Here is a 72,089-nt window from a genome sequence, read left to right as displayed (position 1 = left end):
TACATCTCTTTCTTCCATTAATGATACAAGAATAGGCTATTAATATCTTATCCTATATAAAGACATAACATCAATTTATACAGTTTAGGATAACATAAGGCTGTCAGATATTTAAAAGATTTCTGGCAGCCTATTTACAGTCTACCTGCTATGGCTGGAATTTAAATCCCCTACATTGCCTTCATAAAAACGTCGGCATAATGGCTCTGAAAAAACAGCAAAGACTTTTTTGTTCCTGCCTAGCTAAAATTTTAAAGCATCATTTCTACCCCCAATCTTGTTTTTCTTACAGCACTAGTTCTGATTGATTATTTATTCCATTACTGTGTACTTAGTACTTATTATTTGTAGGTTGTTACTCTATGAATCATTGGAAATTCCATGATTTATTAGATATCTCCCCCAGAACACTTTTACTATGTTAAAGGGCTTAAACATTTACAAAGAAAATCAAATATCTTGGCCAATCGCAGTGGCTCATGCCTGTAATCCTAGCACTTTGGGAGGCTGAGGCGGGCGGATTGCTCAAGGTCAGGAGTTCGAAACCAGCCTGAGCAAGAGCGAGACCTCGTCTCTACCATAAATAGAAAGAAAATAATTGGCTAACTAATACATATATAGAAACAATTAGCTGGGAATGGTGGCACATACCTGTAGTACCAGCTACTTGGGAGGCTGAGGCAGGAGGACTGCTTGAGCCCAGGAGTTTGAGGTTGCTGTGAGCTAGGCTGATGCCATGGCACTCACTCTAGCCTGGGCAACAAAACAAGACTCTGTTGCAAAAAAAAAAAAAAAAAAAAAAGAAAGAAATTCAAATATCTTGATATATAGTCACAAATATGAAGTAGCAAGCAATGTGTCAAACAGCAATATAAAGTATTATATGTGTTGAATAGAAGCATAAGCATTTGTTTTAAAACTTTAAGATAATAATAATGATCCTATGACTTCTATTCATTTGAACATAAAATAATATCTCCCTACATCCACTAATTATATATCACGCATGTTAAGGTTAAAATCAACTAGAAGGCAAATGCTGAGAAAAAGTGTCATGGATTGGACCAGCAATTCCTTGTATCTAGAGTGCTTATTTATTTAGTAGTTGTTATGTTGGTTAAGCAGTGTGCAACATGTTTCTTTAATATTGTTTAATTTCATCCTTTCAAATAACTCCAGCAGTAATTATTAATATGCAAGATTCACTGATCAGGAAGAGTTAACACTGATAGGAGAGTTAACACTGGCTTCTCAAGGTCGTACAGTGCTAAAGGTCCATGCAGCAGGGCACACATCACATCCAAGTTTTATTATTTGCTTCTGTATAATATGTGGCAAGTACTTAAACTTCTATAACTCAGACCTCTTACCTGTGAATAAGGTATACCATTTCTGAAATGAAGCCAACTTTAATAAAAATGCAGTATTATTTCAACATATTGCAACACTCACTTTGTTACTCCAAGGAAATTAATTTTTCTTTATTTTCTAACTGATTTCTACATCTGTCTTTGTTATCCGGCAGTCGCTGTATCAGGTATCTAAGTAAGAATTTTTCCTTCTCTCCTCCCTTCCTTTTCTTCTTCTTCCCTGTCTCTTTCTTCATCCCTCCCTCCCTCCTTGCTCTCTTTTATCTTGCTTGGAATCCAGTGGAATTCTTCAGTGCATCAGTTGGTGTCTTTTACAAGCTATGGAATCCCATCACAGGGATAAGTATGAATTGACTTCTAATTCACTCCAACGTGAGAGTTCTATCCAGTCTTAACTTAATTGAGGGAGAGTTTCCTATTACTTTTCCTTAACTTTGCAGCCTGTTATACCCTGGACATCATCAAATTTAAAATCTAATGGGTCGAAAATGCTTAGAAGGCAAAGGAGGCTTAAGTTTTCTGCTTGTGCTTCTAAATTTCTGTCTGCAACTAGATATTTGTTTAATAACTCATTATTATATAGACTCAAAAATAATTCTTAGAATATGTAAAAATATTTATCTACAATTTTTAGTTATTTGTATAAGGAGAATTTAGTGCTACATATTACCTGAAAGAGAAAAGACATTTGAGGCCAGGCGTGGTGGCTCACGCCTGTAATACTAGCGCTCTGGGAGGCTGAGGCGGGTGGATCGCTCAAGGTCAGGAGTTCAAGACCAGCCTAAGCAAGAGTGAGACCCCCCCCATCTCTACTAAAAACAGAAAAATATTAGCTGGGTGTGGCAGCACATGCCTGTAGTCCCAGCTTCTGAGAAGGCTGAAGCAGGAGATTCTCTTGAGCCCAGGAGTTTGAAGTTGAAATGAGTTATGACGATGCCACTGCAATTCTACCCTGGGTGACAAAATCAGATTCTGTCTCAAAAAAAAAATATATATATAATATATATTTTATATATATATTATATATATTATATAATTATATTATATATTATATATTTATATATATAAAAGTATATATATATGCAATGCATTCTTAGACCATCTATTGTTCATTATATATATATATATATATATATTTCTTCAACAATTATTTTTTAAACACATATTATTTGTCAGGTACTGTTTTGGATATGTGGGTTATATCAATGAACAGAAGAAATAACTCTAAGTTCATGAAGTTTGCATTCTCTCTTGCTTTCTTTCTTTTTGTAAACTAAACTCTATCAGGTAATAAATAAGGAGGTAGACTTTAATCTATGGGCAAACACATTAACTATAGTAATACTTTGAAAATAAAAGACAAAAAACAAATTTCCTACCAATTGTTATTTTTATTTTAGACTCTGTTTGAATGTTAGTAAGTAATCACCTGAGGATTCCAAGTTGATCTCATTCATAGTATAATTAATTGGTTAATTTAACTTTTTGACTGCTTTTGATTTTTCAGGCCAGTAAAATTATTTGATGAAGTAGTTTAGATATGATTTTTGTTAAAATCTGATATTTGCCTAAATCTAATCTGTTCTCAACAAACAGAATATCTTTCCGTCCTGTCTTTTCCCTGGAGGGCTGCCAGAATACTTGATACTGAGCTATAATTAAATCTTTTAATTGCTCGTGTATTTTTTATTTTTTCTACATCTATTTCTGCTTTTTAATAGTCCTCTCTCTCTGTCTTGTTAGTATATTTTTTTCTTTCCTTGACAACAACATTTTAAAACCGTTATTTGTTGATGCTATTTGGCCAGGCCAGCACTTTCTATTTGTCCTTGTTTCTTTTTCACTACAATTGATTTTTAACCACCCAAAGATAAACTGTGACTTCTAACTGCTCTGTGGCTCTAGTTGTTGCAATTTCTTCTTTGAAATGGCTGAGTGAGCAGGAGATGACTCAAATCATGGGCGGGAAGCAAATGATTTCTTCCCTCATGAATCTTTGACTCAGCGTTTGGCAAATTCTAGAGATGTTGAGGTATTTCCAATTGCACCATTCTTCTAGTTTCCCTACATTCTTCTAGCTTTTATGATCAATCAGAACTTCATGGAAATACTCATCTTGTTCTGAGCTCATTGATAAGAAACACATTGAAAAATCCGATAGTATGCTTTGGGTGATGGTTGAGAGAGATGAGATATAAAGTTATAAGAGTATCACTCAAAGTAATTTTAATTTATACTCTGATTTAAAGATTATCTGAGGATATATCATTTATAACAAACTTTAAACGAGTTATTTATTAGATAATTGAACAGTGTTTTTTTATTACCTAAAGTAATATAACACAAGGAAAACAATTTGATTCAGTATCAGGAAGCCTCAGGCTTGTATCAGCATTTACGACTAATTAGAACTATAAAGAGACTATCAGTTTTACTATTACATGAATATATAATTTTAAACAACTGATATATGGTATCCAGGTCTTATTTTTGAGCATAGGTGGAATTAAGGATGTTTTCTATAATCCCTCAGAGCATCATTTGATTGATTGATAGTAAAATTTACTATCTTTTTCTTTTGACATGTAGTCCTATGAACTTTATTACATGTATAGATTTCTGTAGCCACTACCATAATCAGGATATAGAATAATTTCATCAACCCCCAAAACTACTCATGCTAGCATTTTGTAATCACATAGCTTGCCCACCCCAATACTTGGCAATAAATGATCTGATATCTATCCCTGTAGTTCTGTCTTTGAGAAAGTGTCATGCAAACTGAGTCATATAACATATAACCTTTTAAGACTGGTTTTATTCACTCAGCATAATTCCCTCGATATTCATTCAAGTTGTTGTATGAACCATATGTTTGTTCAGTTTTTATTCTCTGAGTAGTATTCCTTTTTCTAGATGTACACTTTTTTTTATTCATTCAGCTGCTAAAAGGTACTTGAATTGTTTCAGTTTAGGGAAATTATGAACAGAGATTTTGTAAACACTCATATGCAGTTGTTTGCTAAAATCAGTTTTCATTTCTCTAAGGTAGATGCCCAAGAGTGAGATTGCTAAGCTATGTATACATTTAACTCTATAAGAAACTACTAAATCAGTTTCTAGAGTGGCTGTGTGATTTTGCAATAACAGAAAAACATTAGTGCCCCAGTTGATTTCTCTTTATCTTCACCAGCTTTTGGTACTGGTGGCAATTCTAAGATTACCTACTCTAATAGCCATGTGCTGGTGTCTCATCATGGGACTAATTGCATTTTTCTAGGAGCTAATGACAATTCACACAAATTTTTGAATGTTGGTAGGTATGTACTATTCACTGTGATGAGTGAAAGAGTATCTCTTCTTGAAAATCACTTTTCTTTTTTTCCCAGTATCTCCTTGATTAAGTCACCTTAGTCTCCTTAATGTGGGCCTGAGAGTTCTCATCATACTTCTCTGATCAACTCTCACATGTATGAAAATGACTCTCAAATCTAGCTCTGTGACATCATGTCAACTTTTCTCCTATTTTCTAGCTTTGCATTTCTGGCTGTCAAACTGTCATATTTGTTTGAATGTTTCAAGAGCTACTCAATTCAACTGTTCCTACATTAAAACCTCCTGTTCATTCAAATTAGTACATTAACCATGTTATCTTTTTCTGCTATACCAACATTCTCAAAGTCTCAAATCTTCAGCCAACCTCTGCTGCATTTTTTTTCTCACTATATTCCATGAATTTCCAAGTACAGTTGATCCAGCACAGGCAATGTCTCTGTTATCTCTGTCTTCTACAACCACTAGCACACTTTGATTCAAGATGATTAAAAGTAAAGAATGTATGATAAGATTATATTATATAAATACCAGATCTTTTGATATTCAAACTAAAGGTCTATGAATATTGATAGACTATTAATTTTACTATATACTGAGATTCCTTTAAGAAAGTGCAGAATCCAACGTCCATTGGAGTAATGGGGTTTAGTAGAGTTTATCTGGAAGAAATGCCTGGGGAATTAATTTGTATAGGACATCCAAAAAAGATACTTATGTTACAGGTGAATTTGGTTAGAGTTAAATGCAGAGCCAGGAGGGAGTATATAGGATTATCAGACCTCCTGAGTGTACCATGAAAATCTCTCATAATTATGATATGAAGTTTTGGGGTGATGTGTTTTTATTAATCCAATTAAGTCTAGGAATGCTACATAAAGCATTTCCTGTCTAGTCTATTTTATCATTATCTCAAGTAAAAATAAATGTGGTAGCTAGATTATTCATATGCAAGCTGATAAATTGGAGGGAAACAGTTTACTAAAAAGGGAAAGCCAGGTTAGCTATTAGAATATATATATTTATTTAAGCCTAAAAGATCTGTATGAGAACCATTTATTAAACAAGCGTTATCTTGTATTATCTGAGTGTAAGATATTCTGTTAATTGTTGGTGCAATATAAATCAAACTTTGAATGTCAGGAATTTAAAGTAACTGCTAGAGTCAGTCAAATAAATAGACAAGGTTTATAGAGTATAATACAGTGCTATATGCATTAAGTATTGAAGAAGGGTTTGTAACACAGAATACTAAAGCAAGAGAAGCCTCTAAAAAAGAAGATAATGCATCTTGTTTTGGACAAATTATAATAACGAAGAAAGACAATGGAAATGGCATTCTAGATAGAGGGAAAAGAGTAAAGTTAGGGAGACTTCAGTGAGTATTGCATGTTTTCTTCACAATGTATGCTATTTGAACCCCAAACAGATATACTGTCTTGTTCCTTTTATGCCTATCTACTTATTAACCTATTGCTAACCTAAGAAATAATTTGATATGACAAATTCACTACCCTTCTGTGGTCAACAATTTGGTCTATGCTGACTAGGACTGTGAGCAATAGTTAAACACCAAATAGGAGGTAGATTTTTTCTGGGTAAAAACAAATAGCAACTGTAAAATCTGGAAATTGGAATGGCAATGTCTCGCATCATGGGTGAATAGGAAATAAACTCTGAAATGTCAAGCATAAGGAAGAGTACGACAAAAGTGAAAATGGAGAAATAAGCAGCATATTGAAGTGTTTGGACAGGACACTATCAAGCTTTTGCATCATCTTGAAGAGTTGGTTATATGACTTGCTTAATATTTAAGAAGATGGAGAAAGGATCACATGTCTGATGCCAGGAATGTGTGATACAGCACAGCACTTCTGAATAATGGCAACATTTTTTCATTATAACCTGAGTCTCTGAATTCCTGTATTATGGGTGGTGGATGAGGCTGCAACAGAAAGCAAAGAACACATGGATGGTAAAGCCTCTCAGCATGTTACACTAATGAATTTGCAGCTACTAAAGATTTTCAAACAAGGGAATGAGCTTTCTGAACATTATGAGCCAAACTCATTGTTAATATTTGCTTATTTTCTTGTAGTAACATTCATTCAATTACAATGGCTGCTAGAATCTACTAGAATGAATCTAATCAATGTTCTTTTATTAGTTGTACTCATAGAAGAAATTCCCTACAAAAAAAAAAACCCAAACAAACAAAAAACAAATTTCCTACAAATGTATTCACTATGTTTTCTCTTACAAGACTATATTAATAATAATGTATGTTATATATTTATATGAATAATATAAATTTCTAATTTATAGTCTTTTAAGAAACCATTTAACATAATGTTTGGAAGAGTTGATAGAAAGCTTTAATCTCATTTTAGAGATGTAAAAAATGTGACATATTTTAAATAATATGCTCATTATCACAAAGGTAGTAAAAGATGCTATTAAATCCAAATTTTGCCCCATGGATAGTTTTTATGAGAGCCTACTATATTTTAAAAGTACAGTGATATTTTATTTCAATGGCTTGAAATATTAAAAAGAGAATCTGGATTTATTTCTATCAAAGCAAAAGGTTTAGTAAATCTGGTGAAATCATCAAATCTACTTATTCTGAAGATTTTATGTGACTCTAGATGATTTGGGAACTTTGTTCCTTGGGTATATTTATGTTTAAAGGGATACAAATACAGTTTTCTATGTTAACTTCAAAATAATTTATTGTAGTGCTTAACAAGTCTTATATATGAAATATCATATTTTCTTTTTTTGTGTTTATATGTGTATATGTATGTACATGTGTATATATATAAATTTTGTAATCTTTAAAATATTTTATTTGGATATTAAAAAGTCTTTTACAGTACATATACACAGAAAATGTGCATATACTTTTTGATGTTATTTTGTGAGAGTTGTTTCTATTATTTTTTTAAATTCAATTCCATCACTCCTGTTGCTTTTTCTTTACCTTTGACAATGACTTTTTGGTTTCAATGGGGGACATTTCTCTCAAATTGATTGATTTTGACAGGTATAGTTAAAATTATAATTGTTTTTAATGTTGTATATTTTTATTACTGTTCATTGCTACTTTAGAACTTTCTTTGCTATTTGTATAGAATTGTATTTAACTGGAATTTCAAAGAATGTACATGGCATGGACATCTCAAGAATCTATGCCACCTGTACAGTGTGTTTACAATGTGTATTCTTGGACTTTTATTATCAAAAGCTTTTTGTCAGAATGTGACTGTAGCATCCAATTTAGAAAACCACTTCACGCCTGCCATTTCTCCCATTATTTCTGTTTAAGTTGGCAGATGAGAATATTCTCTTTGGAAATTTTCATTCAGCCACTTTGGATGCATGCAGATCTCAAATTACCATCTGTTTTATCAACAATTACCACCAAGAGAATCCAGGCAGCAGTCCTTTGCACATGACACACAATGCCATTTTTCTATTACTCAGTTAAACTTATACTTCAGTCTGGTCAAGCTTTCATAATATTGATGTTTTTCTAATTGTGTGTATCAGTGACCTCATATATCCTATTGATTCTGAGGAGTAATAAATTGTGAATAATCCAATATCTTCAACTAGGCAATAAATAATAATATAAAATGTATTGGACATATATACTATATTTCAGAGTACAAAATATACTACCACATTAGTCATAGCCCAAGCAATAGTCTAATCTTGTTAAACTGACAAATAAACAATATGACATATTGAATAAAACAGAACATAATAAGCAATAAAGAGTCTACAGATATGGAATGATAAATGTTAATGCTAACAGCCTCACAATTTTTCAATAGTACTAGTATCCAATAATTATATTGGTAGATGAGTAGTTAATTGATTTGAACTAAGGAGCCATGAAATGATTATGAATCTAGGCAACATTATATGCAAAGATATATTTAAAGTGGTAGGATTGTTCATGATAACAAAGAAGGAGCTGAGGGGAATAGCAATAAGTCTATCAATAATAGATAATTTTTAAAAAAGGGGAAATAAATACATATTCTCTGAGGTTAATAAGAAAAATTTCAATAAAAAGGTGTAGGTCACTTTAAAAACTATTATACCCTAGTCTTAATTTGATTGAAGATACACAAAAGAATAACCAGATATATAATCTGTATGAAAGCTTTTACCACTAAAATTGATTTACAGTCAAGAAGTATATGAATTCTCCTCTTCCCTCTTGCCACCTCAAACTCACCGTATTTACTATAATTTTGGATGTTTAAAAAAGTAAGTGAGGTGATATAGAGATAAAATTTCCAAATAAATATATAACGTCACCAGAGGTCTCAAGTACTTTAATATTTGTGTAACATATTGTAATAAACCTATTTAGTCTGAATCAAGGATTTCTAAGTGTAAAATTTTAATAAATTTGGCGAATTGTCTACCATAATTTTAATAATGTAGAATAAACACAATTAGTAAAATACATAGAAAATTAAGAAACAAATAACAATGTGCTGGATATGATTTGAATTCCCCCTTCAAAACTGAAGTTGAAATTTAGTTGCCATTGTGCTAGTATTAAAAGGTACAACTTTTAAGAGTAATAAAGACAGGAGGGATCTGCCTTCATAAATGGATTAATGCTGTTATCATGAGAATCCGTTAGTTATTGAGGGAATTGTCTCCTGACAAAAGGATGGTTCTGTCCAATTTCCACACTTTGACACAGGCACTGTGCCTTTCTGCTTTCCTCCATGAGATAACACAAAAAGAAGATCCTCATCAGATGGCCAAGCCGTTGCTAGTGCCATGTCCTTGGAATTCCAAGCCTCCAAAACCATGAGTCAAATAAACGTGTTTTTCTTTATAAATAACCCATTCACACTAGAAAATGGGCTAAGACATTACTGTCTTACTATCTTTTCAGAAAATTGAAAGTAACCCATGTTCTTATAAATGATATTTATATTATATTTATATAAAGCACATGGTAAAATAGAGAAAGATTAGAAAAATGAGATAAGACAAAATGAAAGTTTGAGTTTTAAAAAAATAATATTTGAGGTAAATATAGAAGAATCAATTCACAAATTACATTGATATATTTTATTAGATATGCAAATTATAATTAAATTGAGCAAAGTTAACTGAATTTTAATTATTTGGCCTTCAATGACTTTGAAGACATGAAGATAATTTGATTCAAAATATTTTATCACATTATCAGTATTTCTTGTTTATTTTAATCTATCTATTAAGGAACAGAAAGAAGAAAAAAAAATTAACAGAACCTCAGAGACTGGTGGGGCACCATCAGACATATCAAAATAGACAGAATAAAAATCTTTGAAGGAAACTATAGAGAAAAAGAGATAGAAGAAATATTTGAAGAAATACTTCCCAAAATTGATTATATACATTAATGTACACATCCAAGACCTAGACATGTAATAGCCAAACTGCTGAAAGCCAAAAAGAAATTCTCGAAGTCAGTAAGAGAAAGAAAACAAAAACAAAAACAAATACTTATTACTTATAAGGGAAATTTAATAGCAATTATAGCTGATTTTTTTTATAAACTATGGAAGCCAGCGGCAACAAGATGGCACAAAGTGCTAAAAGAAAAAAAAAAGATTGTCAACCAAGAATTCTTTATTCAGCAAGGATCTCCTTTAAAGATCAAGGAGAAATTAATGCGGCCCCAGATAAACAAAAAACTGAGAAAATTTGTGGCTAGAAGACCTGCCCTATAAGAAATACTAAACAATACTATACTAAATACTAAACAAAGTTATTTGACCTAGAATTATAGACTGTGGGAAAGTAACTTGAATCCATATGAAGAAATAGGGTGCCAGTAAAGTTAACTACATACATAAGTGTAAAAGATAATATAAATGTATCTTTGTTTTTAAAACATTTCTCTACTTTATTTAAAAATTCAATTTTTGTATACAGCAATATTTGTATAAAGCAATTATTATATAAAGCAATAATTATTAAGCTATATTTTTGGGGATTTAATGTATACGCATGTCATTTTTATGGCAATTTTAGCACAAAGGAGATAAGAAGTAATGGACAGAGTTTTTGTATAATGTTGAAACTAAATTGATATTAATTCTAACTAGATTATTTTACATTAAGATGTTGATATGCATAGCATAACCACTATAAAAAAAACTCAAGGAAATATTCAGAACTAATGAAAAGGTAGTTAAAATGTAACAAGATAATGTACATAAAACAAAAGAGGAAAGAATAAAGAGAATTAAAGGAACAAAAACAATATAAGGCATATAACAAGCAAGCAGCATAATAGCAATTATAAATACTAACTACCTCATAAATTAAATGTTAATGAATTACACATTTCAATTAACAAGATTGTAAAATGGGTTAAAATTATCATCCAACTATATGCTCTCTACAAGAGAGACACTTTAGATTCAAAGTCACATCAGTATAGTAAATGTATAAAAAAGATATATCATGCAATGACAAAAAAAGAAAAATACTTGGAGAGCGCATATTTTAGGGAGTGCAATATAGAAATTATAGATGAGAACTGGAAATTATTAAGGAACAAGTTATGGTTGATGTTAAGATATTCCCTCAATATTCAACACAGAATATAACTTAAAGAAAAATAAGATGTAGGATCTAACTGTGTGTTGTGATCTGAAAGAAAGTTTGTGGCCCCTTAAATACATATGTTGAAATTATAACCCCCAAGGTCATTATGGTATTAAGAGGTAGGATCTTTTAGAGGTGATTAGGTCATGAAAGCAAAGCCCTCCGAATGTAATTAGTGCCCTTAAAAAAGGAGGCCCCTGAGAGACCCTTGCTCCTTCCACCATTTGAAAACATGGTGATAAGGTGCTGTATATGAACTAGAAAACAGGCCCTCACCAGTCACAAATTTGACAGTACCTAGATTTTGGACTTCCCAGGTTCCAGAACAATGAGAAATAAATTATTATTGTTTATAAGTTTCCCAATGTATGGTATCTTAAATAGCAAACTGAATCACCTAAGATCCCTGAGAGTAGGTATTTGAAATAAATGGAATAATTTATTATTTGAAATAAAGTAGTCAAAAAGATGAAAAGCCAGAGAGTCAGGAAATGTATCAAGTGATACCAACTCAATATTTTCAACAAGAGAAGCTTTAGACAGATACAATCAATGCCATAATCTTTAGTGAATAAATTAGAGTATTCAAAAGGAAAGTAGATTATATCTACAAAGAAGAAAGAAGATTGTATATACTTACGACATTCATATAAAAAAACTGCTTTTTATTAGAGATAAAATGATATGTGTTCTATAAGCGACAAAGAAATACTAAGAGGACATTAACGTTTTTGATCCATCGGGTCAAGGATGAGGGGAGAGACCTGAACTCCATTTCCACTTGCTAGATAGTAGATTCTCGACTGTCCCACTTCACCTGGCTTTGTATTCTCTGAGCTATGGAATCAGCTTCAATGTCCATCAATGGATGAATGGATAAAAAGATGTGGCAAATATTTTACAATGGAATACTATTCAGCCATAAAAAAGAATGAAATCCTGTCAGTCATGGCAAAATGCATAAACCTGAAGGTCATTATGTTAAGTGAAATAAACCACGCACACAAAAATAAATAATGCATGTTCTAACTCATATGAAGAAGCTAAGTTTTTTTTTTCCTCATAGAAGTACAGAGAGGAATAGCATGATTTGTAGAGGCTGGAAAGTGAAGGGCTGAAGGGATAGAAGGATATTGGTCAACAAGTACAAATTACAGCTAGATAAGAGACATAATTTATAATGTTTTATAGCACTGTAGGGTGAAAATAGTTAACACTAATTTATTGTATACTTTTAAAAAGGTAGAATAGATGATTTTGAATGTTTTCACCACAAAAATGATAAATGTTTGAGATGATAGATATGCTAATTACCCTGATTTGATCATTATATATTGTATACATGTATCAAAATGTCACTCTGTATCCCATAAATGTGTATCCTTATTTTGTGTCAATTTACAAAAAAGAAAGAAAGGAAGGAAGGAAGGAAGGAAGGAAGGAAGGAAGGAAGGAAGGAAGGAAGGAAGGAAGGAAGGAAGGAAGGAAGGAAGAAAGAAAGAAAGAAAGAAAGAAAGAAAGAAAGAAAGAAAGAAAGAAAGAAAGAAAGAAAGAAAGAAAGAAAGAAAGAAAGAAAGATTAATTGAGTAAACACAATAGGTTTATAACTTTGGCATCCTCATGATCCATAATGTGTTTACTTCTCATTGAGAAACCTACAAACTACTGAAAATATGTCCATATATTCTCTGGGCTTGTTTATCTCCAAGAAGACATCTCTTAGAAACTTATAATCTAAAAAGATGATCGAATTTCCAACTATAATAAGAATGTTTTAAGGAGTAAATGGGGCTTAAAATGATGGAAATAGTAAGAAAACAAGAAGAAATAAATTAGACTACAGAATCAGATCAAAGGAGGGGTAACAAGCAGCCCTAGAAAAATTCTCTGAACTCCTGTGCACCTTGGGTACCAATCAGGTAAGTAGTTGGTGAGAACACTGTATAGGAATGTGAAAGGCAATATCTTAGATGTTGCTTTTTTTTCCTTGCTTTTTTGTTTATCATAGAGATACATACTGGAGGAGAATGGGTTTCCACAAAATTCATTTGTAAAAATTTTAACATAATTTATATTTTCATAAAAATCCATTGAGATTTTAATAATACAAGTTTCCATGTTTTCAAATAAAACAATCTGCAAGTTTGAGTATGATAATTTTGTTTGTTTTTGGAGCAAATCAAAAATTCCATATTAACATTTAGCATGCCAGTATTCTCCTTTCCCTATTTATAACCACAGTTCCTTTTATCCATGCAGCCATGGCCAGTGTCTCCTTTGCTGGGTAAAGATCCTTGAATTACTCCCTGACAGCTTTTCATTGGTTCAACTTTTTAAACTATATGTCTTTATATCTCTGGCATTTTGCATTTGTGGGATTTCTTTTCTCCATTTGCTTCTGAACTACACTTGCAGTACTTGTTGCCTCAAGGCCGTGTGTGTGTGTGTGTGTGTGTGTGTGTGTATTTGAAATAAGTGTTTATATATCTTCTTTTCCTTTTTGTAAACTGATTTACGGAGGTCATTGTTTTCTTTCTGATAAAAAATCTTGGCATTGATGGCTCCTTGTCACTAAGTCAGATTTCCTGGAGAAAGTTAATTAGAGGTAAAAACAGTGACTTTTAGAGATAAAAACAGTGACTTTCTTTTGAAGAAAGTTATATTTTCAAATAAATACATTTATATTTCATTCCAGAAAAAATGGTGACTTTTTGACTAAATCACAGTAAATCAGATAACATCTGAGATTTTTATTTCATATTGTTTATCAAAGATAATAAATTCTTGAGACTAGGCATAATAGATTTAGCAAAGAATGACAGAGGTAAAGCATAGGATCATTTTCTATGCAAAACTTGCATTATAAACTGTTATTAAAAATAAGTTAAACTATATAATCATACCTGTATTTTTGGTATGTTTGGTGGATTTCTCATACTTGTATTATTCAATTTAGTCTAGGCTATATTTAGGGAAGATTTTTGTCCTTCCAGATACTTATTAAAAAGAGAAACATGAAAAATGATGCACAGCTATGACAGAAAGGTAACAACTTCACAAAGAAGGATGAATCATTGCACATTCAACAATGGATCTCATCAAAATTGTTCTTAGCATCACATACTTTACATTCAATGGTCAATCTATGAACAAACTAGTGACTGAGCTATGGGTTCCCCATCTCATTTATCACAGCAGAACTATATCTTTCACATTTCAAGAAAATTACAGAAAATAAAACTGCAATAAAACCAAAAAGCTGGAAAGAGAGATGACACCCATGACAACATTTTAAAAAGGATACTGAAGATGTGCAGCCATCCGCTCAACTTACAATTAATGCAGCACAAGATCGATGTCTGAATTTTCCTGGTGCAATATCTGACTGAACCTAAAACAGGACCCAATGGGAATGCACCAAAGACATGAACAAATGCACGTTGAATAGGTTTTATTATTAACTTTAACTGATATATATGTATATCAATAAATCCATGCATTTCCCCATGGCCCAACCCTAAATTCAGCCTAAATATATAAATATATAACATTTGTTAATCTGAACCATTGCTGAAATGAATCCATGATTTTGTTCTGAGCTAATACAATGCAGTTTGCCCAAGGTACTTATCCTTGGCTATAATTGCTTCTTATCTGGGAGATTTCTATTAGGCAGACTTGTCCCGAAGTACCTACTGAAAGTAAAAAATTCAGATTATATGTTTTGTGTGTATATGAATAAAGGATCAAACTGACAGGTAAAAACAGGTGAAAAAGGAGGTATATCATGAAATATAAGCTTTAATCATATAAAATGTCTTAGTAATACCCTAAAAAATGAACCTAACCTATATTCTGTCCAATACTACCGGTCAGTGGTCTCTAAAATGGGGATATATATGCCCTAGAGAACATGAGAAGAAAATTTTTAGCATTTATATTTATATTTTACATTGTACTTTTTCAACTTACATATTCATAAAATTATTTTAATACTGCCAAAAAAATATATATATATATATGTTGGCAGGGCATACTTATTTTTTAGTTTAGAAATCATTGCCAGACTTTACCAATTGGCTTTTATCTGACACTTCACAACAGGCAGATTGCAGAAAGATATGTTTCTTTTCAAGAGAGTCTTGATGGTTAACAAGTTGTTTTAGAACAATGGATATGGGATAGTAACTCAGTGGATAGCTACTTATGATTGATGAGGATGTACTGAACCTGATTTGATTCTTTGTTGTTAATTTCTGACAGCCTACTTTCCACAGGCATACATTCTAACCTAAGTGATAAAAATTATACATAAATATTTCCTGTAAGAAATATTGAGATGAGTTATTAAGGAACAATTAAAATAATGACAACAGTAAAGGTGATAAAAACAACTTTTTGTTGGTCTGCTTAGTTTTCAGATGTTAGTATAAAGTAGTTAGGAAAAGAAAAATACTAGAATGAGATGTCTGGTTCTTATGAATGTGAATTTGTTTTCATAAAGCACATAACTTAGAATAAACAGCTCATTTGGAAGTATATATAACATAAAATTTAAACAAAGAGAGAATAAAACTTAAGATGTTTATAAGACTTACTTAGGAGGCATATTACTGAAAACATTTAATTACGAAGAAAAAAACTTTCATGAGTTTTCGTTTTTCCTTAAACATTTAAAAAATACTGTACTTAAAAATAAAAACTTAAAGAAGGGACAAGATGGTGGACTAGAAGCAGCCCATGAATTACACTCTCAAGAAGAGGACTGAAAGTTGTAGGTGGATGCCCACCTATGGATGAGCCTTGTTGGAGAGAGCACTGTGCCTCATCAGAGAATCTAAGGTGACAATCAGAGCGAAGGAAAAGGTGACTTGACAAGATTGGAGGGTACCTGAAGAAGGCATCCAAAGGTGAGAAAGGATAGGAGAAGAAAACCGGGACTCTATGCTCCCCCATGGACACTGAAACCAGAGCTGTGGGGCCCCAATATTTGGGTCAATAACAAACAAATAGACCATATGATTATTGTAATAGATGCAGAAAAAGTATTGCATAAAATCCAGCAGCCTGTCATAATGAAAACCCTCAACAAATGACGCAGTGTAGGAGCATATCTCAAAATTATGAAAACCATACATGGCAATCCCACAGCCAACATTCTACTGAATGGAGAAATATTAAAAGCATTTCCTCTGAGAACTGGAAGAAGACAAGAGTGCCCACTGTCACCATTTCTATTCAACATAGTACTGGAAGTCCTACCCAGAACAATCAGGCAAGAGAAAGGAATAAAGGGCATCCAAATCAGGAAAGATGAGGTCAATCTACCCTTTTTGCTGATGATATGATCTTGTATCTAGAAAACTCTAAAGCATCCACTGAAAGACTCCTAAAATTGATAAATTATTCAGCAAAGTTTCAGGTTGCAAAATCAATGTATATGAATAAGTAGCATTTCTAAATACCACTAACTCTTGAGAGGCAAATCAAGGGCTCAATATTATTTATAATAGCTGCAAAGAAAAGAAAATAATTGCAAATAACTTAACCAAGGACATGACAGATCTCTATAAGGAGAACTACAAAACACTGATGAGAGAAATCATAGAAGGCACAAACGAATGGAAAAACATCCCATGCTCATAGATTGGTAGAATCAACATTGTTAAAATGTCCATACTACCCAAAGTGATTTACAGCTTTAATGCAATCCCCATCAAAAAACCAATACCTTATTTCAAAGATCTACAAGAAATAAACCTAAGCTTCACTTGGAACCAAAATGAGCCTGAATAGCAAAAGAAATCTTAAGCAAAAAGAATAAATCTGAAGACATCACATTACTTGACTTCTAATTATACTAAAAGGGTATAGTAAGCAAAACAGCATGGTACTAGTATAAAAGGAAAGACATAGACCAATGGAACAGAACAGAGAACTTAGAAATAAAACCATCTACCTACAACTAAATGATCTTCAACAAAGCAGACAAAAACATACACTGGGGAAAGGAAGCCATATTTAATAAATGGTGCTGGGAAAATTGGACAGCCACATGCAGAATGAATCAGGACCCCTACCTCTTGCCATATGCAAACAATTGATTAATTCAATATGGATAAAAGACTAAAATTCAATAATGGATAAAAGACCAAAATGAAAGGGAGGCATGAACTAATAAAAAATCTCAAAGAAAAAGTTTATGAAATCTTCTAGACATTGGCTTTGGCAAAGAATTTATGACTAAGACCCAAATGAAGCAAATACAAAAATAAATAAATGGGACTTAATTAAATTAAAAAGCTTCCTCACTGCAAAGGAAATAATCAACAGAGTGAAGAGACAACCTACAGATTGGGAGAAAAAATAAGCAAACTATACATCCAACAAAGGACTAATATCCATAATCTATAAAGAACTCAAACAAATCAACTAGAGAAAAACAAACAACCCTATTAAAAAGTAGGTAAAAGACATGAATAGAATTTTTTTATAAAGAATATAGACAAATGGCCAACAAATACATGAAAAAATGTTCAACATTACTAATTATCAGGGATATGCAAATGAAAACCACAATGAGATACCACCTTATTCCTGTTGGTATGGCCATTATTAAAAAGTCCAAAAACAATAGATCCTGGCATGGACTCAGAGAGAAAATAATGCTTATGCACTGTTGGTGGAACTGAAAATTAATACAACTTCTAAAGAAAACAGTATGGAAATTCCTCATTACTGTTTGATCCATCAATCCTACTACTGGGTACCTAGCCAAAGGGAAAGAAGTCATTTTTTCAAAAAGACACCTAACCTCAAATATTTACTGCATCACAATTCACAATTGCAAAGATGTGTAATCAATTTAAATGTCCATGAATTAATGAGTGGATAAATAAAACGTGTGTGTGTGTGCGTGTGTGTGTGTGTGTGTGTGTGTGTGTGTGTGTACCACGTAATACACTATGGAGTATACCATGGAGTACTGCTCAGCCATAAAAAAATAGTGAAATAAAGTCTTTTGCAGCAACTTGAATGGAACCAGAGAACATTATCCTAAGTGAAGTATATCTGGACTGGTAAAATAAATACCCCATGTATTAACTAATAATTGGCTGTTAAATGATGAGCACAGATGGGCACAAAGAGATGCAAAGGATGGTGGAAACCAAGAAGGAGGGATGGTGTAAAGGTGTGAGGTGTAAAAACTTACCTATCTGATACAATGAACACTATTGTGGTGAGAAGCACACTAAAAACCCCTACTTAAGCAATATAAAAGGTATCTATGTAACAGAAACATCTGTACCCTCTATTTTTTTTTTTTTTTTTTGAGACAGAGTCTCACTTTGTTGTCCAGGCTAGAGTGAGTGCTGTGGTGTCAGCCTAGCTCACAGCAACCTCAAACTCCTGGGCTCAAGCAATCCTTCTGCCTCAGCCTCCCGAGCAGCTGGGACTACAGGCATGTGCCACCATGCCTGGCTAATTTTTTCTATATACATTAGTTGGCCAATTAATTTCTTTCTATTTATAGTGGAGACAGGGTCTCGCTCTTGCTCAGGCTGGTTTCAAACTCCTGACCTCGAGCAATCCACCCACCTCGGCCTCCCAAAGTGCTAGGATTACAGGCGTGAGCCACCGTGCCTGGCCCATCTGTACCTTCTTAACCTTCTGAAATAAAAATACAAAATGAAATGAAAATTTAAAGGAATCACTTATAGTAGAAAGAATATGTAGGAAAGGAGAAAAGTTGGAGTATCATCTACCAATATCAAAATATCAATAGGATTTTTTCATTTTCACTTCTTGGAAGATACAATGTAAAAGATATCCTTGTAAAAATAATCCGATGTGAAGTTCATGCTTATGTGTTTTAAGGGCCTTTTATAAATTTGTTTGCGTATTTTTGAATTTTACTTACTGCATACCAGCCTCTTGAAGTGATTCTTGAGAAGGGGTATGCTCTTCTAGCGGAACTCATCTGAATTACCTCTGAGATCTTCGTCTGTGGTTTCCATTACCATTCTTCACCATTGTCTTAAAATGTTGCTACCAGTGACCCATTTTTGCCGATGGCATGCATTTTAGTGGGAAAACGCTGAGGAATCCTATACAGTCAGCACAACCCACTTGTTTTTCAGTATACTTCCTGCTTTCAAACCTGGATAAGACTCTATTTTTAACATATCTTTAGGTAGAATCTAGAGCATCATGTTTGCTCTCCTGCTTTTACTCATGAGTGGGACACTTCTGCATGGAATGGAAGAACAATCTACACGAATGTGTCCCTCCATTCCCACTGAGTCAATAATCAGCACTAGCCTTTCTTCTTTTATTCTCTTTAATCAGTTAGGATCCAATCAGAATATAGAAACCACACAGTACAATTTGAACAGAGACCTTTTAATAGAAAGATTTATTAACTATAATGCAGAATTATCTGGAAAGGAGTACGGATAGCTCTAAAGAAGATCCTGGGGCTGAGAAAGAACACCCAACAAAGAACCGACTTGGAAACATGGCCCTTTCTAAACTTGGGATTCAGATCTTATTAGAGAAAGTGTTTTTGCACTCCACCACATCACAGAGAACTTGTCTAATTTGCCTGGATCAAAACTGGTCCAAAATGACTAGAGAAACTAGAAACAGTCCTGCGGGGTGAAGGTAAGTGAAGGCTGTCAGTCAGAGAAACCAGCCAAGACAAGAAGCACTCCTCTGCGGTTCAGGCGGACACAAAACTATCCTTGAAACCGGCAGATAAGAAACACCCCCGCTAGTAGGTTGAGGGAATATGCTTGCAGAGTATGACTGAAACTTGATGGGAAGGCATCTACAGGCCTGAGCTCCACTGGATATCCTCGCAGGCACTACAGCTAGTCACACAGCAGGAGCAAGAAGCAGCAAACAGGCCGGGCCCGGTGGCTCACGCCTGTAATCCTAGCTCTCTGGGAGGCCGAGGCGGGCGGATTGCTCAAGGTCAGGAGTTCAAAACCAGCCTGAGCAAGAGCGAGACCCCGTCTCTACTATAAATAGAAAGAAACTAATTGGCCAATTGATATATATATATATAAAATTAGCCGGGCATGGTGGCGCATGCCTGTAGTCCCAGCTACTCGGGAGGCTGAGGCAGAAGGATCGCTGGAGCCCAGGAGTTTGAGGTTGCTGTGAGCTAGGCTGACTCCATGGCACTCACTCTAGCCTGGACAACAAAGCGAGACTCTGTCTCAAAAAAAAAAAAAAAAAAAAAAAAAAAAAGAAGCAGCAAACAAAAGCACACAAGAACCAGAAAGGAAAACTTTTCTTCCTGCAATGCCCCTTCTCTGTACTCTACCACCACTAACAACAACAACAATAACAACAAAATGCACATAATTTTAGCACAAAGGAGCAATATTTAAAAGGTGCAGCTCAGTTTTGGCAAAAACAGTCAATGACAAGAGGATATGAAGCTGAAAGTCAATAAATTGATAACTTGTATATTTGCTTTATTTTTTTATGACTATCTCTCCTTTCCTATTCCTACCCACATAGACTGTGAAAATTTCCTCTCCTTTCCTTGTCTTCAGCAACTAGCACAATTTTTCTATAAAGTGGGATATTATTAGATAATTATGTTAAAATAAAATTCTATACTCAACATAGCAATATTAGTGTAGTAGTTAAAAGTCCAGACTCTGGAGCCAAGCTATGAATCTACAAATCCTATTTCTGCCATGTTCTGCTTACAGGACTGTGAGATAATAATCTAAACTATCTACATTTCAGTTACCTCATATGAAATTTGAGAACAATAATTCTACCCACATCATAGTGTTGTTGTGTAGATTAAATAAATGTAAAGCATTAGATTAGTACCTTCAATATTAGTCCATAGTAATTGCTAGTTTATATTATTATTCTTTCCTATTCCTCTTTGATTTCCCCCCAATATCCAATATAATTCCTTATGCACTTACAATGTTTAATAAATGAATACATTCACATCTATATATAGGTGTTTATACATTTTATTTTGAATCACATATTTAAGGAATAAATAAGAAGAATAGAGGAATTATTCTGGCTTTGGAAAATCCAATTTATTCTACTTTAACTACTTTGCACTTTGTCTTTATTCTTCCAGTATATAAAATCCCAAATAGTTTTGTGAACAACCCAATAGTATCATCAGTTTTATGTGGATTAGAAGGCTTTGTCTAGCCTGAGATCACACATACCAGTGACAGGAGGGAGAACACAAGTTGTTTGATCTTATTTCATCCCAGGAGAGTGTTGGTAGGTATTATGAAATATATAAATGATTTCCTTGACTTTTATGTTACCCTCGTCTATACTAGACTACTATACTTTTCTTTATATCTAGATAACTTTCCCATCTGAATAGTGTACCTCCATAATATCCTGAATTAAGAAAATTTAAAAAAATTTAAAAAGATACGTCCAAGTCCTAAACTGCAGAATTTTTTAATGTGAAATTGTTTGGAAAAAGGATTTTATAGGTATTATTAATAATCTTGAGATTATTCAGGGTGGGCCCAAAATCCAATGACAACAGATGCCCTTACAGTGAGCCAGATTAGAGAGATAAAGACACTCTTGACTTATAGTACAATAGATAAATTTTGCCCATTTTCGCACTTTATATGAATGGAATCCTACACTATGCGCTTCTTTTGGTCTTCTTTTGTTCAACATTATGTGAGATTCATTCATGTTCTTTCTCACTGAAGTATATGATATACCACAGTTAGATAAATAAATAACTTTTTAATAAAATTTTTGTTGGGCATTTGATTTTTTCCAGTTTTGGCTATTATTAGTGGTGGTGTTACAAATATTTGTTTGTATGCACTTGGGTGAACACATTTATACAGTTTTGTTAGGTATACACTTAGAGCTTCAGTATCAGAAAGTCAGGTATATTCAGCTTCAAAAAATACTATACTTTGTCAAAGTGGTTGCTAAGCATCTATTAAATTTGTCAAGTACCATTAATACTTGTATCTTTATAGATCCAAGTGCACAGTTGGTATCTAAGAAAATCTTTTGAATGCACAAAGGGAAAATATTATTTTCCAGATGCTGTATTTATAAAGAATAGAAAAGTAATATGTAAGAAGCAAAAGATGAAATGAGAGAAATATTTCATAACTTTCTAAAATATGAGTGCTAACTTATTTTGTATCAACTTTATATGTCTGTGTGTGTATAATATGTATGTTTGTATATAGTCTACTATACAGTTTCTACATACATGTTTATTGATAGGGATATCTTAACAAAAAATTTAGTATCTCTGTGGTTTAGGGATACATTTTAATGTGTCTATGTGGCAAAATAAAATGTCTCTTTTCCCAAAAGTCAATCTGATAGAAAAATTTGACAACTCTCAATGCTATATAGCCACACTCTGGGATGTTTACTCTTTGCAAAACTGTTACTGTGATAAATTCTGAGGACATTTTTAACTTACAGCATCATAGTTGTTTACCAAAATTTAAAGTGCTACTTTAAAAACATATCAGTGAAAAATTTGGTGAAGATATAATCCTGCAGAAATCTTTCCTTAATTCATTCAAGCACACTGTTAGAAAACGAGGGTAAAACAATGATAAATGATTCTGACGTGTTTCCTGCTCTCATGTATGACTTTTGCATGGAAAGGAAACCCATTTAGGTTTCTGAGTGATAAGTGAGAGGTAGGCTAATTCTGAGGTTAGGGTTGCTAGTAAGAAACATATTTAGTTGGAGTTTTCACCTTCAGGATAGAGATACTCCCTCTCTCTCTCAAACATAATTTCTTTCCCTTAGTTCAAGTTGAACTTACCTTTATCTGTGTTGAAAGCATACAAACACTAATAAAGTACATCTAGAGGTCTTTTTATTCAGCTTGTTGAATATGCATTGCCAAAACTCAAGTACCATATAGAATAAAATATAATATACTTGATATATAGCCCTTCATACTCAAGGTATCCCAAAGCACTTTACAGAGCAATGACTTAGATAATGTAGTGCAGTGATTGTGTTGGCAAACTTGACTGTCATTACTAACTCAGCAATAGATCACACTTTAGCCTTGAACATTATAACCTGTTTGAGTGAGAGGAGCAAAGTTAGCTAAAATTTTAAGAATTATACTCTGGCAGATTTTTAAAAATGACTTACTGTATTGTTATTTTTTTAAGTCTGATGTTGTACTTAACAAACTATTCCTTTTATCAAGATTTTATCTATAAGATGGCACAGGTATTAGTGTAACAATTTTCATGAGGTTGTATATTAAAGGAAGAATGACATGATAATTAGATATTAGACATGATAATTAGAAATTAGAATGTGGTTTAAGTTTTACAGATTTAAATATTTTTTTGTAACAAAATTTTCCTATTTTCCACAGAAAACCTGGGAGAAGTTTGTATGCTTTTGTTTTTTTGGTGGGGATACCAAGTACTAAATAGTATATGCTTATTATAACTATTTTACTGATATCTGTGATATATAGTCTGGGAATTTCATTTATTTTACTTTCAATCCTCAAAATAACTCTGGAAGTTAGATATTATTACCTTCATCTTACAGGTAAAGAAACAGGTATAGAGAGATTAGGGAGCTCACTCAAGGTCACACTGTTAATAAGCGGGAAAGTAGGTTTTAAACCCTGCTCTGTCTTGCTCCAAAGGGTATGATCCTTCCCCTACATTGAGCAGTCTATGTAGTGTAAAGTCAAGGAATGTGTTGATTATGTTCCACTCAGAATTGAAATTGGAAAAAAAGTTTGACATTAATGCAAATATGTCTAGGTTAAGATTCTACCTCGGATATAAAACATTAAGCACTAATGATGATGTGGTTACAGTAACAACTGAAACTATCTTAAAGCTTCAAAAATAGTTTCAAATACTTCCAATCTCCAAAAGCAGTCTCTGTGAGTACTCGTGGTAGAAACAGACCTACCCACTGGCTGTTAATTGATGTGAGGCTACAGGTAATTGCTAATCATTCTTTTGGATGTAGTTATCTGATTTTAGATAGTATTTGGTCATGGAAATAAGATTATATGTCTAAATATTTATTCATTGCCTATTAGGTTAAAAACTCCTAAGCTATGGACTCTGGAATTACAAATATGAGCTAAACACATATATTGCTCTCATGAAGTTTACATTCTAGCCTATTTGTACATAAATTTCAGGAGTGCTAATATTAATCAATGAAAGTAAAATGAAAAAGTACTAAGATTGCAAAGGATGAAAGACTTAAAATAAGGAGATCAGGGAAAGACTAATAAATAGGAAGTATATTAGTTGAACAAGTGTCCAAGTACACTGTGTACTAAAAACATACACGATGCCATCATTTCTCCCCAAAGATGTTTCCTTCCTCTGTTTCATATATCAACTAAGAACCTTATTATATATTGAGATACTTATGCAAGAAATCTACACTTATTCTTTGACTTCTCTTCCATCCAACATGGAATTCTGTCAATTCTAGCTGTGAAATGTATATTTTTTCCCTAGCATTTTAATACTAATTCCACCATTTCCATTATAATTCAGGATTCCTTTATCTCTCACTTAGATTACCTTAAGAGGCTCACCATATATGAACTTGCCACATTTCAATCTTCTCTTCATATAGTACCCAAGTCATATTTCATAATGCAAACATCACTGTGCTTTCCCATGCTTAAATTATTAACTTAATCCTCAGTTTAATGTTTAAATTCCTTAATTTATTTTATTGAGTCATTTTTTTGGTAGCAACTGCTTATTTCTCTAGCATCATTTCACCACTTCCCAGTTTACCTGCCAATCTTCATCATATTAGTACTTGAAATTCTTAGAATATCTGCTTCTTAGTACAGAGTTTTCTACACTATACTGTTCCCATTGTTTGAATGTTCCCAAAGCACAAATTTATATTTTATATTTCAGTTGAGCATTCACTCCACTCAGCTCTCAAAGTCAAGCGTGATAGGAAATCACACACTGCTTTATGCACCTCTGATATATCTTTTACAATGGCCCTTTCATACTCTTCGTATAGTAGCCTCTGTGCACGTCACTAGACTTTAATCATCATAAGAGCAGGATCTAGCATAGAGTAGCTGCAAATATCTATTAGTGGGATGAATTAACAATGAATGTACTAATTTTTCTACCTATGCTCAAGATTTTTATTTAATTATTTAAAATTGAGCTACACAATAATTTATCACTATCACTTCCCAAAATGTTATAATGAATTGAAGGGAAGAGATTTTGTCATTTCCCTATCAATGCCCATCTTCTCTAGAACATAAACTCACTTGCAGTGTGGTAGAACAGAACGAGACGCCACAGAGATTCCCATGCTGTCATTCCCAGAGGCTGTGAATGTTTACCTTACATGGTACAAGGGATTTTACAGATGTGTTTGAGTTAAGGGTCTTGAGATGGAGAGATCATCCTGGGTTATCCAGTGGCCCATAATAACCACAAAGATTCTTATGAAAGGGAAGCAACAAAATCAAAAGCAGTTGTAGAAGACGTGACAATGCAAGTCAGAAGTTGACATCATGCATGGAAGGATCCATGAGCCAAGAAATGCAGATCATCTCTAGAATCTGGAAAAGGGCAAGAAAGCAGAGTCTCCCCTTAGAGCATCAGAGAAGACAAGCCCTGCTGGCACCTTGATTTTAGCCCAGTGAGACTGATTTTGGACTTCTGAACTCCAGAATTTTAAGAGAATGTTATTTGTGTTATTTTACGCCACTTAACCACTTCAGTACGAGCATCGACTATTTTTTCATTTATCAAAATAAAATTGTGAACATTTAAAAATAATGTAATAAAAACATGTATGTATATATTGCCTATTCTGATTTACATTACAAGTAAAGCTGCCTGTAAAGTAAAACAAGCTTTCAGTACTTTAAAGCTGTCCTCACTACACAAGAGCAAAACAGATTTGCCGTCAATGCACAGCACAAACTATCGTGCAGACTATGAGTGTCGGCTATGGGCAAGGTTTCTTGGCGGGTGAGTGCAGTACTGAATTGGTTAATTTGTGATAATGTATTAGAGAAGCCACAGGAAACTAATACACATAATGACTGTCACATGGTAGGACATAAATATTTATTAGAAGAATAAAGAAAAATCCTAAAGGCAATTATGCCCAAAGACATAACTGAAGAAACAGGGAAATGACAAAGTCAGTGTAAAGAGGCCATAGTCACAGATTATTTACTCATTGCTTTGGAAATAATGGCTAGAAATAATTTTAAGAAAACTTGTAAGAATGGGAACAGCTTGTTTCTCAGCTCCGCCCAGAGGCGGAGTTGGACCCTTGGCACCAAGCACTCAGTCTCAAGTCACAGGAGGGTGTGGGTGATTCCTCAAACAGCTAAAAATGGAAATACCATTTGACCCAGCAATAGCATTGTTAGGCATCTACCCAAAAGAGCATAAGACATTCTATTAGAAAAACATCTGCACCTGAATGTTTATGGCGGCACAATTCACTATTGCAAGGACATGGAAACAACCCAAGTGCCCGTGGATTCATGAGTGGATAATTAAAATTTGGTATATGCTCACAATGGAATATTAATTCTAAGAAGCGACAGTGAGCTAGCACTGCTTATATTATCCTGGATTAAGCTTAAGCCCATTATCCAAAGTGAGGTGACACAAGATCAGGAAAATGGGCTCCACATGTACTCTCCATCAAATTGGTACTGAATGATTAAAACTATGGTGCTCAAGATAGTGCTCACCAGGGATGGGGGGGTGGAGACCCGCATCTTAGGGTTGTGGTGAGCATTGTGGAGGGGAAAGGCCTACCAACCCTTCCTAGGGATAGGCAATGATATAAAATGTAAAAAAAAATAAAAATAAAAAAAGAAACATTTATTGGGGTGTTGGGCAGGTGGGAAGGGAAGGAGGGGATGGGTGTATACTTACATAATGAGTGTAATCCTCCACAACCTGGAGGATGGACGCGCTAGAAGCTCTGACTGGGGGTGGGGGTAGGCAAGGGCAATATATGTAACATTAACAATATTTGTACCCCCATAATATGAAGAAATAAAAAAATAAATAAATAAAAAAGAAAACTTGAATATGTAAACAGAAGTACCCAATAAACTGAAAGGTGTAGAACAGAAGCAGTGTTTCTCATGGCTTAATATCTACCAGAAACACCTGGAGGAATGGGCCCTACTCCCTCGTTTTTGATGCAGTAGGTTTTGGGTGGGGCCCTTGCATTTCTAACAAGTTCTAGATAAAGTTACTGCTGCTGGTTTATGGCCCACACACCTTGAGAACCATTTGGATAGAGAAATATCAGCTACTTTTGATTCTCCTTGTTTTCACCATCAACTAATTTTCAGAGCCGGTCTTTTTCATGTTTTCCAGCATCTCTTCTGTGGCTTTTACGTTCTATTATTTTCCAAGTTTTTCAAAATATTTTCACTTTCAAATAAGTTAGTTTTCTTTCCTATTATATATAATGAGCTAAATACTGATTTTAAGTTGAAAAATTATTTGAAGTTGCATTACAGTTCTTGAAAGAATAATTTTTTAAAAAGAGAGAATTTCTGAATGTACAAAACTCTACTAAAGTTTCAAAAGTCTTCAATCTAGTTTCTTAAGTGTAGATGAATAGAGACATTTGGAGGAATCATGGACAAACTTTACAGGATACTAATGGAAAAATCAGACACAAAAAGTTTATGGTCTGTGATTCCATTTATATCATGTTCAAAAAATATACAAAATGAATTGCTTGTGATAGTTCAAAAAGTAGACACAATGAATTGTTTGTGACAGAAGACCAGAATTTTGATTTTCTCAGGTGTGGAAGCCAAGGGTCCCACGGTTGATTATGGGGGTGATGTTCTATTGATTGATTTGTTTGCATGTGCATCCATCAAGCGATATATTTATGACTTGTGTGTCTTTTTGCATGTATTTTATTATTTAATTTTTTTAAAAGGACTTTAAAAAAACTCCAAAAGAACCGTTTCACATATGTGTTAGCTTAAAGGGTGTTTTGCTTGTGATTGGGTCTTTTGTGTGTATTTCCTTGAAACAATCTCTCTATTGGCAAACTGATTTGAAACAGATACTGTGATAAAACTTGAGAATATTCTCTAGAACAAGTAGTTTGTAAGAACTGAAAAAGCCTATTGCCTTCCAACACTTTCAGCAAGAATTTTCTATTAAGTGCTTAACATTTTTCCCTACATGTATCTTAAAAATGCATCACAAATGTGTACATGAAAAGACTGAATTTATCTGAGCACTTTTACATTAACGAATTAAATATCTTTCTGTTAATACATGCAAGGTAAGAGAATAGTAGAGTGAAAATATCAAGTTTTTTTTAAGTTTTAGAAATTATTTTATAATCTTATGATTTTAGAAATCATTGTTGTGTTTATATTAGTTTGTAATTCATTACTTTACTTCTCTTGCCTATCACCTATTCCAGAAACATTGTGTCATAGTTAGCTGAATTATAAAGAGGTAAAATAATTGGTTATTCAGTCAGTGATTCTACTGGATTAAATACAGAACAGGTTGGTAATGATCCAGCCAAAGTGAGTACAAAGAGAACAGGTAAGCACATATGGTACAACATCTGCTTTCAAACTTAGAAAATATCTTCTCTAATCCCTGAAGCTTTCTTGGCTTTTCTTCTTAATTCTCTTTCTTTGCAGAAAGCACTGTGAAAACATATCCTGACTATTTTTTACATTTATTATAATTTTTTCAAATATTAAATCACTACAATTTCCATTTCACAGTTTCTGATCCTATCACAAAAGCTTCTGAATACCGAGGCAAATAGATTTAGAATAGTTAAACATTATACTGAATCTGAATCTCAAAGAGAATCTTTCTCTTCTTTAAGTGGGTTCAGTCTGTTTCCTTCTTTATTTTTTATGATAGAAAGTATTTTGGGTTTTTTTAAAAGCCTGTCAATACATTGTAGGCATGTTATGCAAACAAGTATATTATATAATTTACCTGTATTATGCCTCACCTTCACTAAAGAGAGCTGAATGCAGCCAGACGTCATTCTGAACACACTAGTGCTTTGAAAAGACAGTTGTCCCTTGGTATCCAAGGGCCTGGTTCTAGGACCCCCACAGATATCAAAATTTGCTATGCTCAAATCCTATAAAATGGTGTATTATTTTCCTACAACCTACACAAATCCTCCTATGTATTTTAAACCATCCATTCCAAACTTATAAGACCTAATACAATGTAAATGCTATATAAATAGTAGTTATGCTGCATTTTAAAAAAATTTGTATTATTTTTATTGTTATATTGGTGTTTTTTTTCCAAATATTTTCGATCTATGGTTCATTTTTTTCGGGATGCAGAACCTGTACACTTGAATCTTTCCTTTCTTTTCCACAATAATTTTAATTTGCTACCCTCTTAAAAGGCTGAATAAGACAAATTAGTTTTCAACTGTATGATTTTGACTCCTGATAATTCCACAATTCTGGTCATTCAAAAATCGAGGCTTGTTTATAAAAAGCACTTTCCTGTTTATTAAATGAATAAGGTAGGTCCTAGTTAGAAGAAATATTTCTGTTGCACAAATATTTACTGCTTAGTTATTTAAAAATCATCTACCAATCACATTTATTTGTACACTATGCCAACATCAACAGATGATGTTTCACAATAATTTTAATTCTTGACAGTTATTCTACCTCTTACTGAGCACCTACCATACCAGAAGTTTTCCTGGCGTCCACCTCATTGATCCTCACAACTATCCCATAGGACATCATTCCCACTGCACAGACTCAGAACTGAGGCTTAGAGCCGGTAGAGCTGAGGGGCGGATGTCATGGAGCTGCCAAAGATGAAGGCTGGTTCATCATTCCTATCTTAGCGTGATCGAATCATGTGTGTACCACAGGGCCAATGTTACAAGTATTATTTATTCTGTAATGTTTATAACAAAATAAAATGTGTTTTCTCCTATTGGAATTAAATAAGGGTTAATATAAAAATTCAAAATTCTACATGGAGTGAAGCATATTGTATTCATATTTAGTATGAACGTAACGACCATTCTTTCAGTAACAGCACTGGGCAAGCATTGCCTATCAAAAAAATTTCAGAAAAAAAACATCTTGCATGCCAATTATGGGATTGCTTTGGGGAGATTTAAAATATCATAGTGGATATTTCTTATGTATAATGACTAAGATGTATTTGTATGATGTGCTAACTCTTTCAAGTCCTTGGTTTTACCATTACAAAATCTTTGTAGTGTTCTAAATGCAGATGATGTTTGGAAAGAAGTCCTTTATATTTCCTTATTTCTCTAAAACAGAACAAAACTGATGCTTTAGTGTGCTTCAATGCTGTTCTTAAATATCTCCATCATTTTGTCTTCTTTTATATTATGGCCTCACCCAAGAGATAATAAATTTATAAAAATGCACTTCTAGTATCTGTATATTGAATTAGCTTTGAAACTTAGGGAGAGTTTTTATTATTTTTTTCTACTGACAATCAGTCATTTCATGCTGCATAATAGCTTTTATACTATTAAGGTATAACCACTAGCTTCCTCGTGCTTGTACATCTAATTGGTTCATTGTGATCACGAGTTACACTCAACAAATGACCTTAGAATTACTTCACGGCTATTCATGTTATTATTAATAAAAACCATTGTATATCATCAGCATCTGCTTCAATACAATCCTCAGATTATTCTAATATGATCTATTGTTTTTAGATGCAGATCCTCACTAAAAGTGTGGGCACCCAGCATTGGAATAACGGGGAAAGGAAGAGTCTATTCAGAGAGAAATACAATGTAAGAGAATTTGGTATTATAGCACCAGGTGATATAACCCTATTGTACTGTATTCCATACTCACAAAAAAATCAATGACTCCTAAAGTGCATTTACTAAAGAGAAAGCAGGATGAAAAAGAGAAAGGAGAAGGATGGAAATAATCAGCTCTATTCTCCTCCTAGCAGGCAGGAGTCCTGCTAAGCAGACTCCTTAGGGAGAGAGAATATCATTTTCCTGCCTCACCAGGACTAAAGCTGCTGCAGACCAGAAATCTATGGCTTTCTTAGGAACTGTCACTTTTATGGTAGGAAAGATTTAGGGGACTTATCCAACAGGCAGGAATACTATATAATATAAGCACCATTTTTATGTAGCAGTGACTCCATAGGATTCTCTTCCTGCCTGACCACAGCTTTGCCCATGATTGCTGCAGCTTTATGGCAAAAATGATTCAGTACTGTGGTGAGGAGGATTGGAGTCTCTCTTTTGCCTAACATTATTCTTTCTTTTTTCAAGCACTTTTTAAGTACCCTTAAAATAAACAATATCTTCCCCAATAGGAATAGAATTGATTAGTCAGCCATAGAGGTAAATAAACATTTTAGACTATACTATAACATCTCTCTCTCTCTCTCTCTCTCTCTCTCTCTCTCTCTCTCTATATATATATATATATATATATATATATATATACACACATACACACACACACATGCATTTGTGTGTGTATGTGTGTGTATATTTATTCTGGTTCCATTTTTAATTAGCAATGAAATCCATTATAAAAGGTTAAAATGTCTGGCTGTCTAAAAAGGTAGTCCGAAGGCTGCATCTTTAATTGGATTCAGAAATTACATTACTTGGGCACAGTAGGGCCCAAAGTACACAAGCTGGTTTATCCAATCTCTTCTTATGATAATAATCAATATAGCTATTAAATATAAAATTATATTTCTAAATCTTATAAAAGCTTATAATTTGATTTTTACTTGACTATGCATTTTAGCTAATTATTTAAATATGAATTTATTACTTACATAAATGTACTTGATTGACAATTTAAAAGGCCTTTTCTTGTGCAGTGATGTATTCTTATGCTACCCTTCAGAAACTTAGGCTCTTCTTCAAATTTACAAATAACATGAGTCCAACTCTATTACTAGCAGGTGAAGGTGGGCATAAATGGGTTAATTACCAGTCCCTCGCTTTAAAATTCTGATTATAACAGAATTTCTTCCGTTTTGCTTATCTTTTTTTTTAACAATTAAGTTTTTAGTTCTTGGCATGTTCTAAGATTGAAACCATTCGTTTTTTTTTTCTCCACATGGTTCATAGCTAATCAGAAAAGTCTTTGGAACCAGTTCTAGCCGTTTAGTAAGTCCTAAGTTAGTGTGCATAACTGGCAATGGATGATAAAGTTTTTGACTCAGCCTGAGATTGTTTAAGAGATTTAAAAGTAAGATAGCTACTTTACCTTTAAATCTTTATCTTTACAATGAAGATGAAAAGTGAATGAAAAGTATAGCCAGAACAGAAAAACATATACCATTATTTTTATCTATGTCAACAACTTACATGTTAATCACTATCAAATCGGTAAAACTTCTTTCCTCTCTTTTTTTTATTTTTATTCTTTTATTCTTATTTCCATACAAAGGCACTCTATCATTTGTACCCTAATACTTCTTTCTTTCCTTGCCACTTAGTATCTTCTAGCAGAATTGTCTCAGGATTTAGAGTCCCTTGCTGGGTAAATATCCTAGCCATTGACCACCCTTTTGCGATTTAGGTATTTATGTGTTAGGACTCTCGAATTTGTATGTATATTGATATTCTTATGGGGGAATGATTGAACTTCTATTTGGTTTGGCTCCTCTCTCATAAATGGTCTTTGATGCTAGCAGAGAAATTGGCATCTCAAGTAAATCTCTTCTAAGATATTTAATGGTGTACAATTATACTGCAATTAAAATTTAGTTGGTATAAGAAATAACATTTTTTTTATTTTAGCGTATTATGGGGGTACAAGTGTTAAGGTTACTTATATTGCCCATGTCTCCCTCCCCCCTCGAGTAAGAGCTTCAAGCGTGTCCATCCCCCAAACGTTGCATATCTTACTCATTGTGGTTGTATATACCCATCCCCTTCTCCCCCCTCCCACCCTCCTGACACCCGATAAATGTTACTCCTATATGTCCACTTAGGTGTTGATCCATTAATACCAATTTGCTGGGGAGTACATGTGGTGCTTGTTTTTCCATTCTTGAGATACTTCACTTAGTAGAATGGATTCTAGCTGTATCCAGGAATATACAAGAGGTGCTATATCACCATTGTTTCTTAAAGCCAAGTAGTACTCCATTGTATAAATATACCACATTTTATTAATCCACTCATGAATTGATGGGCACTTGGGTTGTGAGAATGGCCTATATCAAAAAGTCCCCAAACAACAAATGCTGGCGTGGATGCAGAGAGAGATGAATACTCCTACACTGCTGGTGGGACTGCAAACTAGTTCAACCTCTGTGGAAAGCAATATGGAGATACCTCAAAGCAATATGAGTAGATCTACCATTTGATCCAGCAATTCCACTACTGGGCATCTACCCAAAAGATCAAAAGTCACTTTATGAAAAAGACACCTGCACTCGAATGTTCATAACAGCACAATTCACAATTGCAAAGCTATGGAAGAAATAACTTTTGATCAAAGTTTAGTTTAGAACCAATGACATAAATGTGAAAATTTTGTTATGTTTTCTAATTTTTACACTTTCTTTTTGTTATAAAGTTAACTTATGGAAAGAAAGCCCTATAGAAAGAATGATTAATAGCACATTTTTCATTTTTTAAGAGCAATCACTTTTTTTGTGCATTTTAAAAACATACGCAATTATTCAGGAATGACATACAAGAGAAAAAGAGAAAGAGGAAATTGATTGTAATAATATTTATCCATAAAAACCATGCCCAGCATTTTTTCAGCATATATTCAGTTAATATAGGTCAATACATGTAATAGAGAATACTCGTTACAAACTTGTAACATCATTACATATTAACTCTCACATATTTTCACAGTGTGTACAATGAGTCATTTGCTACAGAGGATACATATGACTTGTTATCACTTCTTTGTGTTCATACAAATAATCATGCCTGAATTAAGAAGTTTTTATTTTGAATTCTTTTTCCATATATTGACCTGAACAATTATTATGTGTACAGACACATCTGTTTTTTAAGGAAATACATCAATGCTATGTAATTACTGTTTTTCCTTTATTTTTATATGGCCTGGCAAGGGCTTTCCTACAACAAAACGACATGGGTAATACCACCCTGCAAGTGCAAAGATAAAATGCCACGTGAAATTTAAAACAACAAAAAAATGTGAAATATCTACATTTGCTAATTTTAATAGAGCTGTTTTTTTCCTATTCCTTTCTTTTCCAGTAAATGAAACTTTTACAGTCCATTGGTGGGACATAGAGGTGAAACTGGATCTTTGAAGACCTCTATTGTCACCTCTATCATTATGCCTGCTCCAATGACAACATGGAACATACTGTCAAAGTCCTCTAGGTAATACCCTTATTACATGTGTCATTAGAGGATGTTTGCCATATCTGCTTTAACACCACAGACATTTTAAGTAGGTTATTCCATCACTTTGCCATTTTGATTATGACAACAAAATGACACCATATTGAAATGGATTTTGGAAAGAAAGGCTAACTGTCCAAAGAGGTCCATGCTCACTCTAATTAAAATTGGCTTAGGTGGCACAACCTTCATAATTCAGAGTATGACTATGAAGGATATGCATGTTGAAAACCTCCTTTGCTCATTAGTGCTATTTCTGTCAGACACTACTACCTGCTCTTTTCTTAATGAATGCTAAGCCATCTCTTTAGAAGATTGTGCTGCTTCTCTGAGCTGAAGGAACTGTCTTATTTCCTCCCAGGTTCGTCAGGAGTAAAATCGGGGAGTCACCTCTTTGACATTTCCCAACCTCTGTACTTATTTATCTCTCTGAGACCTTGCGCTCCAGAGATATCACTGTCTTAATTAAGAAGAAGGATGTGACCATGGTAAATTGACTGATTTCATTGATTAAGGACTAGCTGTACAAGTAACATTGATTTTAACAGTGGGTCTACATAAATGTAATTGTTCGAACATGGGGCTGCATAATTATGGTGATGTACGAGAAGAGTTGGTTTGTCCTTTTCAACCTTCACTAACATTCTTTTGCATGATAATGTACCTTGTGCAATTAGCAGAAATCTTAAATGTTACAAAATGTCTTTTGTGAAAACATGAAGTAATAATTATATTCTAATTTAATTCAACAACATCAGACAGTTTTTCTTTTCTTCTAATTTTTCCTGTTTTCATACACATAAGAGCGTGTATATGGTAACATGAATATGGATTTTTACCTTCCAGTACCAACAATCAGCCTGTACAAATGTATAAAAAACTATTATTTGAAAATAAATATATTATATATGTTCTGACATTCAATAACATTTGCTATTAAATATTTTTTAAACTGGGATTCTCCTTCACAGGGCTTAAATCCAAAGAAAGTGCCTACGATCCTCCTATATAGTTATGAAAAATATGGCACTAGTTTGTAGGAGACAGATGCTTGTTAAATTATGCTAAATCACTCTTTAATAAATATATATAAATCAAAATATAAATGAAATAATATAATCATTGTTTTATTTATTATTACTATATTTAAATGAGAAGATGACAATAAAGCTATATAAGATATTCCTGTAGGGGTCTTTTCTAATAGGAACTATATTTTCAAATAGGTACTATTAGGCTATAGGTGTTTTAAGTATTTTGATGCTTCATGAGCTGAAGAAAGAAAAATTCTCATCTTGTAGATACATGAATTTAAAAAAGGAAAATTAAAGAGAGGGGAGTCAAAATTTACCTAGAAAAAAAAATCTTGGTTAGTGAGTCAGGAGCATTGGATTTTTGTCATAAACCTGCCACTAATTAGTCCTGTGACCTTTAGTAACTGTGTACTGTACATAGTAAAAAAGTAGCTCATAAAATAATGCAAGGGCTCAGTCTTCATTTGGGTCTATCTTCTTTAGCCACTTGTTTACCATCTGAAAAAAAGAATTCTATAAACTATTATAGAAATACTAGGTCTCTAGTTTGACTGTGTTTGTATGTGTGTTTCTTATTTGTTGATTGCTTGATTTTTAAATGTTCAGTATTTGCAAGTTGAACTAGGACAAAAGGTTAATGACTAAACTGATGGCAGTGCTGTTATTCTCATATGTGCTTAGCATCCAAAGCCTCTCTATATAATCACATGGTCACCTTTATATAAAGTAAAATCTATTCCACTACTTTGCATATGTATGTGATGAAGACAATATTTTCGAAATGCCATTCAATGGGTGTTCCCTTATCAGTAAGACCATTTCTGTTTCTTTATCTGGTCCTTCATTGTATCTAAGCTTAGCATTGTATCTAAGCTTAACATTTTCTTCTTCCATCTCCCACTTCAAAAGAAAATGTAATCCTCCCCAAGTCTACCCAGTATATTCTACCCAGTAGTTAAAGGAAGTAGAACATTTATAGCCTTGTGAAATAGGAAGAATATGAGAGATGGAAGTATTTAAAGCAAATGATCTAACATGAATGTTTTCACTTCCCTTCAGCCGACCAGAATTATCCCTGTGTATTATGGTGTGCGTGTGTGTGTGTGTGTGTGTGTGTGTGTGTGTGTGTGTGTGTAATTTGACAGGTGGTGGTAAAAGCAGAAAGCAGAGGAGTCTTTTGTTGGGATCATCATGCGAAATGCAGAGGGAAGACTGATATGCATGGTGGCTTTATACTAACTCTGGGTAGCTGCACTGGAGTAAAAAGTTAACAGCATAGCATTTGAAAGACAATCAGCACTCACACTCCTTTGACTCCCACGAGAGCTAGAAAATTATCCCCATGTGATATGTGCAGAAGGACAAGCGTCTGGGTGGCATTGGCCGACCCAGCTCTCCCATCTTCTTCTTATGGTTCTCAAAATAACTATAGAATATGCTGAGAATGCAATATCCTGAAATATGCAGGAACTGTCTGGAACCTCAGGCTTTGTCCTCATCCCTCCCAGAACAGGATGTCCTGCAACTCTTGAACTCAGAAAGCCCAGTTTCTCCTGGGGTATAAACCCAGGCTGGAGCACTGTAGGGGTTCCTCAGCTACAATGCAATGTGGAGCATATGCAGAGGAGACTCCATCCACATTGGGCAGCTGTCTTGAGCCTTGTGGGACAGGCCCACCACAGATTCTTGGCTTCTGCTGATTCTTGCTGCCTATCTATGAGTAATAAAGTTGCTGTGCCTGACTTATTGTGTAACTGTTTTCCTGTCTCACTGGACTTTTACAATGGCAGCTGGGTTTATGAAAATTCTTCTGTCAGACCTAGGAATCTTTGCAATATGGAAGTGCCACAAGAGGAAATAAAAAGTAACTGAGTAGCCGGGCGCGGTGGCTCACGCCTGTAATCCTAGCACTTTGGGAGGCCGAGACGGGCGGATTGCTCAAGGTCAGGAGTTCGAAACCAGCCTGAGCGAGACCCCGTCTCTACCAAAAATAGAAAGAAATTAATTGGTCAACTAAAAATATATATATACAAAAAATTAGCCGGGCATGGTGGCGCATGCCTGTAGTCCCAGCTACTTGGGAGGCTGAGGCAGAAGGATTGCTGAGCCCAGGAGTGTGAGGTTGCTGTGAGCTAGGCTGACGCCACGGCACTCACTCTAGCCTGGGCAACAAAGTGAGACTCTGTCTCAAAAAAAAAAAAAAAAAAAAGTAACTGAGTTGAAAGCTAGTGTACCTAACATGGGGCCACTGTAGCAAGGGACAAAATGACACTGCCAAAAAGGCCACGTGTAACCAGCCCAGACACAGCCTGGTACTGTGTTCCTTTAGCAAGGAACCTTGCTAAACTCCAAGAAGTTCTGAAATTCCCATAACAGCCAACAAGAGGCTGAGAAAGCAAGAGAATCCCATTGTATTCTTATTCAAGAGAACAATCTGCCCATCATGAGCTTCATCTCAGAGGATAGACCAGAGAAACCCTCTGCCACAGAGAAAGCAAAGGTGTAGCACAGGACAATACCAGACTTGAGATCACTTTGCCTTTGCCATGAGGCCATGGAAAGTCTAAGGCATCTAGATAACTTTTTGGAGACACTTACCTAAAAGAGGCTTTTGAAATTTGAAGAAAAACATGAACAGAGAAGCTAAAGTTAAAGATACATGTTCGTCCTCAAACCTGACCAATTAACCATAAGGTGAGTCTAGTGAGATAAAGCACAGCATGAACACAAAATAAAGAATTCACATTGTCTATCATGTGAACAGAAGTATGTTCAAATTGTGCCCTTTAAGTCTACATATATATTTTTTATTATTAGGGATGGTCCTTTCCACTTAGCCATGGTTTTCTTTTATAATTATTATTTTTTTAAAAAAATCAGATCAGTCAAGAGATCTTACATAGAGTGTAGGGATTGAGTGAAAAGGAAGATGCCTACTGTGTTGTAATACCAGGGTGCGCTCTTGAACTGCATGACCTGGTTTAATCTTTACTACACTGTGATTTACATATCTTAATCCAGTGTTAGTGGTGGGATACATTCCAAAATTTGTTGGGAATATGGGAATATAACCCTACTTAATGCTTGCATCTTTAATCAACACACACACACACACACACACACACACACACACACACACATCCCTATCCTTTCTCCAGTATAAAGGCAATTTAATTACACTTATAGAGGAAAACACATAAAACATATTAAGAAAAATATTTTCCTTTCACACTCTAGAGACATACTGCCACCTTTATTGGGGCTGGAGTCAGAAAAGGAGACCACTGCAAACGTTTATTCTTGAAATATGAGTAGTTTTTCCTTGTCAGGCAGAAAGGGAACACACAAGTAGGGAAGATGAATAAGGCTTGAAATATAAAAGGAAGTTTGGAAACTTGAAAATCATTTAAGATTAGAATATCAACACAAAAATGGCAGTCATGAGAGATGAAGCTAGTGAGTTGTCAGAGCCAAATTATGAGTGACTCAAGTTTATTAGAAGGACTTCAGATTTCACCCCAAAAGACAGTGGGCAGCCTCTAACGATTTTGAAGCAGGAGTGTGACATAATCCAAACCACATTAAAAACAAACCCTCTGACATCAATGTAGACTTTAATTTGGAGAGAAGAGACCAAGAAAAGAAACCTCCAGTCCAACAGCTTCTGCAAAAATCCTAGACATATATAGAGTCTCTGAAAAATTCAGTGACAGGTGAAAGTAGAGGTAGAATGTGTTTGTGAGATAGAAATTCTCATCATCAGGTCAGAACTCAACTTGGTATTTCTACCAAACTCTGTAGGGATAGAGTAAGTACTTATCACATAAATAACTATAGAAACTGTTATGGGACCTTGATTTCTATGATACTTTCTTGATTAATCTTGGGCTTTCCTGAGACTGTGAGTCTATGAATTTTTGATAGTCTTGGTTGTCAGTTGAGCAATGGATCATAGCTAATAGTGTCTAACAAAATCTTTAATTTCTTTATAAGATTATATATGTATGAAGTCATAGAATATTTCATTTTCTTTTCTTATTTTATGGGTAAAAATTTAATATGCATTTCATCACTTGGGGCATATATAATATATAAACACTATGTTTATACACATAAATTTGAAATGTTTTATATTATTAGTAATTTTATGAGTAATTAAATGGAAATATTTAGTTGAGTTTAATTATTTTATTCAAATTTTATACTAAATAAAACTACTATGTAAATATATACCTCTATCTTTGCAATTGATTTGGTAATGTTCTTTTTCTTAAATAATGATAATAATAAAAGGTAACATTTATCAATAACTTCTTATGTGTCAGGAATGACATTAAATAGTCCACATGGTTTTTCTCATTTAATCTTCAACTACATAATAAGTTAGGTAACATAAAAGAACCCAAGACTCATGAAGTTACCTCCAGATTGCATAACTCATAAGGGTTGTAGCAATAATTCAGATCCAAATAATTGGCCTTTAAGAACTCAGGTATATATGGGTTAGTTTTGCCTGCAGTTCCTGAGATATAGTAATTGCTTAACAAATATCAGATTAATAATCAGATAGATTTTGTCCATCTATAAATAGCTGTCAAATTTATATTCAAAGACCTGAGATCATATTCCCTGGGAGCATTGGGTAGCCACTGGGCAATATAGCCAGGGAATTGACATGAGTAAATTTGCTTTTTAGGAGGCAATGTCTGGTCCCAAAAAGGAAAGTGCATATAACAAGGGCCTGATTGAAGGTAGCAAATCTTCACTAATACAGTTGAGAGTTTCATGTAAAACAATGGCATAAAGAATGGAGAAAAACTAAATTTGATACACATCAAGAAAGGAGAATTAACAGAATTTAGTAAGTAAGAGTATATTATGGATTGGGAAGAGAAATGAGTCAGTTTTCCCCATGATACTATGCAAAGGTATCTAAAATTTACAAATGTTTTCTTTCCTCTACTGATATTTATGGGGATGTGCCTCATAGTATTCATGACTCATAGAATCTATTGCACCAATTTTGAAATTTACACAAAGGAGAAGAAACATTATCATATTTGGGAACTAAAAAGTGAGAAAAAGGAAAGCTATTGGAAATGAAGGTAGAAAACTTAGGCATGTGACATTTGAATATAAAGATATCCTAATATTTCTCTTTTATGACTGATTTGATCTCAGCCTCTATCTGTTATTTTCAAGTCAAGTGAGCAAGTCTTGCTTACAAGTCTATTATGTATATTCAACCATTTAAAAAAGTAAACCCTGACTAGCTGACAAGTGCTATACTAAACACTTCACCTATTTAGTTACTTACTTTACAATGAGGTACAGAAAATATATCTCCAGTGATCAATAAATTTATATGGGCAGGAAAAAATCATGCAAATTCAATTTGTCTGTGAATTCAGAAAGTAAAATGAAACATTGCAGGTTATTGTCAAAAGACAGTTCTTGGGAAGAAAGCATGTTTTGGGTTGAACTTAGGTAGGTGTTATAACTACCCTATAACAGGCTTTTTCCTACTCACTGAAAAGGATTACAAACATAAGGACAGCTGTGTCTGTTTTTAGGATGCTTAGAGTGGCTTTAAGGGATGTTTAAAACTTGAATTGTCTGAAAACTAGAAGAGAATATCTAAGAATAAAGAATAGCATCAATAAAAGAATTCTCAGGAAACCAACCTATTGAGAATGGAGAGCCCACAGTGGAAAATAGTGAAGGATGATTGTGAGTAAATGAAATGGGACCATTTTGTTGTGAACACTGGGGAGTCCATCAGGTTCTTGGGAAAATTCATCTTTGCATAACCCACGTAAAAATGGGATTGCTTATTCCTTCTTTGAAACAGGCCTTGACACAAAAATCAGTCAAAGAAACATCAGTTCAACTTTAAAAGTCTTAGAAAGTGATATGAAGCTTGACTTTAGTGTCCCTTGAAGGAAAAGAGAGAATCTTTACAGTGTATCAAAACAAAACAAAGCAAAACATCTTATAACTTCTTTTTATATATCTCTTTCTCTTCTCTATATCCATCACTCTTCATAGACTCTACCACCACCACCAACCTACACTTTGGAATAGAGAATGTCTTACCCTTGATTACCATCTGGGGGATGGTCATGATGGAGACTCAGACTTTTGGGGGGAGGGGGGGAAATGGGCATTTATTGAAACCTTAAAATCTGTACCCCCATAATATGCCAAAATAAAAAAAAATTAAAAAACAAAAAAAACAAACAAAAAAAAATGAAACAAAACAAAAAAACATACACCCTTCATAGGGGCCTTCTTAATCTTTTCTTAGACTTCTTTCCCATTCCCCAACCAAAGAATGAGCAGCCCATTTGAAGTTCTGGTAAATAAAAATGTTCATTCATTGTAGCATCTTCTGAGAAAAACAAAAGAGTTGCACAACTCAGACAGGATAAAAGCAGAACATTTCTAAAAATAAAAACATAAAATTACATGTATTCATGGATGTCTTATGAATTACTTGTATTTATGTTTGTATGTTTACTAACAACATATTCTCTTCTAAATTTACTTCTTTTCCTTTTGGGTTGGGCACCCAACTTTCTGTTGTTCTTGAGAATTACACTGCCTGTATTAACCAGAGTCTACTAAATTTTTTTCTAGAACATATTGCAAGTTTTCTGGAAGGTAATATCGTTTCAGTTTTTTTTTTTTTTTTTTTTGAAATTGTACTGTTGGCCACACAGTGCCCTTCACAGTACAATGCCAACAAATGTGAGCAGGCAAAGTCCTGGGAAATTCAGCCCTTGTCAGTATGTTTGCCACCCCAGCTGACGCAATGGTAGCTGAGAACCTGGCCATCTGAGACATACATTCTTGCCCAGCCTTTCTGATGGAAGCAAATTAGAAGACGGCATTTCCACCCAAAGCTCTGGTCTAGTTTAGTTTGAAGGGAATGTGTGTCTTTTCATCCTAGGATCTTGATTTTTCGATATCAATTTTAATATGGGAGGCTTGACTATATTAAGTCCAGTTAGCAAAGTTCTGAAAATAAGAGTTGCACGCTTTTTAAGTGTTTGGCTAAAGGAGTAACACATAGTGATAAACATTTTTCACAACACATCACACAGGAAAAAAATATTCTTACAAAAATTTTTCTTACAGAATTATAATAAATAAATAAGGAGGACTGAAAACAATGGAAAATCACCATTAGAATACCACAGCAATAATTGCCGTAGGCAAGATCCAACTATTGAATACTAACATTAGTGGGCAGAAGTTTAAAAAGAGACAGGATATTTGTAAAACCTCAAATTATATCCCCCCAGATGTTTACTAATTACTCTTCTGATTTTAACATAGGCCCACATATTTTTTATGTATTTTTTTCTAAGAGGTGAAGCTTAATTCCTCTTCCTTGGAATATGGGCTAGATGTAGGAGTCATACAATGAATACAGTATGAAAAGGAAAAAAGAATCATTTCACAATGGAGAAACCTGGCAGATACCATCTTAATTAAGTGATTAATGTTAGCAGTAATGAGACATATTGCTATCATGTACCCTTGATTTAATATAAAAGAGCAATATCATCTTGTAAGTAGTCTTCTCCAAAATTCATAACCTCATTTAAACCCAGAGAAAACATTAGACAAACTCATATTAAGAGACATTCTATGAAATGCCTACACAGTACTTTTCAAAAGTATAAAATATGTGAGAAATGAGTTCTGTGTGAGGGCCTGTCACAAATTGGAGAAGACAAAGATGACATGGCAATTAAATATAGTATGGCATCTTAGATTGAATCCTAATTTTAGTGCAAAATTTGGGCAATCTGAACAATGTCTGCATTTTAGATATAGTATTATTCCAATGGTAATATCTTAATTTGTATATTTCAAGATCTCATTATTATGATGATGATAATGTAAGATATGAACACTAGATGAAGCTGGGTGGTGGGTGAAATATTTCAAAATAAAGGTCTAAAGCAAAATTTGAATAAAAGTATATGAGAAATTACTTATCCCCTCAAAAAATTTTTTAAAAACCTGAAACTCCTTTTGTGTTTAAAATTTTACATACATGAATGAGGTAAAAATCCCTTTTTTCTCTCCTTGTGTTTTTTCTCATCCCATAATATTTTTTTCAATCTCCTTTCCCTTGAGTGATTTGTTCAGAATCTATCTATTTAAAAGAAAATATACCGCATGCCTAACAAGTAACTTAACCTCACATGCGAAGGAATTATTCAAACTGGAGTTCTGAATTGAGTCTTGAATTAATTTGTGTGGGAGTAGGAAGGAGGTGAGATTCAAATTATTATATATTCTCCTGTAGGCTTTCTTATTTTGGAATTTTTCACTGAAAGGATTTGGAACCCTCAAATGAATTTGCAATGAATTTGGAGTCACAATAACTGGGTTGTCATTGTTACTCTTTTGCTTACCGACTGTGACCTCAAAATAATCATATAACCTCTTGAGACTGAGTTTCTTCAACTACAAAATTGTGATAATGGCCTTACAGAGGAGTCACTCTCATCATGTAGTTGAACATCTCTCCAATCCGTCCACTTTTCATCTCCACCCACAGACACCCCATCCCAATGTTGATCATTTCTTCTCTGAGCCACTGTTACTAGCCTCTAAACTGATTGACCTACATTTGCACGGATACTTATCCAATCCATGCCCTCACCTATGATTTAAGCCACCTTTCTGCAACATAAATCTAATCAGGGCTTCCTTTTAATTAAAACCCCCAAGCCTTGTGAAATAAATACAGGGTTTCTCGAGTTGCCTGAAGACCCTATGGGCTCCAACTTCTCTGTACCTCTCTAGGCTGTACAAATGCCATGCTCCTCCATGCTGCCTTAGCTCCAGCCTTAGCATTTTTATTTCAGCCTTTGATGCTTTTCATGCCCCCTTTCCCCTGTGCCAGTGCTTTTCCACATTGCTGCCTCTGTCTGCGGTTCTCTTCTCTTCTTTTATACCTCCAATATTGACTCCTCCCTCCACACCTCAGCCCAGGTCACTTCCTCAGGAAAGACTGCTCAAACTTCTCTTTTTCATCACAGTATAAATGTTGATACAGCCATGTGCATCTATTCTTTAACATGGCATTCAATAGAGATTTTACATGTGTTCGCATGATTATTTGGCTAACACCTATAACTTATTCCACATGAAGTTGTACACCTAAGCTTTCAGAGAATAAGGTCATTTATATGTTGTCCTTAAAACAATGTTTAATAAAGTGTTTGACACATATCAGTGCTAGAAGAATATTTGTTGAATGTTTTGCCATTTTGGGGACACTATATAAATGTGTATATTGGCACCACATTACTACCTCAATTGTATCCTTTGATCTATAAAACGATGACATTTTTAGAGTTTAAGAAAAACAAGTTTAGCATGGAAACTCAGTGCTTGTGGGAAGAGAGGTTTTTGTGTCCTGGGAAGTTTAGTGGAAAGGACTAAAAATAAATTACATTCGATTTTCATTATTCATGGTAGTTACATTCTATAAAGGGAACATAACAAACTGAAGTAGCATATACTGAACCACCGCTCCTAGGAGAAATGTAGGGCTAGGTTCCTGAGAGCTTCTGATGACAACATTTTCATCAACTGATTTCAACATATAACTTTGTTTGATGTGTGTTTCTCTTTAAAGAAACTTTATGTAATATATATTATTGATCCTTTAACATTGATTTCATGGACAACAGCACTCTAACTTATGCTTCATTGAAGCTTATCTAACACATGTATTTTTTCCATAAGGCATATCATACACAGCCTTGCACTTAGGAACACTATATAGCACTTCAGAACTATGCTCAGGAACTATTATAAACAGCTAAATCACCAATAGAAACCACAAAAATGCAAAAAAAAAAAAAACTGGCACTAAATAGATTGCAGAAATGAAATTGTTTACAATATGATAGTTGAGACAAGAAGACAAAGTGTTGCCTTATTGGATCACAACAGGGAATGTGAAAGTCAGGCAATTCAAATTTCTCACTAGGCAGTACATGTGCTTGGATGACAGCCATACAAGTATTAATTTGGGGGTTAATAAATAAATTTTAGCAAGTAGGTAAATTCACTAAACAGAAACAAGAAAGAAATGAAGATTGCCTGCACGTGTTGGCTCTTGGTATCCGCAAGTTCTGAGGGACCAACTCTAACATTGGATTTTGTGGGGAGTGGGATTTGGAACCAATTCTCTGCAGATACTGAGGGTCAAATGGTATATTTTGCTTCAAGTTGATCTAGGGGTGAATTTTCATGTGTTTCTATCTAAAAATTTGAAACTCTCATATAGGCTGAGAATCTTTGAGAACTTTACCGATACAGAGACATAGACCAATGGAACAGATCTGTGAACCCAAATATAAAATCATCCTCATATAGCCATCGAATCTTGGACAAAGAAGAAAAAAACATGCACTGGGGAAAAGGATCCTTATTCAACAAATTGTGCTGAGAAAATTACATAGCCACCTGGAGAAGATTGAAACAGGATCTGCACCATTCACCTCTCACAAAAATGAGGTCACAGTAGATGATAGACTTAAATCTAAGGCATGAAACTATAAGAATTCTAGGCAAAAATGTTGGAAAAACTCTTATATACATTGGACTGGGGAAAGAATTTGTGAGGAAGACCCCAACACAACAACCCCACAGCAACAACAAAAATAAATAGATGGGACCTGATTAAATTCAAAAGCTTCTACGCAGCCAGGGAAACTATCATAAGAGCAAACAGACAACCTACAGAATGTGAGAAAATATTTGCATGCTACACATGCGATAAAGGGCTGATAACAAGAATCTATATAGAAGTCAGGAAAATCAACAAGAAAAAAATCAAACAACCCCACTAAAAAGTGGGCAAAGGACATGAAAAGAAACATTTCAAAAGATAGACTAATAGCCAAGAAACATGAAAAAATATTCAACATCTCTAATCATCAGGGAAATGCAAATCAAATCCACAGTAAGGTATCACTTAACTCTAGTGAGAATGGCTTTTATCAAAAAGTCCCAAAACAATAACTGTTGGAGTGGATGTGGAGAGATAGGAAGACTCATACACTGCTGGTGGGACTGCAAACTAGTACAACCTCTGTGGAAACTAATATGGAGATACCTCAAAGAGCTAAAATTGGAACTACCATTTGATCCAGCAATCCCATTACTGGGCATCTACCCAAAGGAATAAAAGACATTCTATAAAAAAAAGTCTGCACTTGAATGTTTATAGCAGCACAATTTACAATTGCAAAGACGTGGAAATAACCCAAGTGTACATCTATATTTGAGTGCATTAATAAAATGTTGTATACACACACACACACACACACACACCATGAATTACTACTCAGCCACAAAAATCAATGGTGATATAGCACCCCTTATATTATCCTTGATAGAGCTAGAGCCCATTCTCCTAAGTGAAGTATCACAAGAATGGAAAAACAAGCACCACATGTGCTCACAATTAAATTGGCATTAATTGATCAACACTTATGTGCACACATAGTAGTAACATTCATTGACTGTCAGGCAGGTGGCAGCCAGTAGGAGGGGATGGGTACATTTACACATAATGGTTGTGGTGCACACCATCTGGGGGATAGACACTCCTGAAGCTCTCACTCGGGTGGGGCAAAGATAATATATGTAACCTAAGCATTTGTACCCCTGTAATATGCTGAAATAAAAAAATTAAAAGAATTATACCTCTTCAAAGTTAAAAAAAATATTTTTTCTCAGGAATAATCCACATAACCCATTTTGAAAAGATTCTATTTTCAAAACATATGATTATCCCTATAGACTTTGTGTCACAACAAAACACATCTTCCTTAGCAAAATATGTTAAGGCCATTGTATTACCACATATTCATAGTGTGCACAATAATTTCTTAAGTACATTTCATACATTTGTTGAGAATATATTATTGTGTCTTTAGTTTGGTTCCAAACAAATAGATGTTAAAAGTTTGACACATTCCCCATACATGCTCTTGTCAACAATATAGATGTATCAGGAATGGCTGCAGCAAAGGTTATATCCAGGAGCAACTCTGGGAGTCAGGGAAGAGATAATGCAAAAATGCTGCCCTTATTCTAAGCTAAATTATAGAGATATTAACTAAAAAAATGAAATATTTTTTGTTTTAATATGCATATACATAGTTTATTTGTAATGCATATTTTAATTTATATATATGATATTATTTCTGTATTGCATATATTGTTCAATTTAAATGGTAACTCATTTAACTTACTATCATCTTTCTATACTACATTTTATGACTCATAGTAACATAATCATTTTTTTTAATTATTTTTTTTTATTTTGGCATATTATGGGGGTACAGATTTTAAGGTTTCAATAAATGCCCATTTCCCCCCCTCCCCCCAAAAGTCTGAGTCTCCATCATGACCATCCCCCAGATGGTGCACATCTCACTCACTATGTATGTATATACCCGCCCCCCTCCCCCCTCCCACCTGCCCAATACCCTATTACTGTAGCACCTATGTGTCCACTTAGGTGCTACTCAGTTAATACCAGTTTGCTGGAGAATATATCTGGTGCTTGTTTTTCCATTCTTGGGATACTTCACTTAGTAGTATGGGTTCCAGCTCTAACCAGGAAAATATAAGGTGTGCTATATCACCATTGTTTCTTAGAGCTGAATAGTACTCCATGGTGTACATATACCACATTTTATTAATCCATTCTTTGATTGATGGGCACTTGGGCTGTTTCCACAGCCTTGCAATTATGAATTGTGCTGCTATAAACATTCGAGTGCAGGTGTCTTTTTTGTAGAGTGTCACTGGATCATTTGGGTAGATGCCCAGCAATGGGATTGCTGGATCAAATGGTAGATTCACTTGTATCGCTTTAAGGTATCTCCATATTGCTTTCCACAGAGGTTGAACTAGTTTGCAGTCCCACCAGCAGTGTAGGAGTGTTCCTCTCTCTCCGCAACCACGCCAGCATTTATTGTTTGGAGATTTTTTGATAAAGGCCATTCTCACTGGGGTTAAGTGATATCTCATTGTGGTTTTGATTTGCATTTCCCTGATGATTAGAGATGTTGAGCATTTCTTCATATGTTTGTTGGCCATTCTTCTGTCTTCTTTAGAAAAATTTCTGTTCAAGTCCTTTGCCCACTTTTTAATGGGGTTATTTGATTTTTTCTTCCTAATTTTCGTGAGTTCTAAGTATATTCTAGTTATCAGTCCCTTATCGGATGCATAGGATGCAAAAATTTTCTCCCATTCTGTAGGTTGTCTGTTTACTTTCATGACTATTTCTTTGGCTGTGCAGAAGCTTTGTAGTTTGATCATGTCCCATTTATTTATTTTTGTTGCTGCTGTGATTGCCTTTGGGGACTTCTTCATAAACTCTTTGCCCAGGCCGATGTCTAGGAGAGTGTTTCCAACTGTTTCCTCTAGAGTTCTAATAGTTTCATATCTTAGGTTTAAGTCTGTTATCCAGCGTGAGTTGGTTTTTGTGAGAGGTGAAAGGTGTGGGTCCTGTTTTAGCCTTCTACAGGTGGCTATCCAGTTTTCCCAGCACCATTTATTGAAGAGGGATTCTTTTCCCCAGCGTATGTTTTTGTCTGCTTTGTCAAAGATGAGACGGCTATATGAGGATGGTTTTATATCAGGATTCTCACATCTGTTCCACTGGTCAATATTCCTGTTTTTGTGCCAATACCATATTGTTTTAATTACTACAGCTTTGTAGTATAGTTTAATATCTGGCATATTAATGCCTCCCATTTTGTTTTTGTTGCCTAGAATTGCTCTTGATATTCGGGGTCTTCTTTGGTTCCATACGAAGCGTAAAATTATTTTTTCTATATCTGTGAAGAATGCTGATGGGATTTTAATAGGTATTGCATTGAATCTGTAGATCAGTTTGGGTAGTATAGACATTTTGACGATATTGAGTCTGCCGATCCACGAGCATGGTATGGATTTCCATCTGTTTACATCCTCTGCTATTTCCTTCCTCAGTGTTTCATAGTTCTCCCTGTAGAGGTCTTTTACCTCTTTGGTTAAATATATTCCTAGGTACTTTAATTTCTTTGTTGCTATTGTGAAGGGAATTGAGTCTTTGATTTGGTTCTCAATTACATTGTTGTTGGCGTATATGAATGCCTCTGATTTCTGTGTATTAATTTTGTATCCTGAGACTTTACTAAATTCATTGATCAGTTCCAGGAGTTTCTTGGTTGAATCCTTGGGGTTTTCTAGATACAATATCATATCATCAGCAAACAGTGAAAGTTTGATCTCTTCTGCCCCTATTTGGATACCTTTGATTCCATTTTCCTGTCTGATTGCTGTAGCCAAGACTTCCAGCACTATGTTGAATAGAAGTGGAGATAGTGGGCAGCCTTGTCTGGTTCCAGTTCTAAGTGGGAATGATTTCAGTCTTTCCCCATTCAGTATGATGTTGGCTACGGGTCTGTCATATATGGCTTGTATCATTTTTAGGTATGTCCCTTCTATGCCTATTTTCTTAAGTGTTCGTATCATGAAAGGGTGTTGAATTTTGTCAAAAGCTTTTTCTGCATCTATTGAAAGAATCATGTGGTCTTTGTTTTTGCTTCTGTTGATGTGGTGAATTGCATTTATAGATTTACGTATGTTGAACCATCCCTGCATCCCTGGGATGAAGCCCACTTGGTCGTGGTGGATTATTTTTTTGATAAGTGTCTGGATTCGGTTAGCTAAGATTTTGTTGAAAATTTTTGCATCTATATTCATTAGGGATATTGGTCTGTAGTTTTCTTTTTTTGTTGCATCCTTTCCTGGTTTTGGTATCAGAGTAATATTCGCTTCATAAAAGGTGTCGGGGAGGTTTCCGTTCTTCTCGATGTTGTGGAATAGTTTCTGCAAGATAGGTACTAGTTCTTCTTTGTAAGTATGGTAAAATTCAGGTGTGAAGCCATCTGGACCGGGACTTTTCTTTTTAGGGAGATTTTTAATTGCTGTTTCTATTTCAGCTGTTGAGATTGGTCTGTTCAGGGAATCTATTTCTTCCTGGTTGAGCCTAGGGAGGCTGTGTGTTTCTAGAAATTTGTCCATTTCCTCCACATTTTCCAGTTTGTGTGCATAAAGATTTTTGTAGTATTCATAAATTGTATCTTGTATCTCTTTGGGATCAGTTGTGATATCTCCTTTTTCATTCCTGATGGAGCTTATTAGAGATTTCTCTTTTCTGCTTCTCGTTAGCTTAGCCAATGGCGTGTCAATCTTGTTTATTTTTTCAAAGAACCAACTTTTTGTTTTATTAATCTCCTGAATAGCTTTCCTGTTTTCAATTTCGTTTAGTTCTGATTTGATCTTGTTGATTTCACTTCTTCTGCTGGGTTTGGGGTTGGTCTGTTCTTCTTTTTCCAGCTCTTTGAGTCGTTTCATTAGATTGTCTATTTGTGATCTTCTTGCCTTTTGGTTATAGGCATTTATGGAGATAAACTTTCCTCTCAGAACTGCTTTAGCTGTGTCCCAGAGGAGTTGATAACTTGTCTCTCCATTGTCGTTTTCTTCATAGAAGTTTTTTATTTCCGTCTTGATTTCTTCATTTACGAAGTAATCATTTAGTAGGAGGTTGTTTAATTTCCACGTTTTTGTGTAGAAATGTGAGTTTCTGTTAGGGTTGATTTCTAGTTTTATTCCACTGTGATCTGAGAAAGTACATGGTATGATTTCTATTTTTTTTAATTTCTTGAGATTTTCTTTGTGTCCTAGGATATGGTCAATCTTAGAGAATGTCCCGTGAGCTGATGAGAAGAACGTATATTCAGTGGATTTTGGGTAGAATGTTCTGTAGATGTCTGTCAGACCCAATTGTTCTAGAGTTTTGTTTAAGTCCATTATTTCTTTATTAATTTTCTGTTTGGAGGATCTGTCTCGTGCCGTCAGTGGGGTGTTGAAATCTCCGGCGATTATGGAGTTGCTATTAATCCATTTGCTTAGCTCCAGTAAGGTTTGCTTTATGAATCTGGGTGCACCTAAGTTGGGTGCATATATATTTAAAATTGTTATCTCCTCTTGTTGGACTGTGCCCTTCACCATTATATAATGACCCTCTTTGTCTTTTACTACTTTTGTTGGTTTAAAAACTAAATCGTCTGAAATTAGAACTGCCACACCAGCCTTCTTTTGGTTTCTATTTGCTTGGAATATTGATCTCCACCCTTTTATTTTTAGTCTATGTGCATCCTTGCAGGTTAAATGTGTTTCCTGAAGACAGCATATACTTGGCCTGTATTTTCTTATCCATTCAGCCAGCCTATGTCTCTTGAGTGGAGAGTTTAAGCCATTCACATTTATTGAGAGAACTGATAGGTAAGGTAGATTACTGATCATTCTGTTGGGTTGGATGTTGTTGCTATGATTTCTGTCTTGAGCCATTGTAATATCTGGCCTTTAATATCTTTGGGTTTTGGTTGTTTTTATATCCGTGGATTATTATTATGATGTTCCGTGCATAACGCTGTTTTAAGTTCTTCTTGTAGGGCTGGTCTTGTCTTGGTGAATTCTCTGAGCCTTTGCTTGTCTGAGAATGTTTTTATTTCTCCTTCATATATGAAGCTTAGTTTTGCAGGGAATAATATTCTAGGCTGGGCATTGTTTTGTTTCAAAAGAGTGAGAATGGGGCCCCAGTCTCTCCTTGCTTGTAAAGTCTCATTAGAGAAGTCTGATGTTATTCGAATTGGCTTTCCCTTGTATGTCACTTGCTTCTTATGTCTTACAGCTCTTAGAAGGGCCTCTTTAGTTGATACTTTGGTCAGTCTGATGACTGCATGACGTGACGTCTTCCTGTTTGCATTGAATCTCCCAGGGGTCCTCTGGGCTTCTTGAACTTGTATATCGAGATTTTGAGCAAGGCCTGGGAAATTTTCCTCTATTATATCTTCAAAAAGCTTGTCCAGCCCTTGAGTGTTGTCTTCCTCCCCTTCGGCTAAACCTATGACCCTCACGTTAGGTTTTTTCACATAATCCCACAGCTCTTGTAGGCTTTGGTCTTTTCTCTTGTTTCTCTGCTGTATTTCTGTGACTGATTTATTTAATTGGAAGGTGTTATCTTCAAGCTCTGAGATTCTTTCTTCTGCTTGATCTACCCTGTTCTTGAGACTTTCCACAGTATTTTGTAGTTCTCTGAGTTGATTCTTCATCTCCAGGACTTCGGTTAAAGTTTTCTTCACTGTGTCAATCTCTTTGTTGAACCTTTGTTCCATTTCTTGGAGGTTTTTTGTGTTTTCTTGGTGTTGGTTATTGAGTTGTTGTTGCAGCTGGGTGAGTGTTCTTATGATCCACATACGAAATTCCTTTTCTGTCATATTGGTTGCCTGATTTTGGTCGGTGTCCGTTTCTAGGGGGCTGGTGCTCCTCCTTGGGGGTGTGTTTTCCATTTGGTTCTTCATATTTCCTGAGTTCTTTCGCTGACTTCTTCCCATGTCGATCAGTTGTTGTTTCTTTCCTTAGGTTATTGTTTGGGTATTCACACACCTTGTTTAGTTTCTGAGGCGTTAGGTGGTGCCTGTGGGTGAAATTGGACCACTCCCTGTATATTGAGTCAGTGGATGCCGTGGAAAGGCTGTGCAAGATGCCGCCCCTGTCAGTAGGTGGCGTTTGCTTGGAGGAACAGGCTATGGTGTTGATTTTGAGTCCTGTTATCAGCTCTCGTTCTGGGCGGAGCTGGGTTGGGTAAGCCTGCCCTCAGGCCGTTAGCAGGGGTCAAAGTTCTGTTCTCAGCTTACAGGGAAAGCTGTCAGGGCAGGGCTGGAATGGTCCCGCTCAGCCAGAAAGTCTGGAGGTGGGGGTGGGGCTGTCTGAGACCCACAGTCTGCAGCAGGCCTCGCTTCTTTCCACCCTCCCCAACTCTGCAGCTACTCCTGGGCCTCTGCCAGCAGGCCAGACCACAAGCCACCAGGCCTCCCCGGACTGTGGTGCCGGCGGGGAGGTTCCCTGCACAGGAACGCCACCTGGGTTGGGCGCACGGCCTCCTCCTGGGAGGAGGGTTGCCCTCTAGGACGCCGATCCGCCCCTGGAGGCACACAGACGTCAGTAGGCTGTTCACGTATAACCCTTCTGTGCCCCGGGCAATGCTAGCCCTCGGTGCAGGGGATCTGGTCTGCAGGTCCGACCTCTGGGTCCCAGAGTTCAAACTGTATTCCCACCAGGGAGAGGATTTCCGGTCCTAATTCACCCACAGGGAGCCCAAGCTGGATCTATGTCTCTCAGCCTCTGAGTCGGCAACGTTTTCCTGGGAACACGGTGCCAGCAGCACCTGGGAGGGCGGGCGGGGTCCCAAACGGGAAGGTCCCGTTCCCTGGAGGTGCCTCCGGCTGGTGGCTGTATTGTCTCTCTGGGCAGCCGCGGGTAGGGTCGGCGGAGGGGAGGAGGAGGCAATATGGCGCCTGCCGCGCGGCTCGGGTCCGTGCACACGGAGGTGCCCGGAGGAAGTTGGGAACCTGGTGCCACGTCTGCTACAGGCTCACCGTTGGCAAGCGGCGGCAGTCTCTGGGCTGATGTCCGCAGGTCTCTCCACCCACTGGGGAGCCCGCCAGCAGTCCCGAATGCAGGGGAGGGGAAACAGCAATTCCACCTACCCTTGCCGCTGGTCTCCGGGCTGCTCCGGTGGTCTCAGCCTCCAGTTCTCCTCCGCAGCCTCCTCCCGTGGAGTCTCCCGGGGTCTCAGGTACCCCTCCTTCCGGCCCTTGTCCGCTGTATGCTCGTCTTCTTGCTTCTTTCCTCTAGTTTCTGCTAGAATTGGTCTTTTCTGTAGAGACCCTCTGTCTGGCGGTGTTATTCGTCCGCCATCTTGCTCCGCCCCTCATAATCATTTTTAATACCAGTGACAACTATAAAATTTCCTTATGCAATTAAAACATGACCACTCAAATTTTTCCTTAAAAAAAGAGTCTATTTTGAATAGAGATATCTGCACTAATAGTGTAGATAAAGAAACAAAAAATTTTAGCAGTTTAACACACAGTTTTCATATTAAGAAATGCGATTTTGCACCCAAATTCTAAAACATCATTTTTTATTTCAGAAAACAACAATAATGTTCATTAAGGAATATTTGACTTAGAACATGTGTATAACACCTTAATTAAGAAAGGAAAACATCTTAAGAGTGATTAATACCATATATTTGTGTTAGAGGGTGATAGATCATTAGATCATAAATATATGGCCAATGATGTAATTTGGAGAATTTTACATTTTGCAATGAGCACTTGTTTCTATTGCACTGATAATAAAATTAAGAATGTTATACAATTGGTACCATGAGTCTGCACAGAGAGGAGGAGGATCATCCAGGCTGAAATGGAATAATCTGTACTTTTTCCCATTTGGTCCTCATTCTATTGACACTGCTGTTTCCTGACCTATACCCTATCTCTAGATATTAGTGACTGTGGAGAGGAATTGATCTTACCAGGATTTCTAATACTGAAAGTCTTATATTAACTTAAGTCAATGTTTTATTTCAACTTTGTGGGGCAGGAGTGGGAGATTATAGAAAGGGAGTTGAGAGAACTGGTGAAATTGTTTTTCATTTGTTTGTTATTCTTGGAACTTTCTAGAATGATGTCCCCTTACATTCTCACTTGCTCTTCTCTCTCTCACGCACATGTACACACACTCTATTTACATACCTATGTCAGAGAGAGAGAGAGATGTGTACAAAGTTATTAATCAAAGAGTGTATATATACCTTTCTTGTATTCCAAACTCCTTGTCATTTAAAATGATGCCAAAAAGATGAGGAAATTCTTAATGTTGGTACCTGCCAGAATTCTTTTGTCTTAACGAATTTAAAGCCATTTGAGGCAAGTGCTAAGTACAATGTTTAGCTGACTGCATGTGCTGAGTAAATGTTAATGAGGTGAATAATAATTTGAGGACAACTAGAATCTGTAACTAGGTATCTTCTCTGACAAAGCACACCCAGCAAGGTGACTTTTCACACACTTGAATCGACCTGTCTCATCAGATGTTAAAGAATCGCCATTTATCTGCTAATGTCTAAATGAGAGGCTGAGTCTGCAAATCAAAGCACTACACTTATATTGACTTTTTGGTGTTTGTGAGTAGCTGTGTTTATGTGTCTACATTGTACATTGTACCATGTGCAGACACACCAAAAAGATTTCGATTTTGGTCATGCAGATCATAGCTGAAACATAGATATATAGGCAGCCCAAAACACGAACATACTTTAAGTGACGAAAATAATGACGTTAGACCCAAAGAGCTGCAAAAACACAGAAGCCAAATTCAGTGAAGTATATAAGTCAAAGATGTGAACAAAATTACTTTGACAGCAAAAAATATTTTTAGAAGACTGTAAAATATAGATGTTGCTAAGTGATAAGACAACCAAAGTAAATTTCAGAATTGTGCACGTTAGATATATATGCAAAAAGTCAACAAGTAATACTTAGATGTATTTGTGTCTAGAAAATGTCTAGAAAATACTTAGATGTATTTGTGTCTATTGATTAAAGGTGTTTGAAATCACTGGCTACAAATCCAATGTGATGAACATAGCAGGAATGGCTATGAGAATTGAATAGATAAGACCTTATCTGCTTACATGGGCAAAATTTTAGTAATAAATAAGTTTCTTCCTTTGTGGAAGCATTATTTTATTTATCTTAAAACTAGTGTGATCTAATATTTGCATTAAAAATCCAACTCATCTATTAATTTAGGATATTTGAGGATCATGCAAAATACCATATAAACAATTGGAACATAAAAAGACATTGTACAATGCAGAACAAAACAAAGAGACATGAGTTAGGAGGGGTTAGGTGTTTGGTGTCCGTGGAAGTGATACTGAGAGATTCTCAGCTCTCTACTCTGTGTAGGTAAGACAAGAAATGCTCTTGGAACTTACCAAATATTTAGTCGCTTTTCTCAAAGATAATGGCAGAATGACTTCCTTTCTCTAAATAACTCTATTTAATGTAATGATTACCTCAAACTTCTCTAATATCCCTCTCACCATTTTACCTGAGAAGTCATTGAATGTAGAGGAAAAAGGGCAAACCGCTGTCTAAATCTTGAATGATTCCTTCTAGCTAGCAAATATAGGTTTAAATTAGACTGATGACTTCGTCCATTATCAACTTATTGTTATTGTTATACATCAAAATAGAATAGACTTTTTTTTGCCACTTTTGACAGTTGATTCGTTGTAGCACAAGTCACTGAAAATTACTGCGAGTTTCTCTGTACTAAGTGTCATTACAATGGGTACATCTAGATATTAAGACACTTAAGACATATGATTCATAATAAGATGATTCCATGCCCTACTCTTCCTCTGCACTGTGAGTTTCCTGAAGCCTGTATAACTCATTCCCAACACTATCTCTGTGTCCCATATACAAAAGGTGTTCAATAAATATTTGCTGGTAGGAAAAGTGATTAATAAAGTTTACATTTAAATTTAGTGTAGATTCCCTAGGAAAAAAAAAAGACTGCTTATTCGTTTGTGCTTTTCATTTAATTCAAGATCAGGAAATCAAAAATAAATCTTTCGATTTCTTTTTCTAGCTATTCCATTAATATCAGCTTCTTTTCAAATGCCTTTCCCCCCCTACTTAAGCATAATGTTCTACATTTATATGCAATTTGGAAATTTGTTATTCAACTAAGAAATCTTTGGGGTGCATTATTATTGAAAAGGTTATCAAATATTTACTGCATATATAAATAAGAATGTTGAATCTTCTGTATTCTTACACTACTAAAGTGCGAAATCACCTAACTAACAAAAAACACTTGAAAATCCAAATTTTGATGTAAGGTTCTATGTAATGATTACAGAATATTTATTAGACATTTGAAAGTATTATTAGGTAAAATCACAGTTGCTCAAATTTTGTGATTTTACTGCTGCCTGCCTTCATAATTGGTGATGCTTTTCTCTTATTACTCCAAAAATTTAGAAATGAAATTTGATTATATTAATATCTTAAGTAAATAAGTTTTCAAAGCCTTCTTAAAATTTAATAATATATTAGATTGTTCTAAAAAGATTTTGTGGTTTTTTGCTTATAATTCACCAGGTTCATGCTGAATGCTTTATACTAAACATGTAGCCTTAAAAACATGCAAAATTGTTAAACTCCAGAAAATAAAACTTTCAACTTTTAATGGGCACTAGAGCTACCTTACATAGATTAGGAAAAGCTTGAAAAATACAATTTTTGAAGTTTTCTCACTCAGCAGCTAATACCTATTTGATTTTTTTTTAAAAAAAGCAGTATTTTACTTAATACAATAATGACCTTTTTCTAGTAATTTGCAATATGTATTATTCCTTTAGGGGAATATCATCATGCACTCTGGTAAGATGAGCTTTCCTATGTAAATGCTACTCTTTTAAGGTCAAAAGCTGTACTCAGTTAATGATGGCAAACAAAAAATGGTCAGGTGTTTAATATAAACAACATTGAAAACCAAAGCTTTGTGATAATCCTCTAATATATTTTAATGCAATTGTAGCTATTTCAATCTATCTCTCTATATAGGTATATACACTGTGTGTACTTATAAACATAGCTATAGATATGGATGTATAAACACAAATAAATTAGTTTCTACAGAGTGGCAGATAATTATGCTATCATTTTCAGTATTAATTTGAGCCTTTAGCTATTCTAACAGAATTAGTAAAACTATTCTAACTACTATTAGCATTGTACATTCAATAAATTCTGCCAATATTAGGCATGTATCAAGTTTAATATCACAATGAATCTAAAATTCACATTGGATCACACATCCATACACCATAAGTAAGTATGTCCTCTGTAAAATTCACACTTTGAGTTTCACAATTAGAAAGTCATCTTTGAAACAATAAGAGATTTGAGTCTTTGAAAGAACTCTTTGTTTATGACCATGAAATTCAATGCAGCCATTTTTCAGAGTCTTTCCCCTCTGCTATCATTACCCTACTTTAACAAAGTGATGCAGTCCAAACAAACTAAATGCCAGAATATTATATTTATTCTGGGTAACATCATCATTTCTAAGTAAAAACAAAAAAATAAGAATAGAAAGCACTTCAATGGGGAAAAAAATAGAACTTGGGCAGATGAAGTATAAGAAGAGCAGTTACCTATAAAGCTTTTAAATGGCACTATTAGTAATAATAATTTATTCTATAATTTAATGTAATCTTGACCCCTGTCACATATTAATGCAGCATGAAGAATAGTGGATAAAAGCATGCTTATTAATATCTTGGAGAGTAATGTGACATTGTTTTTTCCCAAATTCCTTTGAAACATTGGAATTAACCGAGCCTACAATTTCAATATGTAATTATGTCTGTCTAGTTAGTGCTGTGATTAAGAGAAAATTAATTTTTAACTGTGCTATAGGTAGCATGTTGGTTTTTGAGTCGAGAATAACAAGAATAACTCTGGACATGATCTCTGTAACATGGGTTGTAATTTCTCACTAGGAAAGCTTCTGCTTACTTTTATAGTAAAAAGACAAACCAGAGTTAAGGGGAGCAACTGCTTTACTGATAATCTCTGCTATTTTAATGACTTGTCTGGTGAAAACACTTGCAATACAAATAAGTCAAGTGTGATTTGTTTGGTCTTGTGTGGTTACAGTTCAGTACTATGAAATATTTCATTTTCTACCTTTTTTTTTGCTCTTCCCACTTCTCACCTCCCCACCAAATGCATGCATACATACATACACATTAATACATAAAAATACTAATAGTGATGTGTGCTGCTGATTTGCTTTTATTCCTTTTATAAAAGTTATTCTTTGCTTCAAGTTAAAATTTTACAGATAGGAAGAGAATCACTTCTTTGTTTAGAGTGATAAAGGTAGAAGAATCCTCTGTTCTGAAGCACTTTTGGGGGCAATTTCCATTTCCTTTTAGTGTTTTCTCAGCCTGTAATACTCCATTTGATCACTTCACCAAATATCAATACATAATTAAACTGAAATTATTAAATTAGTGTAAAAGCGCAAATGTTCCAGAATTATTCTTTGGAAAAGGACAATCACTTCGGCATGCTGAATTAACCTGCAAGGCCATGATAAAGGGTTATTGAAAGCATGGGATGATAACTTCTGATTTTTATTGTTCTGACAATACTGGGCAAAGTAATGAATAGTATTGGAAACACAGAGCCAGATGAGACTTTGAGAAATCACTAGACTGTACAAACATAATTCACCCAAACCACTCCAAACAAATGAAAACCTATGGTATATAAGAACACTTTGAAAAAAAAAAAATGAACTGTATGTAACAAGTACATTCTTTTTTCACGTCATAAGAGGGGATTGCTGCTAGCGTTGTTACTTGTGTGCAGAGGAGGAGTAGGCAGCAATCAAACAGTTTTGTTTTACTCACTTTTGTAAGCCTAGGATTTCTCTAACATTTCCCAATAAATGGCTTTTTTTACATGAAGGCGATTGATGCTGTGTCCTAATCCACTGAGGAAAAACTAGCACCCTCCCAGTGCTTTTTGCCACAGCTCCCAAGGAGATGCAGTGGCTCGCATGGCCCCCAGCCACTGCCCCAGCAAATAATTCAGGCTGTACTGTAGGTACAGGATGCTCTAAATGAAGACTCAGCAAATCTCAATGGAACATGGGAATATCACAATAGAGGAGGCTTTAAAATTTACATGCAAATTTAAATTTTCCCTTGGGCTACATAAAGGTAAATGCAGACTTTTGCAAGGAGGGGTCTCTTGTGTATACTCAACTAGAACCTGACGTGTCATTTTCTCCTCTGCTTCCCCTTATGGCAGTCTGCACAAGAGTGTCAGTCCCACCAGGATGCTGCCCACCCCCACCTCCTTAAAAATGTTCCAGCCTCCTCACAGAAGATTTTTCTCCTCCTATATTTCTTCCTGGGTTTTGAAAATTCTATCAGTTCTTCAGAATTTAGTAAACAGTTTTGTTCTCCATAGGGACACTTGCCTAAGAATGAATGTGGGTACTCTGACTTCTGTTCAGTTTTCCCCACTACTAAGTGTGCATTGCCTGTGAAAATAAATCGATGCTTCTTATCAATAAGTATAAATTTCCCTCGGAGAAAAAGCACCGTAATCCTCCAAAAAGTGAATAATTGTGTCCCACTGATTTTTGTGAGCTGTAAGCTTCCTCTCCACCATTAAGAAGAGAAGAATTTGGCTCTGGTTTGCCCTCCCTGGGAGCAAAATAAGCTGCTCTGATTATTTCGATTTGTTAAAAATTTACCTGTAAAAGAATACTACGTTTTCATCCATCGTTTAACCATTAGAAGTTGAGTAATTATAAAAGTACAGGCTCTGAGTCAAACTGGCTGAATTTGAATCCTCTGGTACCACTAACTAACTCTGTTACTTTGAGCAATTAATCTAATCTCTCTAGGCTCAATCTCTTTTTCTGTTAAAAATATTACCTAAATTACATAAAATTTTTGAAATATTTAATGAATATATATGTATATCATATATAGGTATGTACATTTATGGATATATTTGTGCATGCACGTGTGTGTGTGTAGAAAGAGAGAGAAAGACACACACATATGTACACGGAGAAGGGGAGAGATAGAGAGACAGTGAGAGAGTGATTATTAGAATAGTAACTGGTATACAGTAATGCTATTAAACCACAATGAGATTTCACTTAACTCCAGTGAGAATGGCCTTTATCAAAAAGTCCCCAAACAACAAATGCTGGCATGGATGTGGAGAGAGGGGAACACTCCTACACTGCTGGTGGACTGCAAACTAGTTCAACCTCTGTGGAAAGCAATATGGAGATACCTCAAAGCAATACAAGTAGATCTACCATTTGATCCAGCAATTCCACTACTGGGCATCTACCCAAAAGATCAAAAGTCACTTTATGAAAAAGACACCTGCATTCGAATGTTCATAACAGCACAATTCACAATTGCAAAGCTGTGGAAACAACTCAAGTGCCCATCAATTCATGAGTGGATTAATAAAATGTGGTATATGTGTACCATGGAGTACTACTCAGTTTTAAGAAACAATGGTGATATAGCACCTCTTGTATTTTCCTGGATACAGCTGGAACCCATTCTACTAAATGAAGTATCTCAAGAATGGAAAAACAAGCACCACATGTATTCACCAGCAAATTGGTATTAACGGGTCAACACCTAAGTGGACATATAGGAGTAACATTTATCGGGTGTCAGGAGGGTGGGAGGGAGGTCGGGAGGAGGGGATGGGTATAGACAACCACAACGAGTAAGATGTGCAACGTTTGGGGATTGGACATTCTTTAAGCTCTTACTTGAGGGGGGAGGGGGTCATGGGCAAATATGTAACCTTAACACTTGTACCCCCATAATACGCTAAAATAATAATAATAATAAAAAGATCTGGTTGGAGAAGAGAACGGTTCTGCAATGTAGTCCTAAATTTACCTGACCCTGCCTTACCTGACCCTGTCTTTCTTGACAAAAGAACTATAATCTCCTTCAACAAATCATTACAAGATTTAAGTACATTAATTTCTTTGAATTTTGGAAGTAATATCAATAAATCACAATGTATTTTTTTTCTTGCTCTCTCTTCCCACCACTCTGATCAGTGTGAATTTTTTCCCACCACTCTGATTAGTGTGATTTTTTTCAACCTGTCAGTTCTACTCTATACTGTCAGTTCAGCTCAATTAGAGAATTCACCTCAGGAATTGATCATAATTTTATCCTTAAATAGACCTAAATTTTAATAACCTTTCACATTTTGATTAAATATTTCAAAGATCAACCAATAATATACTATTAAACCTAAAAATTGGGTTGGGTGCAGGGCTCAGGCCTGTAATCCCAGTACTTTGTGAAGCTGAAATGGGAGGATCACTGGAGGCAGGAGTTCGAGACCACCCTGAAAAGACAGTGAAACCCCGTATCTACAAAATATAATAAAATTCACTGAGCATGATGGCACATGCCTATGGTCCCACTACTCAATAGGCTGAGGTGGGAAGATCACCTGAACCTAGGAGTTACAGGCTACAGAGAGCAATGATCACTGCATTACGGCTTGGGTGACAGAGTGAGTACTTGTCCCAAAAAGAAATTACTGAACGGGTGATATGTACATATATGTGCGTGGTGAAGCTGGTCACCATCTAATGACTCAATAGTTCAGTACCACTGGGGCTATGCTGGACATGACAAAAAAATACTTAAACTGGAACAAACGTGGAAATAAATGTGAATTATTGCCAAGTTAGGGTGTTTTCTCAATAAATCACGCAAGTAGATTTTTCAGCATCAATGCTGTTCCATCACATTTATGGAAACATTTTTACCTGCTTTTAAAAATGTATGTATTTGCTGCAGAAAGTTCAACAAATGTGTGATACATCACACTTGAAATTTTGTGTGATCTTCTACCAAATGTGAAAGTGTATAATGATTATGTGTATGATGCAAGCTTAAACACTGCTGACCACATTGAACCAAGAAATGCCCCTATTTGAGAAAAATTTACTGAAAGTGACAAGAAATGTGCATCAGAGGACCAATTTGACAACTTACAAATGTGTTTGAGAGTGAGAGAATGACCCAGCAACACTCACGAGACCCTAATAAAATAAATATTAAGCATGAGGGCATTTCAAAGAGGACTCACTTTGAAGCATTCACAGACCAAGCCCCCTGATATCAAGTCTCTTTCCATTGAGGTTTTAGTGCTAAAATGTTTGGGTCCCATATTTCTTTGTTATTATAATTAGAAAGCATTCTTTTTCCTATTTCAGTAAACTTAAAAATAATTTCTAAATATTTTTACCCTACTACTAAGTATATAGGAGTAGATTTACAATTCAAAAATTAAACACTTTTCTAATTTTCTTGGCATTGGAAAAAATCTTACATGCTAATAATGAGGAGCAGTCCTTAAAATTATAGATATATTTCAAGAGAAATTTCATGCTCTCTTCATTATAATTTAATTAATATTGTGTCCTTATACTTGTACTTTTTAATAGCATATGCATCAATGCCATGATTCTGTACTTTTGCACATCTGAAGTAATACAATATATCCATCATTTCTGAGTGAGCAGAGCCTTTCTTGCCATGTTCTTTTCACTATGTTCAATATCAGTGTTTGGGTGTATAGTGGTCCTTTCCTAATTTTATTGTATGTAACTTCCATGAATTAGAACTCATTCACACATATGTTACAAGTAGACTAGTTTCTACTAAACACATAACTATAGTTTAAAAATAATGTCGATTATAAAAAAATATATTGTTTTGCCAAATGCCTATTAGATCCTACCTTGTTCCAAGCATTTTGCAAAAAATTGGGATAATAAGAGTGAAATTTGAAATTTTTAGACAAATCAGTTTTGCAGATAAATACTGTCTGTCTATGCAAAAATATATATGCATGATAAATATTAAATATAATTTATTTAATATTTAAATAGAAATAGAAAAAATATTTCTACATGCGTAGAAATAAAATATAGAAATGTAATAATAAAAGCTAAATTGTACGATTACTGCGTATTGATGCAAACTATCTCATGTTCATTACTTCATGACATCCTCACAATATTCCTATGAGGAGAATATATTTTAATCTAGATTTTGATACAAAAAAATACACACAGAGGCTTAGAAACTTCTCAAAGGTAACTCAAATATAAGTGGTACAGCAAATAATTAATAAGATCTAACTCTACACATTATTTCCATAAGCACAGCACTGAATCAATTAAGTTTGATTTCTCTTTTTATGTGCAGGTATGGTATGGAAAAAGCAAGGGCAAGTGGGGTTAGGGGAGTAGAGCCGGAATAACATTGAGGGAAAAGAGAATGAAATAAAAATTCTTTCAAATGTAATAATTAGAGCGTTGGAAGTGAAAGTCTGAATAAGATTTACTAGGATGAAAAGGCAAATAGGAAAACAACGTAATTTGTATAATTATAAATGAAACTAACACTTAAACAATTAGAGTAGATGGGAAAAAGTAGTGGGAGATAAAATTAGAAATTTATACTAATGACAGGTTCAAAAGGGCTTTATAGTCATATTTTAGTGTTTATTCTTTATCCTGAGGGCAGTGGGAAGTTCTTGAAAGTTTGCAAATGGAAGAACTACTCAAATACCTGTGTTTGAGAAAGAGAATTCTAACTGTAATAAAGAGAATGAGTTAGAAGAGGAGAAAGAATAGAACAGTTACACTAGTGAAGTGAAATGTATTAAAGGATATAGGAGATGTGTGAAACAGACTAATATTTTGGTTCAGGCTGAATGGTGCTGCAATTAATATATAAGAAATAAATAATGGGGTGACTTATGGAAGAAAAATCATGAAAAATGTATATGCATATAGGGCATAAAGAAGAAAATAATCAGAGAACAAATAGAGTATATGATTACTTACTACATTGGGTTGTCCATACCAAAAAATGGGAAATTTGTATAGAGTAAATGAATGAGTCTTTCATTTCCTTTGGGAATTCTTTCAGAGCTTTTCTTTGGCCTTTCCTACTATAATAGCTGCTATTCTGGAGTCTAGATAAAAGAACCAATGTGATGGATTTTGAAAACATCTAAGCATGGTTTTCCAAATGTAAATTTAGGAAATGAACTGAGTGAGTTTATAGCTTCAGCAGACTCACTGTGAAAAAAGACCACGGCTACCACTGCACCTATTGTCTTTGCCCTAATGTGTCCCAGCAATTTAATATAATGGGGTATGAAAGTTGGAAATTTGTGTTCCTAGATTTCAACACAAACTGTGTCCCTGTATCAAAAAACTTCCACTAGATCTGGTTTCAGCAGCATATGGTCAAAAAAGTAAATGGTCATGTGTCTCTTAAGGGGAAGGACTGGGGAGATCATTATTGTATTTTGTTGTTTTTTTTTTTTGCATTGTTTCAAGGTTCTTCCTCATGGAGATGTGGCCTTTTTGTCTAATGTCAAGAAGCTTTGTTCTTATGTTTTTTTGAGTAGTTACATAGTTTCAGTTCACATATTTAAGTTTTTAATCTATTTGAAGTTGGTTTTTGTATATGGGGCAAAATATCCAATTTTCTCACCATCATTTATTGAAGAGACTGTGTCTTACCCATTGTCTGCTCTTGGCATCCTAGTTGAAGATCAGTTCACTATAGACATGTGGATTGATTTGTGGGCTCTCTATTCTTTTCCATTGGTTTATATTTCTGTTTTTATGCTTAGACTGTACCGTTTTAATTAAGGTAGTTTTGTAATATATTTCAAAACAGGAAGTGTCATGCCTCCAGATTCACTCTACTTGTTCCAGTGATTATGATGTGAGCTGTGGGCTTTTCATATATGGCATTTATTGTGTTAAGTTTCTAACATATCTATTTCGTAAATAATATTTTTTATTTCAAAATATCATGGAAGTAGAAATGTTTTTGATTACGTGGATCACTTTTGTAATGCTTTCGTCAGGGCTATAAGTGTGCCCATCACCCAGATGGTGTTAAATTGTACCTGTTAGGTAGATTTTGCCCGTGCTCTCCTCCCCTTTTCCCTTGCTTGATTTACACTGAGTTTTAGTTCCCTCTCTGCATGTGTGTGCTCATCGGTTAGTTCCAATTTATTAATAATGGTGAATACATGTAATATTTGTTATTCTATTCTTTAGATACTTCATTTAGGATAATGATCTTGAGTTCTGTCCAAATTGTTGCAAAGGCATTAATTCGCCATTTTTATGGCCGAGTAGTATTCCATAGTATACATGTACCATGTTGTGTTAATCCACTCATGAATTGATGGGCACTTGGGTTGATTCCACATCTTTGCAATTCTGAATTGTGTTGAAATAAACATTTGAGTGTGGTTGTCTTTTTGATAAAATGACTTCATTTCCTTTGTGTAAATATCTAGTGGTGGGATTGCTGGGTCAAATGGTAGGTCTACTTTTAATTCTTTAAGGAATCTCCATACTGTCTTCCATAGAGGTTGTGCTAATTTGAAGTCCTACCAACAGTGTGTAAGCGTTACTTTCTCTCTATGTCCATGCTGGCATCTATTGCTTTGGGAATTTTTGATAAAAGCCATTCTAACTGGGGTAAGATGATTTCTCACTGTGGTTTTAATTTGCATTACCCTGATAATTAGTCAAATTGAGCACTTTTTCATAAGTTTATTGGCCACTTTTCTATCATCTTTTGAAAAGCTTCTGTTGATATGTGGATGGATGTTGAACTTTGTCAAATGCATTTGCTGTATATATTGAGATAATCATATTTTTCTTTCATTGTGTTAATGTGTTGTATCACAATGATTGATTTGCATGTTTGAACCATACTTACATTCCAGGGATAAATGCCACTTTGTCATGGTGTATGAGTTTTTTACTGTGCTGTTGAATTTGATTTGCTATGATTTTGTTGTGGAATTCTGCATTTATGTTTATCAGGGATATTGGCCTGTAGTTTTCTTTTCCTATAGTGTCTTTATCTGGTTTCAGTGTTAAGATAATGCTGATCTCATAGAATGAGTTTACAAATGTTCCTTCTTATTCTATTTTTGGAAGATTTTAAGAAATTTCTTGTGAAACCATCTGGTTCTGGGTTTTTCTTTCTTGAAAAATTTTTGATTTCTGATTCATTCTCCTTATTTGTTATTGGTCTGTTCAGGCTTTCTATTTCTTCTTGATCCATAGATGGTAGGTTGTATGTTTCTAGGAATTTGTTCATCTCTTCTAGGTTACCTTATTTGTTGGCATATAATTTTTCATAATAATTTCTTATGATCCCTTTTTAAAATATTTATTTTTATTTTGTATCTTTTAGAGAAAGAGTCTCACTCTGTCACCTGGGCTGGACTGCAGTGACCCAACTTTATGAACCTTTTTATATCTAAGGCTTCCATTGTACTATCTCTTCTTTCATTTTTTTTTTAATTTTTCCTTTTATTTCCTCATATTAATGGGGTACAAATATTGTTAGGGTTACATATATTGCCTCTGCCACCCCACCACCACCTCTCCATGCCAGAGCTTCAAGCATATCCAACCCGCAAGGGGTGTGCACCACACCTATTATGTAAGTATACACCCTTCCCTTCTTCCCCCTTCCACCTGTCCACCTCCCGATAGCAGGATTTTTTTTTTCACATTTTGGTTACATTGTATATCTTTGCCTCTCCCTAAAAAGGGTTAGAGGTAATCCCTTCCTCCTCACAATGCCCACCACATCCCTAAGATGTGGGTCTCCCCTCACCCCTGAATCCCTGGTGAACACTACTACTATTTGAGCACTATGGTTTTAATCAGTCAGTACCAATTTGATGGCGAGTACATGTGGAGCCCATTTTCCTGATCTTGTGCCACCTCGCTTTATGTAACGGGCTTAAGTTTAATCCAGGATAGCATAAACGGTGCTAGCTCACTGTCGTTTCTTAGAATTGAGTAATATTCCATTGTGAACATATACCAAATTTTAGTTATCCACTCATGAATTGATGGGCACTTGGGTTGTTTCCATGACTGTGCAATAGTGAATTGTGCTGCCATAAACATTCGGGTACAGATGTCTTTATAATAGAATGTCTTATGTTCTTTTGGGTAGATGCCTAACAATGCTATTGCTGGGTTGAATGGTATTTATATTTCTAGCTGTTTGAGGTATCTCCAAATTCTTTTCCACTAAGATTGCACTAATTTGCAGTCTCATCAGCAGTGTAAGAGTGTTCCTGTCTCTCCACATCCTTACCAGCATTTGTTGTTTTGGGATTTCTTGATACAGGCGCCAATCTCACTGGGGTTAGGTGATATCTCATTGTGGTTTTGATTTGCATTTCTCTGATGATTTGAGCTCTTTCATTTCTAATTTTATTCATTTGAGTGTTTTCTCTGCTTTTCTTAGTCTACTAAGGGTTTCTTGATTATATTTATCTTTTCAAAAAAACAACTCTTCGTTTTTATGATTCTTTCTATTTTGTAAAATTTTCTATTGGATTTATTTCTGTGCCAATTATTCCTTCCTTCCTTCTGCTTACTGTGGACTTAGATTGTTATTTTTCTGCTAGGTTTTTTTAAAAATTATTTTTAGGTGTAATATTAGGTTATTTGAGAGATTTTTTTTATTTTTTAATGTAGGAATCTATTAGTATAAACTTCCCTCTTGGTATTACTTTTGAGGCATCTTATAGGTTTTGGTATATTATGTTGTCATTTTCATTTTTCTTAAGAAACTTTTAATTCCCTTTGATTTCCTCTTCGACTCAATGTTTGTTCAAAAGTGTATTCATTTTCTGGTCTTCTTACTAACTTCTAGTTTTATTCCATTTGTTCAGAAAAGATACTTGGAATGATTTGGATTTTCAAAAATTAGTTAAGATTCATTTCGTGACCCAATACATACTCTATGCTAGAAGATGTTTCCTGTGAGATTGAGAAGAATGTACATTCTTCTGATGTTGAGTGGAAAGTTTTATATATGTCTGTTAGGTCTATTTTGTGTACTCAAACCTCAAAAGGCATTTCCCCATCCCTGGTACAGCACTGTCTAAGGACCTCTCCACTCAGTAATGGAGCAAGGAGCTTCTACTAACGATTTCAAAGTTTCTTGCTTTCTGTCTTATTGAGGCATCACAGTATCCAGTAGGGATGATCTCTCCTAGCAAACAAGGCCAAATCCGTGAAAGTGCACTCCTGTCTTTTACTGAGCTCTTTTCTTTTCCAGAGATTAGCAAAATCCACAAATTTTTAGGGAATGGAAGGCAACAAACAAATGGAGGTTCACAATTTAATGAGGAATCCTATTACATGTCCTCAGTTTTATAAATTCCTGATATTTTGTATCTGTTACATCCAGTAGACTCTAAGATAATAATCCTGTAACAGAGCAGTGAAGACAAATTCTATCTAACTTGCAATGATATTTTTGAGATCATCAAAGCTCATGTCTAGTCAACTCCTACTTTCTGAAAATGTAATTCCAAGAACTGTTAATAGTGAAGTTGCATTCATAACTCTTCATGTATTTTTGATGAAGGGTAATGGTTTAAACTAAAGATTACTCCCCCAACTTAACCCACATGTGGCAGTTTATCTCAGCACTGTACTATAGTCAGAGGAAACACCAAGCAACCATTTGCCTACTCACCCACTCTCAAATGAAATGGAAATAAAGTTAAATTATTTATTAATTAACTACAATATGCATATTATATTTCCTTGACCAGAAAACCCACTCAAATCACACTCTCTACTCAACTGATGTTATTCACTCAAAGTTCCTCTCTCTCATTCTCTATATCATAGCTTTATTTTTTTGCTGTTTTTTCCTCTTATTCATTCCCTTCATTTCAGAGGGGATACTCTTCTGTCTCATATAAAATGTGAAAAATATCTACCTCATACCATTACATTAAAGATTAAATAAATTAATGATTATAAAACACCTAGCACTCTGCCTATTGTTGAGCAAGAGTTACATAAATTTTATCTTTCTATCTATATAGTATCACTGATTTTTGAAATGGTAGACTTTCTAATTCAACTACATTAAATGAAAAAATTACAAATAAGAAAATTGATCATATAATTAATAGTCTTAGGGAAGAAACAAATATTGAGTATATCCCAATATTTCAATTGTAGAAGAGGAAGATCCCCTTTTTCTTTCAATCTATAGTATTTACTGTTATACATATCATGCACTAAGTACTATGTTGGATATTGTGTATAGATAAAAAAGAGATTAAGTGCTCGCCCACCTGGAGCTCATTGTTTATTCTGTAAAATAAATGATACAAAGTTAGCAAACAAGATAACAAGCAAATGCAACATGCTAAGAAGGAAATATAAATGGTTTTGTGATAGGGTATATGAACTTAGAATGCTCACAGATAGACCATTAAGGAGACAATGCTAAAGGTGACAGCCAGAAAATGGGAAAGGATAAGTCATACCAAAAAACAAAAAGCACGATAGCATAATAGAAAGATCTCAGAGTTAAATTGTTACATGTTTCCTAAGTGTTAATATGATGCAATTTATTATAGTTGAAATTATATTGTAAACCAATACTATTATTGTAATAGTACCAGATACTTTGCTTATTTGAAATGAAGTTATTATTCATTACTTGAATAATAGTTTCACATAGCATTTTTAGTCACCAATACTTTAGTATTTAATGCATAAAGTTACTTTTCCTTTAGAATAAATAGCTTGCCAAAGTTATTTGACAAGTTACTTGTTTTATTCCTGGAAGTCATAGTTTTTCTATTCCTAATCGTTTGTGATCAGTGAACATTGGTTCATAAAATACAGAACTTTTGGAAATTTATGTTTGAGACATTTTTATTAATTTCTTCAAGAACCAGCAGTCAGCTATCAATTATATTCAGTTGTAAAAAAGTTAAAGGTTATTAAATACAAATTTGACTTGAGCAGAAATTTCTAAATATTTTGGCTATATTTACTCCAACACAAATATCGCCTTTTTTAAAAACTTCAAATAAACTTAAAAACATTGATTCACATGTAATATTATGTATTATTTTCTCTAAATGTTTTAGCTCTATAGTCTTAACAATTAGTTGAATTAAGACAGCAATAGCCCAGGAAGTCTCTGGATACTTATTTGATAAGATTTTTGTTTCTGTCACCCATTTTCCTGTAAAAATGTGCTAATTCTTCCACTAATGGACTCAGACAATTCCTAGATAAACCCATTTTTCTTCTTATTTTCCAACTAGTTTGATTAAAAAGTAAGAGATACAAATTCATTGGCTGCTGGAAATTAAAGGAATAAAACCATTTTAAAAATATATTTCTATGACATATCTGACATTTTGGGGGATACCAGAAATATTTGTTACCCATTTTTCTTTTAGGGAAAAACAAGATAGGATAAACCACATGTCTAAGATACAAATTCTTATATTTCTGTGAAAATGCAGCTATAGATGTCATCATGAGTAGGGACTTTTATAGTGTCATAAAAATTCAGTGTCACTATAAATTTATGCTGCTGAAAATGTCGACATTTATGGCAACTTCTACAAGGACATATTTTGAAATGATACTAAAACTTGATGCAGCAACTTTTATTTAGTTAAAATGTAAGATTATAGAACAAAAACATTTACTCTAATTTTTGCAATTGTCAATATGGATAATTAAATTTTAAAATTCTCAAATCACATCAAGGTTTGATGGGTACTTAAAATTATATCAGTCA

The sequence above is a fragment of the Microcebus murinus genome, chromosome 10 (assembly GCF_040939455.1).
Source record: "Microcebus murinus isolate Inina chromosome 10, M.murinus_Inina_mat1.0, whole genome shotgun sequence".
In the NCBI taxonomy this organism is placed as follows: Eukaryota; Metazoa; Chordata; class Mammalia; order Primates; family Cheirogaleidae; genus Microcebus; species Microcebus murinus.
This window is presented reverse-complemented; position numbering follows the sequence as displayed.